This window comes from Tubulanus polymorphus, chromosome 5 (genome assembly GCF_964204645.1).
Source record: "Tubulanus polymorphus chromosome 5, tnTubPoly1.2, whole genome shotgun sequence".
Classification (NCBI taxonomy): domain Eukaryota; kingdom Metazoa; phylum Nemertea; class Palaeonemertea; order Tubulaniformes; family Tubulanidae; genus Tubulanus; species Tubulanus polymorphus.
Window position 1 is genome coordinate 9,054,349 of NC_134029.1, and position 60,948 is coordinate 9,115,296.

A 60,948-nucleotide genomic window follows, 5' to 3' on the forward strand; every position below is an offset into this window, starting at 1 on the left:
TGTGAGTGCTGTCCATGAACAACAGTGGGAAGTAATGAACATCTTTTTGTGGTACATATACCATTTGTCATGTTTGCTAATGGACTATCATTCGTTGCCTACATTCTGTTCTATTATTACAGTGTGTTGAAATTAGCTATTTTATGTACATTTTAAATCAATACAGGGGTGCATCTTGTTGCACTACTGTGGGCCCTCGTCAAAAAGTACTTGTAAGTAAATTTGAAGGTTTTCTGCCTCAGAGTAAATTAGGTATTCTGGTAAAACAGGAGGAGATAAACTGCTTCACCTTTATTCCATTATAACTAGGTACATCTGTATTACTCGTTATAGAACAACGATTTTGAAACTTATAGAAAGAAATTAAATAAGCTGACATATTTTGTTATATTTATACCTTTAAACTAGACGGTTTTATAGCAAGACTTGTACATGCATTCATTCCCACTGTCAATTTACGACATTTCCGAGGTTCCCTGGTGGCAATGTAAATGTAGAAATAATACCGGGTTCTGTTCATTTTGGGTCCTATGTTCGTCATCATTTTTCAGAGAATATATCTATATATATATATATATATATATATATATATACATATATATATATATATATATATATATATATATATATATATATATATATATATATATATATATATATATATATATATATATGTATATATATATATATATATATATTTTTATATATATATATATATATATATATATATATATATATATATATATATATATATATATATATATATATATATATATTTTTATATATATATATATATATATATATATATATATATATATATATATATATATATATATATATATATATATATATATATATATATATATATATATATATATATATATATATATATATATATATATATATATATATATATATATATATATATATATATATATATATATATATATCAAGTATCACCATGACAAGAATACTGATTCATTGAATCACAAAAACATGACGCCTGCAAAGCGAATCAAGTTTTCTCAAGATGCAGATCGACTCAACATTTACCGTTGGCTGTAGATGACGTCTCCTTCGGGGGATATACGTAGAAACCGATTCGGCACGGTCACGAGGTGTTGCTTAGCCGACTTGGCGTTCCGGAAGTACGCGTCGGGAACCCAGATTTCCGTGACTTTTTTGTGATCGAAATCTATACTTTCGCCGTGATGGTCGGCGAATGAAAGTCGAGGGTCACGCCAACGTTGTCTCAGATTCAGGTCGACGGCGAATTGCTACAAAGTGAAATGTTGAAACAGCTCAACGAATGTCGATAAGAATCGCGTGCTAGTCCCAAAACGTTACAAAATGCCTTAGTTGAGAACAGCATGAACCACTTCCGTACAACGTTTTACCACAATTAAGTGATCTAAGTTTAGGAATTTAGTAATCTAAGTCTATAAGTAATCTAAGTAATCTAAATTTATGGTGGTTGAGTCGAATGGTGGCTTGATTTGGACCAAAACGTAAAATGAGAAAAGTTTCGACGTTTTTTCCCTTTGTTTTGGCGTTCAGGTGCAAGGTCACGCTATGGCCCGAATAGCAGCACTATGCAAATCATTACGCCGCCTTGTGGAGTAGATAGTTTTGTAATCCTCTTTGAAATTTCTATTGACATGCATCTACCTGTTTTATGCATCATAATGCGAACAAAAACAATAGCTTCATAGTATATAAATATATATGCTATGTGATTCTACTTACCATGTGCATTGCGTCAATTGAGCCAACGTGATTAAGGTACATATCAATGCTGACATTCACTGCAACACCTGGTATCAAAAAACAGATACGATTTTGAGTGTTATACGATAACGCTACATTTATTCAAACGTGCTGAATTGAAACTCAATATCATCGTATCTATCGTTCGCAGTGATCATAGTGTGGGAATTTGCTGGCAATATAGACGCTACTCATGCGTAACTTTCAATTTTAAGAAAGTCTTAAAGCTTCGAACCCAATTGCTCGAAAAAGCGGATTTTATTGCGGATAGCTAAAATAGCAAAAATGTGCTTCACTGCATATGCGGATCCAAAGAGGGCTTCGAACCCCAGTTAAATGCGATTTTTGGAGGTTTATTCCGAGGGAATAAACCTCCAAAATTACATTTAACTGAAAAAAAAACTAGTTTATTCCGAGTAGCAAACTCGGAATAAACCTCCAAAATCACATTTAACTGAGAGAACTAGTTTATTCCGAGTAGCAAACTCGGAATGAACCTCCAAAAATCGCATTTAACAGAAAAAAAAAACTTGTTTATTCCGAGTAGCAAACTCGGAATAAACCTCCAAAATCACATTTAACTGAGAGAACTAGTTTATTCCGAGTTCCAAAAATCGCATTTAACTGAGAAAACTAGTTTATTCCGAGTTACAAACTTGGAATTAACCTCGAAAATTCTTTTATAATAGATATGTCCCTAGGACATACCTATTGGTTTAAAACTAGTTTATTCCGAGTTACTCCGAGTTATAAACTCGGAATTCACCTCGAAAATACATACACACATGGTTACATATTGAATAATACTTATAAATTTAAAATGATATTCATTTTTTATTCTATTGATATTAGATTTTTCATATCCAAATATTTATTCATTATATCTTAATATTTATTTCATTATAGAATAATAAAAATGAAATATTTTAATGAATATTAGAGTAGGTGTATAATTTTGTTTTCATATCAAAGGTTGAAAGGTTGAGTGAATAAAATAAGAATAAATTCGAGCCGGCGAGAATTAATTCTTATTTTTGAGCTCGACCTTTCGACCTTTGGTATGAAAACATGATAAACACTTACTCTTGTCGGTCGGCCATGATGTCGGATATGATCGGAGAAAAAGAAGGAGCCAGATTGATATGTGAGCACTTTGTTAGTTAGATCAAGGGTTATTCCAACACTAGGCTTGTTTTACCTTCATTGAAATAGGGTCGTACGTTTTTCTTGTAGCCTATCGGGGGATATTCCGACAAAATATCAGAAACAGTCATGCCAGTTGCGAAACCAAACCTGGAATTTCATGAAATACTACGGTATTACTGAGCTTAGCATTTTTATTGCCGAATAAAAATCAAGCACATTGAATAGAAATCCATATCAACGCTGAATAAACGAATGAATATTATCGCGATGGCTTTTTCAGGACAATTCAACTCTTTGGTAAACTCACATAGTTAAGATTGCAATGAACAATGAGAAATCCACTGAAGACCACATTATCTTGTACCAAGTTCAGGCAAACTCGTTAAGGCAAGCTCTTTTGCAGCAAACGTTTTTCTATTAAGCCGTCGAAAGAAAAGTTACTTCTCTAACTCAATAAGAATCACACTGAAGCGAAAGTGATCAAGAATTCCGAAGTTCTTGTTGACAAATAGACAATTGAAAATATCGAAATGCATGCCAATGTACTATTCAATGATCGGATGATTTCCGTAATTTACCAGTTATAAATTCACCTACCTTAAATCCCTATTTTACATCATAGTAACGACTTGTTACGTACGTTTTTGTTGGCTCGGTATCATATTTATCAGAATGATTAAAACACAACGGTCAGATTTTAGCTATGGTAACATATGCGACTGGCCATAATCCGTGAACTGGAGCTTTCCTCTACTAAAGGTCAAGTTCGTACTGTTCTAGTCGTCGCAGATGCTGTTTAAGCGATTGCAATAACTCCAATGACAGTGAATATGTTCTCTGGTCTATTATCATACGTAGTTTGATAGAAAAAAAGTCAAACACGTGTTACACGTGTCGCATCAGTTAGCTAGGCGGTGTTCGAATAACCATGTTGAACCTGTCACTTCGACGGAACGATGTTAATCTACATTATTTGTTTTGGTAATGACCGCACGACGAGGACTTAAATGTCAACATTCATTACCAGATGTAGGCTTTTCATTCGAATGGAGAAAAAATTACTAAAAATTCCTCGCACTCCTTAAGTTAATCAATTATGGAATCCTATAGCTAAAATCAAAATGTGTGGTTAATTGATTTAAGCGCACGACCACCATAACGAGGATTATACCATGAAATAGTTCTTCGTTCGTCTATTTGGTGAACAAACCTCTCTGTTACCAGCGAGATAACGCACAACCAATAGAGCCGAAACTATCGATATTCATTATTAACTGAATCATAGACTCAATTCAAAGTTTTCATATCGACATGCGATATGAAAAGGTAATGCGGCGGTTATGCATCGGTACTATGGTGATCTTTCCCCTCCCATGCGGCGAGAGAAACGTAACTGTCAAAATTGGTTCCCGGTGAAAGTCGTTATTGAACCGTTTCTATATCAAAAGTTAATTAGTAGCAGATATAAAGGTCCGTAACCACCGACATGGGGGACATCACAAATTCTCTGAAGTCCAGAACGATGCAGATTAGTTTGTGTAAACCAAAAGCTATTTAGCATCAGCTCGGCACGATGTCCATGATTAAGGGTGTGGTTTGCTCGATCTGAGAATACTGACTGCGTCAACATGAACCCAAACGACAATGGCTTCTCGCTAAACCAACATCAATTTGTTACTGAGTTTGTTGTCTTTTTTCATCGAACAGCCGACGAGAGACGACTTAATAATGTACTCCGTACGTATTGGACAGGTAAACACGCGAACAACAAATTACATAAAGCTACATTAATCTTCTGATGTTTGCGGTTATATTTCTTTATCAAGAATAATGACGAGATAAATCATCTGATTATGTTGGAGCTACGGTTCTCCCCTGCCCGTGATACATTTGAGTACCTAGTTGTTATACGTACATATCTAATGTATACACATGGAGCAATAAACAGAATTGTGATGCAATAAACCGAATTGAATAAGATTGCGATATTTCATCGTGGCCTATGCAATAACTCGCAGCGTACATAGCCAGAAAAATAAATTGAAAAGCGCGAACACGAAAGGAAATGCGATTCTAGCTCCGATTTCTACTTCCATGTATCTTTTATATTTTCGTTGTTTGTTCTTTTCAAATTTGCCGCAGCGTGGGTCGACCTCGGAATCGGTAGGTTTTTCATTTGTCTCCGTAGTTACTTGTTCAACTTTTTCCTACGAATTTACAATCAACATAAATTTATTTATATCTTAAAAGATTCAACCGTTTTTCGTTTTGGGTGACAGCCAACGTCGGTTATCGGAGTAAGTCGACTGTTCGAACTAAGTGAAACCGAATGTCAGTTAGTCGGAAAATTAAACGCATTCGGTTATTAGTTCCGACCACTAGTCGACTAGATGCGAAAACCGAATTCAGCCCATACTGTACCCTCTCGCGTTGCTTCATTTCAGCTGCTCTTAGTTCCTCTTTCCGAACGAGAACATTCACGACGGCAAATTCTAACAGCGCGGCAAACACGAATATCAGACAGACGGCCATCCAAACGTCAATCGCCTTGAATGCGTGACAAGAAAAGAAAAGCACAATGCATCTAATTATCTAAGCTAATATGAACAGAAGTTTGAATAGTAAATTTGGCGAGATAGCTCTCAAATTTGCCGCACCCGTACTATGGATGGCCTGCTATCTACTTGCAGTCGAATCTTTAAAATCAAATCTGAAAACTATGGTGACTGATTTGGGACATTCTTAAGAATTTCTCTTTACGGCTAGGAAAAAGAATTCTTACAATGGTTCAGTTTTTGTTTTTATACATTCAAAACTTAATGTTTTTCTCGCGTGAGAATTCAAAAAAAGAAACGAACAATTGACCTGGTAAAGAAATATCATCTTGCATTTAGCCATACAGAAAGATTATTTAATATATCCGGAATATCCTAGACGAACCCATTTGTCCTTATTTTCATCAAATTAATAATTTCATGTCGAATATTCCACCGAGGAGTGCATTTTAGTTTAGATAATGTCTCATTTTATGTTGAGTGCAAAGTAAAGGTCCTAGTATTCTAGTGCATTACATTTCATTTTATTGAACACGGTTCTGAGATGCATTTCATCAATTTTCCATCTCTCTGTCCAGTGTTACGTATTGCCCAATTATCTCGTGACCTACGATATGTTACAAATGCAAGTCCCGACAAATAACTCGCAGGAATTGTTTATTCGGCAATCTGTTCAACCACTTGAGTGCAGTTAAGTTAAGTTAAGTTAAGTTAAGTTAAGTTAAGTTAAGTTAAGTTAAGTTAAGTTAAGTTAAGTTAAGTTAAGTTAAGTTTATTTTGCATAATAGATTGATATAAAGATATGTAATTATACAATACGATACAGTATGAAAATATAATAACAATCAATCACTGTAGCAATAGATTTTGCGAGGAATTAGGAACAGCCAAAGTTGGCTTACACTAGTCCTAACCCCTCGTCCATTCACTCCCACATGCACACGTTACCAAACATTAGGATACATACATATATTCAAAATGGAAGAACAAGCAAGTAGCACGCAAAGGGTATCAATCAATATTTAGAAGTAAGGAAATGATGAAGACTATTTTTAAAAGCTGATGGAGATTGAGGGCATTTGAGGCTTGTGCTTAAACTGTTCCAGAATTTGGCCCCTTGGATTTTGACAGACTTGTATTTGTAATTGGAGTTGTTATTTTGCGTAGATGAGTAGTCGCTGTTGAATGCATGTCTTCAACACAATTGAATAGGATGCACATAAAGTAGGATTTTTTTTTCAAGGGCCTACACATCATTTACGCATAAAATGAAGTTGAATTATCTACAAAATGCCAATGCATTTCCGATATATTGGAGGAGTTATAGAACTCTCGGTAACGTGTGAATTGTAACGAGTTTATTCAGTTTCGAAGTGTAATAGTTTTGTGCTGCTGTTTTACTTGCCCATAAAACATATTTCTAGACTAATAGTCAGGGGCCGGTTTCACAAAGCGTAATTAACCCTTAATTATGATTAAATCACTAATCATGACTAAATTATCATGATTTAATCAAGTTAGGTGTTTCACAAAACGTAATTAACTTTAATTATAATTAAGTTAATTACAAAATTTAATTCTCCTCTAGAGTGTAATTAAACCATTTAATCATCATTAGTTTATTATTAAAAACAAAAAGCTGCAGATATTATTCATGGAATTTGGTGTTTATTAATTGACGACGGCAATTCCTACACTCATTCAGTTTTTCAGATTGTTTGGCTCAAATAATTAGGATTTTTTGCCTTTTGTAAAAAAGGCATGTCAATACTCTAAATTCTATTGATTATTTTCAAACGTCCTATGTCTTTTTGTCAGCACGACCACCACATACTTAGAAGTATTGAATTAATTGATTTTGTCCATACATATGATAGATTTCTGTCAGTAGAGTACATATCTATGGAGTTAGTGTTAAAAAGTGTTAATCACTGCTCGGAAATAAACCCCATTTACGAGGATTTTATTTTGCTGACTGGAGGTGAGTTTCTATTTAAAAACTTTTGAGACATCTTGCTAAGTTTTTCCACTGGTTCCTAAGACCTTTCAGAGCAAACTTTAACTCCCAAAGGAGTGAATTTCTCTTTTCCTCTAAACAAGGAAGGTTGTTGATGCTTGGACAGCAAATGGCTGTCTAAAGTTCCGCCATTTTGATACAGTTAAATTGTAATTAAGTTGCCTAATTGTGTAATTAGTTAATTTTGTAATTAAACCCTTTCGTGAAACCGAATTTTAATCGCAATTAACTAATCATGATTAAGGAAATTTAATCATGATTTAGGTCCTAATTATAATTAAAGTTAATAATGCTTTGTGAAACCGGCCCCAGAATAATAGGTTGAAAATAGAATAGTTTATCGCATAATTTTCAACCTCTTTTGCTTTGACATTGCAGGCAGAACAGTGTTGATCAATGAAAGAAGTAATTGCTGATTTCAACATTCATGTCCATCATTATCTTATATATTTTACATTCTTTTTTGTAATCTTGTATTTGTAAGAGTGTTTGAATTGTGCATATAAAAATGTTTAATTTTGTATTTGTACTATATATAGTTCTATGAAAATAAATCAATATCAATATCGTTCATTAGCTATACCTACTTTAACGTACGACACCTTTGGAAGTTGCGCTACGATGCCAGATATTTGGGTAGTCATCGTCAGCACGGTGAGCAGTCCGAGCGAAATTCGAGCGGGTGTGGCATGAGGGTCGAGCCAAAACGACACCCAGGACAGCATCACGATCAGTATGCTGGGTATAAATGTCTGGATCAGGTAAAACCCGTATTCACGCGTCAAATGTAACCGCACTAGCACACAAGGAAAAGTTCCTATAAAGTATTAATATGAATCTTAGAGATGAGCATTCGCGGAAAATTTGCATGATCAATTTCAATTTCTGTGTCGACTCAGAACAATGCACCCCTGGCCTTCTTTCAAGTAGGTAAGCCACGATCACACGGAGACGACTTGGTACGGGCCAAATTGGCACGGATATGGCTCGAGGCAAATCTGGCCCGTGTCTCACGCGTAAACCACCCACTCGATACTAAAACAATGCTAAAAGAAAGCGAAGTGGGTCATTCCAGAAACAGTTGCAATTCAAACGCAATCGTTTCTCCCGTGCTAGAATTTGGCTCCTCAGGCCAGGACCGACGTTTTTGGTCGGGCCAAACTGGCGCGCGTGTGAACCGTTTTTCTGGGCCAAACTAAGCACGGGCCAATTGGGCCAAACGGGCCAAAATCGTTCATGTGATCACGGTTATGTACGGAATACACGAAAAGCTGTGTTAAATAATTTCTATAGAGGATATGTACCGAGTCCATATTCTTTTGAACAGTTTTCGTAAGTCTTATTGATATTCTTGTTGAATTCTGGCAACTCCATCTCCGAATTGAAGACGACCGGATTCGTAACGTTACGCCAATGAAAAGCCACGTCTTTAGTCGTAAAACCAACTGCAAAACAAATGCAAATATGCGTTTCTCACTCGAAATTAGAATCAAACGTTCATCTCGACTTTCGAGTGGCAATGGTGAAGGAACTCACATGATTCCATTTCAATCGAGCATGCCTGGTTGTCCAAAGGGTAAAATTCTAGCTCCATGTTGCATGTAAGTACGAGAGCCAGTCTGAAAAAAATGAATTCATCATTTGATATGAAATACGCGTAGAGCAATATAGGGAAATTTTGACAATATCCACCATTAGAAATAAGAAATTGCGAATACGGCTACCTTTGACTGAATACTATGTCGCCTTCTGGGGACACCCTTAGCAACTTATTAGGGACTGTGATCTCGTGCATTTTAGCTTGTTTCGCGTTTCTGAAGTACACATCGGGTACCCAGATATGCGATGATCTAGCGTGGCCCAAATTTAGGCTTTCGTTAAACATCTGCTTGAACGCCAGTCGAGAGTCGCGCCAACGCTGTCTCAAATTCAAATCCACTTCGAATTGCTGCGTGTAGTATGATAAGAAATCGTTGTTGAGCATGTGCAAATAAAAGATATCTTAACGTTACTTTCAGTTCGCAAAGGTTGTGAAGAAGGAGAAACATTCATGTTTCTCCTATTTCAGTCAATAATTGGAATAACAGAAAAAAAGTGAATAAGATACAAAATATTGTGTATTTGAAACTGATACATCGATAATAGAAATGATATATAATTTAAGTTCATCAAGCGAGGACTACAGAGCTAATTGGAATACAATAAAAACTTATGTTTTATAAAAGAGTGAATGGGGATCTCGAGGGACCGCCACAAAATGGCGCCCATATAGAAACTGGAAACTTCTCTATTGAATTTGTTTAATCCTATAAAGACTTTCCCCAGACAAGATAGCGAATACACTGACATTGATATTCCAACACTTACCATATTGACAGCGTCGATAGAACCAAAATGATTTATGTACATTTCCATTATTACGTTGACAGGCTCTCCTGGTGAAAATGATTTTTTACACATTATTGAGCTTTTATTACAGTGAAAGCACCGATGAATAAAACATTGAAGTCGTCAAAAGAAGACGAGTACAGTATATATCGTCGTGCTATGCATACTGACCGTCATTAGCATTGGGCCTTATATCTTTCTTATAGCCCAACATCAGTTCGTCGAGAAACAGGTCGGTATCTGAGTTCTTAGTCGTGCTGTGAGTTGACTTGAATATGCTGATGAGCCGTACAGGTAAAAACAATTAAATACAGTAGACTCCGCTTAATTCGGATCATTTTGGACCAACAACAAAATTCTTACGGGAAATTAGGATTAAAAGTTATTTTCTTGTATATCAATGAACAAATGGACTGCAAATATTGTCCGGATTTAGTGGGTTTGACTGTGATTAGTCATTTCGTTCAAGAACTTATCAGTTGGTCAGAGCATAACATCCTATTACTGTGTTATTATTATTAACAAGTTTCTGTAATCAAAAACTTGAATACGAACGCCGACGCTGTTTTGATAAACTGTCAAATACAAAAAGTTCCTTGTCAAAATCGGCTCCGTTATTCGAAAGAAAGCGATAGGGCCAGATAATGATAAATTTTCAGTAACGTATTGGTTCATTGTAGCTTCTTTTCATATTGACCTTAATGAACTTTCAATTAATCACGGGAGAGCAAAATGTGCTCGTCGTGTAGCGAAGATCACGTCTAGTTGATAATTTTCGATATTCCATATGGACAATTAGCTAATCCCTGATTTCCCAAAATGACGATTAATGACTTGAATGATTAGATTATGTAACAGGGTTAATTGAAAAAAATGTATCGTTATGATTTGCTTGAAAACATTTTTTTTAAAACAGCGATTTCAATCGTTTTCAGGAAAGATCTAAATTTTCGCCACCGAAACAACTGGCTTTTGATAAGATTTTTACTCCCCGACTGAACCAAAATAGTGCTCTTCCACTAAACAAACCATCTAAGCAGTTGGAAAGAAGTATTGAGACTAAGAATAGTGTTATTTTACCTTAAAAGCAAAATTCCGAACGATAAAAGCGAACGACCCCTCCAAATATCCATAGCACGCCCCATCAGTCCAGAAAGTTCAGAACGAAACAACAAATAGATATCGCTATGTGTCTCTCCAATATAACGTGAGTCACTTGAAAAACCCGATAGAAATTCCGCTCAACACAATTTTTTACGTCACAAGCCGACAAAATCTACCGAAATCTCAATTTGAATTCTGCACTATCTTTTTTGTCCTATCTTTGGGAAGCCACCAGAGGAATCGATTTGCAAAGCTTAATGTCCCTGAAGAAATCTGTTTCAAGCCGTTATCCGTGGAATACTGTATAATGATTATTCGCTAGGCCTACTTAGCCTCGGATAATTCCTCCGTTCGGCAATTCAGCAGTCTCACTAACTCGCAGTTCAGGCAACTTGAAGCCTCTTCGCGCTATAACGGATTTCAATAATCAAATTGCCTGATTAAGGGTTTTTATCGGTAATTGTCAATTTCTGCGAAGCAACAACCGAGAGTCTTGCAAACATTTTAAAAACGTTCAGCGTCACAATCACATAAAACTATAAATGTTGTATTTGATTTACTTGGCGTGTCGTCACGAAAGATGGGTAAGCGACTGACGATTTCCCCCACAAACTCTAGATAAAGTTTAGCATTCCCAACGTATGTATCCATGGCCTTATCGGCATACTTGCACGGGAATTATGGCCTACATCAGCGGCGTACTGTGCTTGAATCTGTCGTGTTTATGGCGCTGCTTTTAATTGGTATTCGGGACTCAAATTCCCAAGGTTGAAATTCAGCGAGGAAAATATATTTCACATGTTTATCATTCATCAATCTCGTAGAATCTAATACACACATTTCCAAACCTCTGCCTTCTTTTCATATGGATTGGTCAATTAGTACGTCCACACGATAGGAAGGCGATCAGTGAAAATGCAAGCAAATGCGTGTGGGGGAGGGAGGGGTATTGACAGGCCTAGTACGTACGCATCATTTGATGCCTTTTTGATACCGAGCATTGAGTTTACAATGTGTTACAACTCAATAAAACACTTATTTTTGTCGTTCTAACGATCATCGTGAAGGCCGCGTCGCCAGAATTTACAAAATTGCAATGAGGATTCTGATCGTGTCCAGTTCGTGTTTATTTTTTGCGTACATATTTATTGAACGATCCCTAAGACATGTCATACACGTCCTCCCTTGCAAAAAAGATTTCCCGATGACGACACTAATTTACGCAAGTCATCCAGAAAATAAAAATTCAATTTCAATTGATATTCTCGTATTCGCAAAATACTGCCCTGCACCATCGAAACGACTCGTAAGTAAAAGGTAAGTTCTCGATCCTGAGAAACTTGAACAACAACGACAAATTTTGATTCGAACGATTCCGACGATTTATTTCACCATAAAAGTAATAAATGCAGAAAGAATTTTTTTTATTTTTTAGCTCACACGTAAATGTATTTACATTGCAATTTGAATATGAATTTTAATAATATTCATCAATTACTTTAAGATAGTACAAATGATAGAAGAGCGTAGAATGAAACAATATTTATCATATCGTTATAAATCGAGTCAAACCGACAGGCAACTGTGGTGAGCGATTCCAGCCCAAACTTTGGTTCGATCGGCCCCAGCGACTACGGTAATAAGATTTTGCGGCGGACAGATAAACATGTATTCATATTTATCGGAGATCCGAACCAAGTGGAGTCTGCTTTATCATTGGGGCCCTAATCGACCATATAGTAAAAGATCCAAAGGGCCGTGAATAAAGCACGTATATACGCCTGTAAGTACGAAAACGAAAGGGAGGGAGGCTAGGGGTCAGCTCAAAGCGTCCAACCTATTTAAAGGGGGATGGTTAATGTTAAAAGTACGTATTTTGTGCACGAAACACGATGTGATTTTAACAAATATCTCTGTCTGCAGTAGTTCTTGTGTTCGTTATCAGAAAATAAATCGTTTGTATTCGAGTTTATGCCTTTTTTCATTCAGACGAGGTTAAGGATTCGAACCTTAAGCTGATGACCTTTATAGCTCATTAACATTGTCTCATTGTTTCAATGAACTGTATTCATTGTACTGGGGATGGGAGGTGTCGAGTAAAGTGCGTAATATACGCATAGGGGTTCCTCAGAAATGTACTAAAAGCGTACATGGGGGAAGGGGGGTTGAAAATCGAGAATTTTGAGCGTCCGTTCTTTGTGCGCGGTCCCTAATCATAATCTGACAACGCGGCGATAACATGTGTGGTACCAAAAAATCAACCATTTAGAGCCACTCGCTTTAATCAATGGGATACCGGCACTCACCAGATGGCACCACAAAACACTAGGCCATTCGTAGTGAAAATCAGTTCATTTTCAATCCGAAATTTATCAATCGAGTCATCGGATAGATTTAAGATTGCCTTTCTCACTCAGTATATGGTATAGATTTCACTGAAAATTGATTTACCACAATGAAAAATTGGATTCCAATTTGACTAAAATGTAGAAGGAAATTGAAGCGCGGTGGCCCGGTGCAACTAGCGGCACAGGCGGAATCCTCGCTTGCCACAGTAGCGTTGCCGGTATCCCATTAAATTTCATAAGATTCGCAACAGACGTTACATGATATAAACTATAGGCCATTAAATATTACAGTATATAGTTTATGCTTCGATAAGTTGATTATGCTTTTTACATGCGAAACAAAACAAGATGCACATATATTCACTTTACTTCGATACTTTCGGGTGCGGGAACAACCTACCAGGTAAACGCCAATGAGACAAAAATGAATTGCTAATCGCTTTCCGTAAACCCAAAGCACACAGCTAACTCGAAAAAAAACATACTCCGAAAAGGGAAGTGCTGTTTGTGATTACTAGCACATTTATCTCGCGAAACAAAAAACACGTTCGATTGCATGCTATGTGCGATGTCAGAGTAGCTAAACAAGAAACGTCGATGCACTATAGGCAGTCAGTAAAATCGAGCTCATCGCATGACATCCATCTTCACCCGTCAAGGGATTCGAACCCACTACGCTAAAGCTGTTCCCCGAACCCCTTGACCTCACGAGTCGTTGGAGTTGTTACTAGCCGACCGGAATCCAGTCGTACCAATCACAGCGCTTGTAACAAACGACATTGGGCTTCTGTTGGTTTTTCCCGTTAAATGGACCAATCAGCGAACGTTTTACCGAACAAGGAATTATTTCGCAAATCGATGTATGACGTCATGCGCAACAGCGCCAGTAATGAAATCACGCTTCGTGAGGCCAGGGCGCTGGTGGAAGCGAGTTCGGGAGTGATACCGGACCCCTGGCAAGCGAGGATGATGACATCAAAATCACTGCCGTTTTGGCATTACATGTTCGATTAATACTTTTTCCCGTCGCTAGTGGCGCTGTAAGTTTGTTGCAATATGTTTTTTGTCGCATTGTGTGGACGTAGCCGAATCAAACATCGCGAAACACATAGCAATAAATGTGTTTCTTGTTTTGTTTTGCAAAATATGCTTGTGAATCATAACATGTGGTGCAACCAGGCGTATCATATGGTTACGCACGTTCCCATAGTATTATGTGTATGCAAAACACGTATGAATATCTCTAGAACGATAGTGTAATACAAAAGACGTTTCTCAAATATAGTGAAATGTTTAACACGTTTCTCAAGAACAGTGTAGTGTTTAACACATTTCGAACATGTATGCCGAGCCGACAATTCTACGGAGTAGAATCCGCTTCATTCGGATCGTTGGGGACTAACAAAATTCATCCGGTTCACGGGAAATCCGCATTAAAATGGCATACCTGTTCAATACACATAATCATAAATTCATGGATTTTTGATAAAATGTTAATGCAATTATTCATCCCTTTTAATGCTGCGACTAATCTACTTGACGTGGAAGATTATATATCGAATACCTCGTGACCTTACGCGACATCAGTAGTCGAATATTTGAAAGGCGACAAGCCAGTATATAAAATTGAATATAGCGAAGATTGCAGGAAATGCAATTCGGCTGCCAACGTCCACTTTTTCATATATTTTCATCGTTCTTTTTTTCTTCGCTCGATCTCCTTCGCTCGTATTTTCAATGTGTGATTGTATTTCCGAACTGGTCATCGAATTGGTTTTTGTATGTTCCTTCTGCAATAATGGAAATTACTAAATCTATGAGCAGATACATTCCTCAAAGTTTTTCGTCAAATTTCATGATTGTTCCTTAAATTTTGCATTTGGTAAAAAGAAACATACATTTCTTACACAAACGCGTAGGAACATATTTGGCAATCAGGTCCGACTTATAAGGATCGAGTTAAGCAAAATGTTGAATTCAGAACTGAACTTGAAAAACTAACCATAAATGGAACACTATTGTATCAGCCTATTCGAAACCACCTGAGCTAAACAGAGCCCAGATTTATGTTCTGAAAAACCATAGAAAATCTGGGTTTGGTTTAGGATAAGGGGCTGCCCATAAAAAACGTCCACACAAAACTGGTGCAAAATTTTGACCACCCCTCCCCCGTGTCCGCAGAATGTCCTCAATGGATTAACCCAATATTCCCTTTGTCCATGTATAACACACTTAATGATTTGTTCTGGCTTACAGTAATCAAGCAGGAAGAAGGATGTCCACATTCAAACCCCTTCCCCTGGTCCACAAAAGTCCGAACTCCTCCTATACCTTGGACGTCTTTTGTAGACAGCCCCAAAGGCTCGTAGATACCTAAACACCGGCCGAGCAAAACAGTGAAACACTTCTCATCACTGCTCTTAGACTTACGAGAATTTTCATGAGCGTGTTATTGATCTTCGATGTGTCGATCGCCTTCTTCCATGTTCGAGCGTGGTCTTGTCTGACCAGGTAGTTGACCACCGCAAATTCGAGAGCTGCCGCGAACACGAACGTCAAGCACACAGAAACGTAGACATCAATAACCTGGAAGTGATCATTGTTCATAATCATTGTCACTCATCATTTACTACATCGATATTGATTTAATGTGCGGGTATAACGATTTGCGTATAGGGTATTATGTTTTCATTTTCCAAAGTCACGCGCTTTAATTAAGTGCTTAGCTGAATCATGAAAGCCATTCCAATACGTCATTGTCGCGGTGCGTCGTATTGGCCGAATAGGCACGAACGACTCTGTGAAAAAAATGTCGACTGCCATTGATGGGCAATAGAAGTCTTGCACTCGATGTCATAGCTTGTTTGCCGACCAGTGCTGAAAATTGCCGTACTTTACAACAAAAGATCGGGGTATTTATTTACCGAGAGTCTGCCATGTAAATCACGTGTTTGTTCGCCAATCTGGCGTAGTTAAGTCGAAAAGGCATATGTCTGCAAGGATTGTAGGTAAAATGGCTAAGGAAAAACGGCCAAGGAAAAAAATGACCCTAGAAAAATTTATGAAAGTAAAATTGGAAAGTAAACTATCTACCGGAAATGTTATCAACATCGACATCTTTATCTCACGACATTATTTGTTTTCTATGAGGCATATTATATAATTTGAGTGAGGTTTCTATGAGGTATAGTTTCTATGAGGCATATTATATAGTTTGAGTGAATCAATTAGAGTACATATATACCTATAATGAATTCAGTATAGCATATAAATTGGGATTACTATACACAATGCAAGTCGAGTTGTATTTTTCTGTGGGGCCATCGAGTTCAAGGGCAAATACGTACAGCACAACACCGTGGAGGAAATCATCCACATAATGACTACCAGCGTCATAGTCAGTGAATAGGTTATTGAAAATTTGATTCATATTAAATCTATATGGCAGCGACCAATGCGTTATTCATACGTTTAGCTGGCCACATGTATTCCCACATTGAGTTAAACTATTCTAGTAAATGAGCATGCCGTTCCGTTTGAACAACTTCCCAGCGAACTAAAATACCCAAACTAATTCAGGAATTGATCTAACAATCCCAAGAAATGACACGTCAAAATAATGAACTATGAATTTAGTTTAGTTGAAATTAATTAAATCGTAGTTAATTTTTGATTAAATTTTCCATGGCAATTTTTCCGTTCACTGGCTGCAAGACCTGATGATGACCGTTGTGCGAACAATATACGCGTCACCTCGGGGCAGATGGTGCTTGCACGTAGATGATTGCCAATGAAATAATAATGTAAATTGTATCCCCCTAAATAAGCGCTCTATCATTGTTAATGAAATTACCATATACGCTACTGCTAAACTATTAATAAAAGGTTGAAGTAAATCCGATATCGAATATTTCACTTGTTATGTTAGCATTTTACAATAACAGTGGAACCTCGTTATAAAAAACTCAGGTTACAACGATCCATCGGATGTAACAAATACGGAATTTCGTCCCAAGAAAGACAATTCGATTGATTTCATACTGGATATAACGAACAATCGGTTATAACGACCATATTTTCTGGTCCCGTGAAGTTTGTTGTAGAGAAGTTCTACTGTATCTTTATTCAAGTTGAATATTCTTAGAATTTATGTACTAGTACCTAGATTTTAGAATATTGACTTTAATGTGGACATAGCAATCGATATCGGATATTGTTTACGAGATGGTTTCCATATAAATCGTTGCCCAATGCATACCTTGATGTAAGATACGTTCGGAAGACGATACATGATAGCGACTGACTGGCCTGATATAGTAAGAACGGTTAATAAACCCAGTGATATACGAGCCGGCGAAGCGTTTGGGTCCAGCCAGAACGAAACCCAGGACAACATTACGGTGAGAATCTTCGGAGTGAATATCTGTATGAAGTAGTAGCCGTATTGCCGCGTCAGTAGAAAACTCGCCATCCGGCACGGATGAACCCCTGAAGTATATATTGAAAGAAGGAACGTTAGAATGGCTAATTAGTAATTCTGACCTTCCGTGTAGTGAAGCCTAGCGCCACAGCTTAAGTGTAGAAACACCAACACAATAAACAGTGGCAGCGACGAGTGGATCACCCGTGGGCCATGGAGTTATGAACTAGACAGACATACGGGGAATCATGGAAATCATCACCTTTTAGATAAGGATTGTTAAGCTATTTTTTCTCATCGCTTTTGGTGTTGTAGATTTGTTTCGGTCTGTTCTTGTTTCGCTATGCGTCATAGCGGGTAAACTCTCGAAAAACATATAACACAACACTGTTTCATGTTTTAAGTTATTGGCGCCTCGAAAGACGTTACCACGCATTATGACCGTAATAAACGTTATAAATAACCATTGATAAAACAGTCCATCTGTGTTGAGACAATTAACGAGAATCTCACACCGAAGACGAGAAAAAGATATTTCACAATTTCTGTAGTATCTCAGTATTCCTGAAGATGACTATTATTTCATAGTCGAAACGTTGAATAAACTACCAGCTCAAGGAAACATTTTCGGACTTTATATTATTTTCTCGTCTTTATTGTGGGATTCTCGTTATACTAATATGAATGTTATAAAATCCTTTACTACTCGGGGTTGTCGTAAAACGTCATCTGTATGTGAGTAGTTAGAAATAATGAATTGCTATTTCGAACTCGCAGCATTAACTGGTGACCTTTTCTGATATGTCTTTTGCCTACTTATTGATCGAGGATATCTATGATGGACTAGTATTTAGTGCTTTATAATCACGGAGAATTTTATGACGAACTTGTACGAAGCTGTAAACGGCTGATAGACTGTTCGCCGGCAACATGTTGCACTAATTACCGACGAAGAACGCCATAAACGATGAACATAAGACAATTGTGAGCAACAATCAGCGTCCATTGAATTGAAAAGAGAAAGTAAACTCACACAAAAAATAGGGAACACTAACTATTACATCATGTACAATTTATGACTTACTAATTTCCTAAATGGCCCAGGTTATTCCATGGACTCGGAGAGTCCATGCTTATTCTTTGGTTGCATCGATTAAACCTCCCTACTCATCGCACCTTTACACCCTAATTATTTTTCCCAAAGGCGCCATCATTTCTTTATGAATAATTTCCTTGTGCATGTCGTATGCATTGGTGCTTTGTGCTTCATCGCAATTATTGGTGATTACAGATATTCTACGCTTCGTAACGAAAAAGAGGGCTATCCGTTTATCCCATAATCATGATTATTCTAATACTGCCCAGGAATCGGATGTGATCGTGGTATCGAAGCAGAAAAATGTTTTAGCAGATTTCCCTAACGGTTGTGCAATCGTGATTATTGACGTGATATAAAAATCAGAATCTACATAGATCTATTTACAAAAAATAAACCACTCGCGATGTAGTAGAAATGGATTCGTGTGTTTACGCATTCGGATGATTTCGCAAAACCCAACAAGTCGTTTCAGTAAAGGAAGAAGCTATTTCGATTGCCGCGTACAATGTTTGAGTAGCTAACGACAGACAGGGGCGGATCCAGACTGTCGCTGGTATGCAGCACGTACGATGGTCGCCATTTCGAGTACCCTCGAGAAATTTTCACGAAAAGGCACCACCTGTGCACAACAGGTGAAAACAATTGATCAAGTAAACAATTTTTCATTCAATATGATCAGTTTTCACTTGGAATCTGCCCCGTTGAAATTTCTTTTCTATGTTTCTCCGGTGCCGGGAAAATGCATTAGAATAACATGAAATTTCATATTTTTGAAATGTTCATCAAACGTCGAAACTTCGTCCCTCGCCGGGCATGGATGGCCCTTTATAATAGATTATCAATGACTCATTCATTTTATTGCGCTGTAGCCATTCAGTAGCCCTGGATACACCCCTGGATGATGCACTGGCGTACAATTACAAATCAGCGACAATTAGCAGATGAACGATATCGCCGCCATTTTGGTGAGCCGTGCGATTCAATACGTAATGTTTCATTGCAAGATTTAGAGCCGTATTTTGCAGGTGGCAGGCCCTCGAGAAATTTAGGAAAAGTACTTTTTTCAGATATCATTGTTATTTCCTATAGAATTGCCCTTTTCTGGTTTCTCTAGCCCCAAAAATTTCAAATGCTAGGTACGGCCCTGGCTATTGGTCCTGTGGGTTAGTTTCGGAATGTTTCTGGCGCGCATTATAGCTGGCGAACTAGATCAACACAAAATATGTTCCTTGTTTCGTTGTTTTTCCTCCTGTGTATTCTAGCCTTATAAATGGCCGAAATATTCGAGGGTTTGATAAATATTTCTTCCACTAAATTCAGTTCATTATATTTCATTTCAATTTTATCATCATTGGTTTTTTCGCTTGAAAAAGCAATTTCCTCTCGTTGCAATAGGATTTAATCCATTGCCCTCGAATATCACGAACAAAAACTAGCAACTTAACTGCATAGGTCAAAATCAATATCGAAAAATTTTTGTGGGTAACGCACTCTCTTTTTAATCAATAATCTTAATTAGGCCGTTGTGTTCATTTTCAAGTTTCCGTTTGAACATGTTTCATATGTTTTGCATATTCATGTCGGTTGAACGGAATACGTAAAGCTTTGCTTGTACAACGGTCCATTGAATAGCTAATTCGGGCAATACCTTACTCGACAAGATATACCTGACTCGATTTAGTAATCTTATAAGAGCTAAATGTTTCCTGAACGACGATCAATATTTCATTTAGGTTTCAACAGTATTAAGTTATTTTGACTAACGACCGTTCTGCGAATCGGCCCCAAGATCATCACCCCGTTGTGTTACGATGGAGTAGAAAAATTCGATTTCATTTTTAGAGTTTCGTTGAGCAGGTGCCGTCGGAAGATAATACTGATAAAAACACTTTTATATCACATTGGCCAGATGTCATGACAATATATCATACTTAGGAATGCTAGGAATACTAAGGAACATAATAGCGAAAACGTCAGATAATTTATAATAGCGAAAACGCATAGACGCAACGTCATTGCAGACTTACCGATGCCTTCATATAGTTTTTCGCAATTCCTTACTGTAGTGGTCATGTTCGTGCTGAACTCGGGTAATTCTAAATCGCTGTTGAACACTACCGGCTTATAGGCCTTCCATCTGAATACCACGTCCTTTGTCGTGTGCCCAACTGAAGGCATATTCAAAAAATCATATAGAAATTGATCAATCGTTCACTGATTCGGATATTTTCCAAATTTTGGTTAAGAATGTAGTTTCCATAACTAAACTTTGGTTGGTGTTCAATGTGATAACGTTTTGGACGAGTGAATACAAGTCAATTTGCACAATGGAAGTTAGCGTAAGCACCTCGCAAAAACAAACATTGAGATCGATCCCTGATAGGAGTTGAGAAACTGCAAGCAATGAAACCCTGGTCGATTCAAATACGACACTGCTGAACACGTTTTTCGAATAGAATAGAGTTTAGGGTATCTGAGCTGGTGCGAAGTGCAATTGGCTCTTTCGACCATTTGATATATAAAACTTGTCGCACTCAAGTAGCACTACGTGATGTTAACAACACAGAACCCCGTTGAAATGTAATCAGTTATAAATCATTCACAGCCCTCCCCTCTAATTTCGGATGTGACATGGTGATAATCGAAATGACAAATAATAAAAACTAATGGGAATAGGTTTACGCCCTATTCGCAAACCATCAACGAACCAACACGTCTTTGTTCACGGTTCCCCTTTTCATTCTCAATATGGCCAAGTAACTAATTTTCAATTAGTCTAGTGGTACTCTATTTATTCAGTAGTAACGATATCTATACGTTATCCATTTCATCCAGTCACCTGTTGCCCGAAAAAGGAAAGTTCCCGAAAACGTTCGTATTTAATGAATTAGCTGACTCATTTGAAAATGAGATTTATTGTGTTTACGCTGTTATGGTTGTAGAACTTCTACCTGAACTCTTTACTGAAGATTTAGGTTCAATTCAGCTTTCGAAATCACGTATCAGATATGAATATACGATTTTTCGATGTATATTACTCACAGGATTCCATGGCCATGAAACAGGTTTGCTGGTCGAGCGGAAAGTATCTCAGGTCCATGTGACAGTATAATTTCAGCCACAGCCTGAAACGAAAACAGAAACACAGTAGAAAAAGGTTAAGGTGTATTCGTGAATCATTTTCAATTTGTAATTAATTGATTACGATGAAAAACGAAATACATATACTGATATATACCTGCGCGTTGGACGCAGAATATACGTAGGCTTCAAACCAAAATATATATCGCAATCTGTCTCAAAAATTTCCCCGAGGTTTTGCAATATTTAGTATTCATCTAATCAACGGAGATGATACCCCCTTGTATGTTGTTGAATGTTTAAATCATTCACTGGGAGTAGTTGGCACGAAAGACCACAACCACAAAATATAGAGAAGCGATAACGGGTTTTCTGCATTAGAGTTGTTCAATATGCATTCCCTGTCCTCGTTCGAGACTCAATTATTTTCCCGGGAAATTCAATACTGGTGTCGGCAGTCGGCCTACGGTTTAACATAAGAAATGAATTACACTTTCCTTGTAAAAATTCCAAAAATACCACACTAAAGATTCTTGATGAAAAAAAATATTCACAAACCAACCATATTTAACTAGATTACGATTTCCATGAGAACCTTCACGTTTATTGAAAACTATGCATTTAATCCGATGATGGTTACTTTCTAGCTAGTACTTAGTAAAACGGTTCAATAGAATTTAATTACATATTAATTGAATGTTTTTCGTATCGTAGTAGGCCTACTCTTCATGGAACTCATAAGAGTCGTCTAAGCCTGGCAGCATGAATAATCAAACAAACAAATTCGTTCGAAAATTCTCGATAATTCTGGGGAGATTTTTCGAACGTATTTTGAACCCAAAATCTAAAACTAAATTCAATAACTGTAGACCAGGGCAACAACAGTGGACCTTGGAATTTGACCATCACCTTTGACTATACAAAATGCGACCATTCGGCATTAGTCTGATCATTCGATTCGGTACGGGCGTTTCATGAGCGTAAGACTTTATGGCGTTGCGAAAACACGTATCCGGAGTCCAGATGAGGTGCGCCGCATGGTAGCCTAGATCGACGTATTCGGTTATATCGTCGAAGGCCAATCGTGGATCGGTCCAACTCTGCCTTAAATTTAAGTCGATAACGTACGCCTGTAAACAGAGCACATGGGAATAGAACTTTAATTAATGACAATCAGTTAATAACGAAGATGCGAAACCACTCGCTTAACGAGATTTGACTACCGATACCGTCATCAAATCAGCTGCATATAACAAGTGATGCATATATACACAAGTGCGCATTAATTCTATTACCATGCGCTTACCATGTTAATGGCATCAAAGGACCCGAAGTGGTTGATAAACACGCTGAGGGTAATATTGACAGGTCCTGAAAAGAAATACGACACTAGAGACCTATTGTAATACGTACTAAAACAATATTAACGCTGGGGCAGATATTGATTCATGACACATTAGGTGCCAAAGGATGCAGAAAATCTACTTGGTAGTGTAATGAATGCTCGAAGTATTGTGACGATAGAATAACGGGTATTTTACGTATGGAACATGCGAGACTGCGAAAAATATCTGGATACGTATCGTCGAGTCTTATGTATGCACTGGTTGCCCGTCTCGAAAAATTAGCATTCTGTTTTTACGCGTTCAAGGGTTTAGAGATAGATAAGCCGAGTAATGAAAACTACGAAGTCGTGAGGGAATGCCTTACCTGCATCCTCGAAAGGCCGAGAGTGTTTGTGATAATCACTACTCGCTAAACGGTCTAAATAATCCGATAACTTTGCGACACGAATTCCAGGCAAACTACAAACAGAAATTCAAAATCTCGCCATGAGAGTAAGAGAGTTGGCGTTCATTATGCAATGTATGAAGTCTGAATAAAACAGCACAGAATCGTCTTGAAGTAAACACAAACATCCATGAATGATTTACCTGATGATGAAAAATATCCATGTTTTGAGGTGCCATAACATTTCGCGTATCAAATTGGTTGCATGTCAAATTTATCTATACAAATGTCTAAGCACGTCGTTTCTTTTCAGAGATTTTATCGCGAACGTGCGATAGAGGCACATTGATACAGATGTATGCAATTACAACGGAACAGCACGGTACGCTGGCGCGACACGAGTATAATAGTGTGTACTCAGTCGTTAATGCGCATTGTCTCGTCTGCGATACTGCCACATGCGACTGGTACTGGCACTGGCGCAGGCACTGGTACTGGTACTGGCTGTATTTGTACTCCTGTGATAGACTAGTACTCTATTTTGTTTTATGACATTTTATGATATAGATGTACTTGGTATCGGTGATGGTTTTCTAGTAGCTCGGTACTGGTACCAGTACATTTACCGTTTTAATCAGTACTCTATGGTGCTTCTCTACTTTGTATCGGCCTAGTCTTGAACTGGTTCTGATGCCCTAGCTGGGGCGGATCCAAGCTACTATCCCACTGTATTGCAGAATATAGTCAGAAAAATGTGGATAACATATTTTCTAAAAGTACCTAATGTAACAGGCCCAGAATGCCATTAGATACAAGGGAAAAGTGTCATTTTTAGAATTTTCCAGGAAGAACCCCAAACCACCCTTTAATGAGCTTCACCGCTAGCATATCATTGAGCAATAATCTTTAAGAATATATATACCGGCTGGATCCGCCCCTGTGCTGGTACAGACAGTACTGTATTCCGATATTAATATTCATGACACTTAGTACTAGTGAGTGATGGTGATGGTTATATACTCTGATACTAAATGTATATACCCAGTTTTCTGAAAATGGGACCCAGTTTCTGAAACATAACTCTGGATACTGATCTGAACTAGTTGACATGTTTTTCACGCGGTACTCTGGTACTGGTACGCTGTTATGGGATGTTCAAAAATGAATACCAGGGTTCCATCACAATGATCGCAAAGATGTCCGATTCTAAGAACGGAATGAGTGATATTTGCCAAGCTAATTGTAGTTTGTATGATTATTGACATTGCTGATGATAATCCTAATTTAAAGCAATTGCTGATCTTAACTGAATGTTGTGGCGAATATGTAGTTTTATTTTTGTAGAGAATAAAATTTTTTGTGACATCACGTGGAGTCACGTGATGCTTATCAGTTGTCAGTTACTCTTTGCCTCCGCCCCTCCTGACAACGTGGTTAAGCATTACCTCGCGATCCTACAGAGCGTAGAAGCACGAGAAGGACACTTCGTTTCACCGACTTCAATGTCATTTACAGTAATAAATGACCTTATATCAATCAACTACATGTCTTGTTTATTTTGCTTCAAACAAAGCTCATCCTCGCTTGCCAGGGGTCAGGTATCACTCCCTACCTCGCTTCCACCAGCCCCCTGGCCTCACGAAGCGTGATTTCATTACTCCCGCTGTTGCGCATGACGTCATATATCGATTTGCGAAATACTTCCTTGTTCAGTAAAACGTTCGCTGATTAGTCTATTTAACGGGAAAACCAATAGAAGCCTAAAGTCGTTTGTTACAAGCGCTGTGATTGGTACGACCGGATTCTGGTCGGCTAGTAACGACTCCAACGACTCGTGAGGTCAAGGGGTTCGGCGAACAGCTTTAGCGTATAGTGTGTTCGAATCCCTTGACGGGTGAAGATGAACAAAGCTCGTCGTTTTCCATTTCTCACGGAGCGAGGATATCATAAAATGTTACGTGTATTTGAAAAATTACACTTGGACACTGTTCGATCTTTTCATCTGTGCATTTGGATGTGCTCGAACTAATGTCCCGAGTTGGATAGAATCCACTTATGAATATTCATAGGAGGATAGATTTAAATTGTACTTAGGGATTTTACAATTCGACTTGGTAAAGAAGAATATTCCCTTTTTACCACAATTCAAAATTGCTTTGCATCGAAACTCGTAAGAAGCCCTATTGTGTGAATTTCTTCGATGTTACATTGTTTTCCGATATCATGTAAAAGACAAATACATATATATATGTCATACGGCAGTTTAATGTTTTTCACACGTTGCTTATTCGGGGAAGAGACCAGAAATGTCTAATGATTTGATTTCCGTTGTATTCATCGGTGAAACTGAAATTTTGCAAAATGGAAGGTATTTTGCAAAATGGAAGGTATGAATATACGAGTACGAATCACTGAAACTAGTACAAGCATAAAGAGATATCAGTTTTTTGTCCACTTGGGACTTAAGTCCCAAAGGGGTTATTGCGTTCACTTTTCGTCCGTCTGTCCGTTCGTCCGTTCAGTTATTTTGGGGAGTTTTGAAGACGATTTCGGTGGATTACTTTGAAATATCTATTTGGTTACACCATGCATCTACCCTAGACGCACCTGCAACCCAAAAACTGGCCCGATCGTTTTCAACATGGCTGATTGGTTGCCACTGTTGTACACCAAAATCAGCATTTTTACACATTTTTTCGAGGAAAATTTTGAAGACGCTTTAATCAATCTTCTTGATGTTTCATGTATGTATATCCTCACGAGTCCATCGGCATAAGAGCAGTCGGGCACAACAAGATTGCCATCCTGTAACCTCGTCTTGCCCAAAAAGTTCATTTTTGCCCGAATTCGGAGTGCATTGGCCACGTAAAATATTTTTCAAAGCTCCGAAACAGAATTGAATTTACTTTTACTCGCACGAACGAGTTTATTTTACCTTTTTCGGAAATGTTCCGCGAAAATTCTATACCTCCTCAATAAGAACCACAAAAAAACTAGATCCTTTATATAGAAAAATTCAATATTCAATCCTCGTATTCGGAATTTTTTTCTCAACTGCCCTTTAAGTATATTCACACTCGAGTCGTAAGTAGAGCTATTGCTAGAATTTATTTGGAGAAGCTTTAAATTACCTATATTTTCAACTCGGCAGCGAATTATTGACAGTCCCAATATGATTCAGTAATACAGTTACAGGAACGTATAGTCATACACGTCAGCTATATAGCTCTACTGCTAAAGGTCCATAATCTAATAGCAGTTGTTCTCCAAATGTAGGAGTTAATGACCTGAAAGATTGATGTGAAACATAAGTTTTTTAAGTGCACTGTATTATTCAAAATGATCACGATACATGAATGTAAATGAAGTATTCCCACAATAAAATCCTTTATGCGATGAAATTTATTCAAATGAAACCACAACATTTCGGCTGTTGACTAGCAAACATCATCGGGTGCAATGAACGGAAAATGACGGGACAAGGCACATAAACTCACAGGATATTAATAGAAGCTATGCTGTCAGAAACTAAAACAAACAGACCTGGCAATATTTCTATAATCATTGTATCTATAGGTAACCACGGATAAGAGTGTTTTATTCGACAACATGACCATATAAACCCCAGGTAGATTGATGAGACGTGGGAATTTGTATCATATAACATGGGGTATCCGAAACGTAAATAATCTAATGCCAATATTTGACGTCAGAAAGATGCACTTTCCAACTTGGCGTCCAGGGACACCATGCCCACTTGGGAAGTGGTTTCAAATGCTCAACAATCTAACAACTTCAATATATAACGCCCCCTGGTGACCATATACAAAAACCAATGACCTTTAAACCCACCACAATCATAGAACATGTCAGCAACTACGATTTTGTTATTGATTATGATAACAAAATATGCCTCGTTACCAATTTAATATGAAAACACTAAGTTACTCTACTATTCGACGCCCCCTGGTGACCATATGCAAAACCAATAACCTTGAAACTCACCACAATCATAGTGCATGTCATGAACTACAACTTTGCAATTTATCATGGTAACAAAATATGCCTAGGTACCAATCTAATAAGAAAATACTAAGTAATTCTACTATTCAACGCCCCCTAGTGACTATATAGAATAACTAATGTCCTTAAAACTCACCAAAAAGATAGGAAGATGTCATGAGCTACAACTTTGGAATTGATTGTGGTAACAAAATATGCATGGGTACAAATATGATATAGAAATACCAAGTGATTGTATTATTCAACACCCCCTGATGGCCATATACAAAAACCAATGACCTTGAAACTCACGAAAATCATAGAACACGTTATGGGCTACAACTTTCCAACTGATTATAGTAACACAATATGCTTAGGTATCAATTTAATGTGGAAAAAACTTTTTCCCACCTACGAATGAGTACTGATGATACCAAGATGGCCGCCAATTGCGTCATAATTGGCTGATCAAAAATACTTGTCACAAGTATAACACATCCCTTTCCAAAATATACCCACCACAAATTGCAATGAGGAATGGCAAACAAGTAGGAAGCAACATGACCCAGAATTCCGGTCAAAATTGACATTTTTGGGCACTAAGAAAGATCATAGCGAAATTGATCGAAGCGTCTTCAAAATTTTCCTCAAAAACTTCAAAAATGTGTAAAAAGTGCTGATTTTGGCGAACAACAATGGCTGCCAGTCGACCATCTTGATTCTGACAGGGCCAGTTTTTGGGCTGAAGATGTGTCTAGGGTAGATACATTTGTAACCCAAATATCATGACATTACATTGAAGCGTCTTCATAACTTCCCAAAATAACTGGATTCCATCTACGGATTGACAGACGGACGTACGAACGGACGGACGACGGACGTAAGTGAACGCAATAGCCCGCTGGGACTACCAAGTGGGCTAAAACAAAATATCAGAAATATCAGAATGACTATCATTGAATAATTTCTTACGTTCTATTTTAAAAGGCATTCTTCTGTAGGGCACATTATTATGCAGTTGAAACTCAGTTTCTAACTAGACAAGAGAGCTAAATGAAAGTTTCTGCACTTTGAACAATACGCTTATCAACAAGAAATACCTTTTCCACCGCCGATCACGTAAACATCTGCTTTTGATGGGGAAAGCTTCCCATGGCAAATTCCTATAAAATACAAGTACATATAACCATTATCAACGTTAGATGTTCAATTAAGAAAAAAACCTCTGTTCTGATCGTAATACTTCAAACATAGTTTCATTTATGAGCATACCCCCAATTCTTCTTCCATAAACTACTGTTAACAGTATGACGAATAGTACTATAGCCATTACTCCGCAGACGATCAGAATGACGTCACGATCAACGTTGTCTAATATTCCTTCTACAACAAAATAGGGGTCCAGGGACACCATGCCCACTTGGGAAGTGGTTTCAAATGCTCAACAATCCAACAATTTTAATATTCAACGCCCCCTGGTGACCATATATAAAATCCAATGATCTTGAAACTCCCCACAATCATAGAATATGTCAGCAGCTATGATTTTATAATTGATTGTGATCACAAAATATGCCTCGTTACCAATTTAATATGGAAATACTAAGTTATTCTACTATTCAACGCCCCCTGGTGGCCACATACAAAATCCAATGACCTTGAAACTCACCGAAATCATAGAACACGTTATGGGCTCAAACTTTCTAATTGATTGTGGTAACAAATTATGCTTAGGTATCAATTTAATGTGGAAAAACTTTTTCCCACCCACGAATGAGTACTGATGACACCAAGATGGCCGCCAATTGCACCATAATAATGGCTGATCAAAAATACCTGTCTCAGGTATAAAACATCCCTTTCCAAAGAATACCCATCACAAATTGCAATAAGAAATGGCAAACAAGTAGGAAACTACAGGACTCAGAATTCGGGCCAAAATTGACATTTTTGGGCATTTAAAAGGTCCTAGGACGACCATCTTGGGTCCGATCGACCCAATATTTGTTATGCTGATGGGCCCTTGGGGGTTCAAATATATACGAAAGATCAAGGTAATTGATCCAAGCGTCTTCAAAATTTTCAAAAATGTGTAAAAGGTGCTGATTTTTGCGAACAACAATGGCTGGCAGTCGGCCATCTTGATTCTGACAGGGCCAGTTTTTGGGCTGAAGATGTGTCTAGGGTAGATACATTTGTAACCCAAATACCAAGACATTACATTGAAGCGTCTTCAAAACATCTCAAAATAACGTCTACGGACGGACGGACGGACGGACGGACGGATGGACGGACGACGGATGAAAAGTGAACGCAATAGCCTGCTGGGACTAAAGTCCCAAGTGGGCTAAAAAGGCAAAATGTGCAAGATGTAGCCGTGAGACTGTAGAGATTCCGGCAAGCAAACTATACCTTCGACTTTGATAGCGGTAACGTGTCTCGAATATAGGATGTTGCCATCATCGTCAGCAGACTTTACTCTATAACTGTAGAAAGCGTCGCAGTCGATGCGTGCCTGCATCTGTCCAATCAACGACGAGAAATTGTACGTCATACAACACCCGGATGTCGCTACAGTCTGATTGCTTACGCAACAAGTCACAACACTGACAGTGAAGTGTTGTTTGATACGTTCCGGTACGCTTACTGTCAATTTCTTGGAGGATTGGAAAATAGCCATTGAATCGATTAACTTCATAGTCGAATGCGATTGTGATGTTAAAGGTGTCTTATCTTAAATTTTAAGGTGTAGAAGGTTTCTTTACAGAAACGTATTTATAATGTGGTAATGAACTGAATATATACATATAATTACAAAATAGGCAGTCAATACATACCTTTGGTTTTGACGAAAATTGACTCAGACGGATAAGCAGTCGAATAACTCGATAGAGAATACCGGCCTTTTACCCTGATTTCGTATCTACTGGATGGATGCAAACCAATCAAATGTGTCTCAATTACTGTAGTGTGACTTTCTTTGGTATTTGCGAAGATAGGTGTATTCGTCCAATTACCACTTCCCACCAGACGGTATTCAACCAGAAAATATAGACGTCGCCGGGAAGAAAACGAGATCCAAGAGATCTGAACTGCTTCAGATGTTACAGATAAGACTTGCAGGTTTTTTGCTAAACTCTGGGAAGCTGAGAATAGAAATATTAAGTTGAAGTCGACTCCCTTGGCGTGCAGCGGGATGTTCGGTCTCAACTGATAAATAGGTTTTTTTCTATTTTCTCGCGCAATAAGAGATGAGAAAGAATTCAGAAAGCGTTTTTCACGAAATAAATTTCGCATTATTTGCATGTATGTTTCTGACTTTCGCACGGGAAAATGGTTTTTTAGCGTCGAAAAACGTATATCTATGTTTAAACAAAAGTTTTAAAAAATTTTGAAACTAGAAGTTTTAGTTTTAAAACACTTAGATATCATCAAGTCAAATTAGTTCAATAGATATCCCAGGATCGAACGTACTCGAACTTTCACATTAAAGAGCTTATATTATAATCATGTCATCTCGCAACAAGCAAAGTCAACGGACCAAAAAAAAGGCATAAGCAGAATGACAATGATATGCACCAGTTTCAGTGATCGTCCTTACCTGGAGCGATTAACTGTATATTGAAATACGAACGCAAAAGAGTCGTCGTATTCTGAAGATAGCATGAATAATTTCTATAATCATCCAATGTAACTGCCTCTATCCGTATTCTCCATTGCCCATAGAATGATTTCTTTCTACGTCGGACTCCCCAGTTCGTAGGTCTGACTCTAACGACGCGTTTTTTACCGAATCGACAGCAACTGAATAGCGGGCGGTCGGCGGTTCCACAGAATAAATCGGTTACGTCATCCGTGTTCATTTGATGATAGAATATTTTGAATTCAGCTTTCTCTCCGATGAAGTATTCTTGTATCAATGTTGAAGCCGGCGTATATATATTTGGTGGTTCTGAAAAAGAATATTCAACATTGTACAGTTCCACTTGTTCGTTGTACGAACTACCTTTAGAATTACCATTTTTTCCATCTACACAGACATGGATAAGAAAAATTGTTGATGAGTAAAAGTGAAATTAAATGGCCCGGTATTACCCACCAATGGACTGAGAGAATTATATGCACAAAAAAAAGAAATTTACGTAAATATATTGACGAATGTACCTGACGGAAGAGGACATGAGAAAAATTGTTTTTTGTTTCTGATTTAAATGTCAATAAAGATGGCGACACGTATATTCTTGATTCATAATTCGAACGTATCTACTTTCATAATTCATAAATCAAACGTATCTACATATTTTGATTTATAAATCAATCATATCTCTACTTTCTAATTCATGAATCGAACGTATCTCCGTTTCCTAATTCATAAATCGAACGTCGATTTCCCTTTATTCGAAAATCGTACGTATTTCTGTTTTTCAATTAAAAAATCGGAAGAGTTTTTTTCATTCGAAAAGATTGCTCCGGGACAGCAGTGTTTTTGAGGCTTCGGAATGTATTCATGGTTTGATGAAAAAGATTTTTGACGAGATGTATCAGTAAATGGGAAAAATGTATTTAGATTACTTAATCGATTTTCTGACGAGTTATACTGTTCAAAAAAATGTCTGAAATATTTTTTAACTTCATAAATCAGAACAAAAAACATTTTTTTCTAATGTCCCCAGTACGCTTCCGTACAAATGTACAGAATAGACTCAAAACTAGATACTTACTGTCACACGGCACTAACTTTTTCCGATCGCTTTTACAGAATACCTTAACCGTTATTCTGCGTTCGTCGTATCCCGCTCTGTTCTCTTTGTAACACATGTACCGACCGCTGTCGTTTACTGCAATAGCGGGGAAAACGAGCTTGCTTTTATTGTCGATTCTGACTGGTTTCGCTGATATCGGCCCTTCATTCCTGATCCAGTTGTAAATCAATGGTTTCAGAACGTACGAATAATCACCATCACAGATGAGAACCAATTCCTGTCCTCTTTCCACGATGATAGTCCGGTAGGACGCGTCTCTGACCCATTGGAATTTGGTCGAAGCTACCTCGATATCTGCTCCCCCGGGACCGACTAGAAATCGTAAATGAATGATTAATTCAAGGAATTCTCATGAAATTGACTTATAACGAATCACCTCATAAGGAATAATGTAATTTCTTAGATATGACGTACACTAATGTAATCAAGAAAATTAAGAATAATAGCTTATAATAGCTAATAAGTCCTTATCACTTCATTTGGACTATATCTAATCATGAAATATGAGATTATCTCCATTTTCATCAAGTTTTACTGCATATATAATCTCCTCGGTGTTCAACACAGATTAATGTGATTTCTGTTCAGAGTTCTTCTTATACTACGGTTTAAAGAAAGAATTACCGATTACTGGAACTTCCACCGATGCTAACACTATGTCATTATATTTACACAGCCATGTTCCGCCATAGTTAGTCATCATTTGGCGAATGTGAATGCCATACGTCTGCCTCCAACCCCAATCACAATCACCATAAATATCGTGGTAGTAAAGAAAATAATCTTTTCTCGTCTGTGCATAGAAATAAGCGTAAGTAAATCTAATGAATCTTGGGCCTAACACCTTAAGAAAGTATTAGATACGTTTTGAATATTCTAAGAGTACGATTAAGAATGCTGGCATACGTCGTAGAAACTGTTTCCACAAAATCTCCGTACAGTATAACGTTAATGTATATCTGAGAATTTTGAGTCATAGGACAACTGGCTTAATTTTCTCATATACACCACGCTAAAAGGAGCATATGTGTTAATCACACAGCTTCAAGGTGTGACATGGCAAGACCGTTACAATGATACTACATGTCTATTGGAAACTTATTGTGGTTGTGAGATGTTCCATAATCACTTGACATTATCAGAGCTAAATTCAGAGCACTTACGTCGCATTCCATTCTAGTGTAATTGACTTCATACTTGGTGACATTATCGCGAATTTGAACCAAAGAGATCTGTTCACCGCAAAAATCTTCCTTGTTATCGACAACGCAATGGATCCATGCTTCTTCGCCCCATATGGTTTCTTCTGCAGGTTTCACTCGCATAGACATCTTTGAGAACGGTTTACAATCATCATCAGGCCCTTCATCTAATAGGGATCATCATTCAATATCATTCAGATATATTGGTCGGTTTGGCTTAATGAGGATTGACACTTTCTTCTAGCTCTATGTGGTCAATTCGACATTCATTTTGAATTATTTTGATTCCGCACTCTAATCAAACTTTGGAAAAGCTTCTGGAGTATTGAAAACTCTACGGTTAGACCTTTATCCGTCAATAAGGTAGCGTGGTAAATATGCATAAAGATCATCAAGAAATGTCGATGTTCAGATTAACCGTATTATTTGAGTGTGGCGCATGGTGTGGCCAAGGGATTTGAGACGGAGGTTCCCATCTGGCCATCTCATTTTCATGCCATGGGGGAAAAGAAACCTGGAACCTGTCGATTAATGCTCAGCAAGTAAAGGAGTGAAAAAAAATAGAATTACTTACTTACGACCTCTTCCACGCATATGAACAACCATACAATAATAACACTTAAAAAACGATTCATCCTGTCACCTCTAAAACAGATCTATAATTGTCAAATGCCTCACGTTCGTTAGTTAAATTCTGGTGTTCGTATCCCGCTGCTTATACTCGATTTGACAATATGGCGCATATACTACACCAGAACTGTATGGATTTGCTACTGCAGAAAAAAACAGCGCATAATAAAATGGTCACTGGTGATGGAGATGGCAAAACAATTTTAACCCAATCTGTACGATTCCATTCCGGGTTCCATATATTCCGGGAAATGAAAACAACGAATCTGTTAGTAGGCCTACGTGGAAAAGTAGATACAACGGTTGCCCTGATGAAAAGGTATTGTTCCACGCGTACCTGACTCGTGAGAAACTAATATGTGATAGCTAGTACTACTTGGCGGTTAGGTAAAAGTGATGTTTCAGATCATTGAACATATGAGCTGCCATTACAAGAGTGTATCCAAAATCCGTTCAAGGTTTGCAGCACAAAACGTAACATCCATTAAACGATTCGGTACTGGGGCATAGCCAGGATTACACGTGGACGCGACCCCATCGTCTTTGTATTTAAGGATTTCTTTGAAAAAACATCGATGGCGAATCGCGAACTATATTGAGAATTATTGACTCAGGGGCGGATCTAGGATTTTCACAGAGGGGGCGCTCTTCTAGTCATCCGCTCGAAATATTTGAAAAATTGGTCTGTTTGTCATGCATTCTTAGTGTCTTAACTCACTCCTTGATCATCCTATATATTCAAAATGTACCTTGTACTTTGAAATGTAGCAATGGAAAACTGAAACTTATAATACGGAGGGAAATTTTCGAGGGGTGCTGCAGCACCCAGAACACCCTCCCCTCCCCGGATCCGCGCTTGTCAGGCCAGAAAACATGTAGTAACATCCAGTAAGCTGGCCACAGGTAAAAACATTGGTTATGTAAAATATTTTTCAAAGCTCCGAAATAGAGACGAATTTATTTTCGTTACCTTTTTCGCACATTTTCCACAAAAAGTGCTATACCCCTCCACCACAATAACAGGAACACTTGGATCCATTATATACAAATGGTCGACATTTATTACTCAAAATCGGCCAGTTCTCTCAACTGCCCCAGCTAAGTCTTAAGTTCTACAAGAATCTATTTGGAAAACCTTCGATTTCCCTGATTTCAACTCGGCGACAATGACAGTCCCAACATGATTCAGTAATAAAGTAACAGGAAAGTACAGTCATACACGTCAGTAATATAACTTCCTAAACGTTCATACATCTAATAGCAGTTGTTCCCCAAAATGTAAGAATTAATAACCTGAACGATTTGATGTTAAATATAAGTACATATAAGTATAAGTGCACTGTATTATTCAAGATACATGACCATGAACATAATATGAAGAAGTCCTGCCATAAAATCTTTCATTCGATAAAATCTATTCAAATGAAACCACAACGTTTCGGCTGTTGACTAACAGACATCATCAGGTGGAATAACCAGAAACAGACGTGACAAAGCATATAAAGGTCGGGGCCGGTTGCATAGTCATGACATGCATTTGATGGGGAAAACTTCTCATGGCAAATTCCTATGAAATACAAGAAGACCAACATATAACCATCGCTAAGTGTTTAATTCAAAAGAGCACACGAACTTTTTTTTGATCGTAATGCTTTGAACATATTTTCATTTATAAGCGTACCCCCAATTTTTCTTCCGTAAACTATCGTTAAAAGTATGACGAATAGAACTATAGCCATTACCCCGCAGACGATCAGAATGACGTCACGATCAATATTGTCTAATATTCCTTCTACAATAAAAAAAAAGGCGAAACGTACAAAAAGTACGTAGCCGTGAGAATGTAGAGATTCCGGCATGCAAACTGTACCTTCCACTTTGATGGCGGTAACGTGTCTCGAATATAGGATGTTGCCATCATCGTCAACTGACTTAACTCTATAACTGTAGAAGCCGTCGCCATTGATGCGTGCCTGCATCTGTCCAATCAACGACGAGAAATTGTACGTCATACAGCATTCAGTTGTAGCTGCAGTCTGATTGCCTACGCAGCAAGCCAGAACACTGACAGTGAAGTGTTGTTTGATAGGTCCCGGTACGCTTACTGTCAATTTCTTGGCGGATTGGAAAATAACTACTGAATCAACTAACTTCAGAGTCGAAGGCGATTCTGATGTCAAAGGCGCCTTATCTGAAATTTCATGGTGGAGGTTATCTTATAAATAGGTATATGTAATATGGTGACGAACTGAATGGGGTACCCGCACCGCCACTGTGGAAATCGAGGATACCACGTATGGCAGGCGAGGATTCATCCGCGTCCGAATTCTTCTACATTTCAATTAAAACTGAATGAACTTTTCTCAGAAATGAATCAAGTATTTATATAAGAACTATACCGATATATGAGTATGAAAATGAATTTATTGTATATTTGGTGGGTGCTGTGATAATATATGGATTCGGGAGTCGAAAAATTCCACTGAAAATGACCTATATTTTTTGACAAGACCTATTGCTCGTCACGCCATCTAGTGGGATAGGTGGTGTTGCGGGTTCCCTATTGAATCACAATATAGGCGTTCAATACATACCTTCGGTCTTGACGAAAATTGACTCAGATGGATAAGCAGTCGAATAACTCGATAGAGAATACCGGCCTTTAACCCTGATTTCGTATTTACTGGATGGATGCAAACCACTCAAATGTGTCTCAATTACTGCAGAGTAACTTTCTCGGGTATTTGCGAGGATAGGTGTATTCGTCCAATTAGCGCTTCCCACCAGACGGTATTCAACCAAAAAAATCTTACTTCGCTGTGAAGAAAATGTGACCCATGAGATCCGAGCTGCTTCGGAGGTCACAGATAAGATTTGCAGGTTTTTTGCTAAAATCTGGGATGCTAGAAAAGAAATATGACAAATGAAGCCGGTTCCCTTGCCGTACTGCATGTCTTTTTCTCAAGTAACATTACATCAAAAAAATTCACAAAATGTATGTTTTCATGAAGAAAAGTTGCTATTTCTTTTCGCAAGATTCGTTTTTCGCATTTATTTGTTTGTATGATTCTGATTTTCGGAAGGGAAAAAATTGTTTTCTAGCGTCGAGAACGCTAAATCTATGTTTCAACTATATCTTTATTTGAAAGCACTAAGATATTATCAATCAAAGGAAATTAGTTGGAATAAATTTCCCAGGCTCTAACGTACTCGGGCGTTCACATTAGAAACATCATATATGTATGTTCATTATATCATCTCGCAACAAGCAAAGTCAACGGACCAAAATAAGGCATAAGCAATGACATTGATATGCACCAGTTTCAGTGATCGTCCTTACCTGGAGCGATTAACTGTATATTGAAATACGAACGCAAAAGAGTCGTCGTATTCTGAAGATAACATGAATAATTTCTATAATCATCCAGTGTAATTGCCTCTATCCGTATTCTCCGTTGCCCATAGAATTCTTTCTTTCCACGTCGGACTCCCCAGTTCGTAGGTCTGACTCTAACGACGCGTTTTTTACTGACTCGACAGCCCCTGAATAGCGGACGATCGGCGGTTCCACAAAATAAATCGGTTACGTCATCCGTGTTCATTTGATGATAGAATATTTTGAATTCAGCCTTGTCTCCGATGAAGTATTTTCGTATCAATCTTGATGCCGGAGTGTATATATTTGGTGGTTCTGATGAGAGCAAAAATATGTTCGCTTGGAACGGAAGTCGTTTTGAAAAAATTAAATCAAATGGCCCGGTATTAGCCACCAATAAACTGACAGAATGGTATGCAAAAAAATTAATCTAACTTGATTGACGAATGAATAAGATAGACTCAATGAAAAAGAACTTACTGTCACACGGCACTAACTTTTTCCGATCGTTTTTACAGAATACTTTAACCGTAATATCGCGTTCGTCGTATCCCGCTCTGTTCTCTTTATAACACATGTACCGACCGCTGTCGTTTACTGCAATAGCGGGGAAAACGAGCTTGCTTTTATTGTCGATTCTGACTGGTTCCACGGATATCGGCCCTTCCTCCCTGATCCAGTTGTAAATCAATGGTTTCAGAACGTACGAATAATCACCATTACAGATGAGTACCAATTCATGTCCTCTTTCCACGATGATCGTCCGGTCGACGGCGTCTCTATCCCATTTAAATCTGGTTGAGGCTACCGCGATTTCTGCTTCGTCCGGACCATCTAGAAATTGTAATTGAATGGTAAATGGATGGTGAATTAAGACAGTGTTCATGAAGACTATGATTTTGACTATTACCTATCTAAGGAATAATGTAATTTTTTAGATATACTATTTAGGTAAACTGATACAGTATAAATAATCAAGAAAATCAAGAACGTATGCCCGTTTCTTCATTTGGACTGTTTTTAATCAAGAAATAAAGAATTATATCCTTTCTCATTAAGTTTTATTCAATATCTCTTCAGTGTTCAGTATACGTAAACGTATGATGATTTACCGATTACTGGAACTTCCACTGATGCTAACACGATGTCATTATATTTACACACCCAAGTTCCGCCATAGTTACGCATCATTTTGCGCGTATAAATTCCATACATCCGCTTCCGAGCCCATGCCCGTTCACAATCACCATAGATATCGTGGTAGTAATGAAAATAATCTTTTCTCGTCTGTGCATAGAAATAATCGTTATTGAATATAATGAATAAGCCTTGCAACTTTAGTCTTTCAAGTTATAGGTAAGTTTTATTAATCTAATAGCTAGGACGATTAAGAACACTATACGTCGTAAGAAATGTTTCGAAAAATTTTACGACTTATGCCATTGTTTATCTGAAAAAATTTGATTCGTCGTTACATACTTCAAGGTGTGACGTGGACGTAGGTTTCATTATCATTTATATGACATAGCCTTTATCTCCAAAATGGGTATGGCATACAAGTGAATAAAAATTAACTCATCCAAGGAGCTACAATAGCTAAATTCAGTGGACTTACTTCGCATTCCATTCTAGTGTAATTGACTTCATACGTTGTGATGTTATCGCGAATTTGAACCAAGGAGATCTGTTCACCGCAAAAATCTTCCTTGTTATCGACAACACAATGGATCCATGCTTCCTCGCCCCATATGGTTTCTTCTGCAGGTTTCACTCGCATAGACATCTTTGAGAACGGTTTACAATCATCATCGGGCCCTACATCTAATAGGGACCAAAATGCCAACTATATTGGGTGATTTCCTCAATTTTAGGGTCGACTTCTTTTTACTCGATGGTTCAATTGTGGTCAACTCAATCTTAATTTTTAATTATTTCAATTCTGCACTACGATTAAAATTTGGAACAGGTTTTGGAGCATTAAATACCCTCTAGCTTTATCTTTGAATAAGTAGAATAACACCTTAGAAATTGGTTCTTTCTAGAAATATCAAGGTTCAGATCATGAATGTGGCATGGTGTGGTCGAGTTGTATAGCTGTCGGCCATTCATGGCCTAATCAACCCAGGGTTTATGTTTTCTATTTCTGGTTGAGACAGAGTGTCCCCTAGACTGGCTCGTAATTGTCATGTGACAAAAAGAAATGAACCTGTCAATAATGTTCTCAGTGCAAGTCTAAAGAAAATGTAAAAATATAGAATTACTTACTTAGGACCTCTACCACACATATGAATAACCATACAATAATAACAGTTTCGAAACAATTCATCCTGTCATATATCTACATATACATAACGGTCATCAGTTCGTGATCAGTTTAATTCTAGTGTTCGTATTGCTGATTATACTCGATTTGTTAATATGGCGCATATATACAACTGTATACGCGAACTGTGTGTGTTTGCTATTGCAGAAAGCCGCAAAAGGGTCACTGGTGATGGAGATGCCAAAATAATTCTAAGCCAATATGTACGTTAATTGGTATAGTGGTAAATTAGATACACGGGTAGACCTAATGAAAAGCCAATGTACACGCACCTGACACGTGAGCAACTAATGTGGACGCTGCATTTCAACTCCTGTGACCAGAACTAGCAAATGGCCGATCACGTCGAGTAGAAGAAATGTAACCGATTTCCCTGACGGCGCAAATGCTGTTTTAGAGTATGGAACTTGTCAGCGGCTATTACTCGATTGATATTCATCAATATTCACCCGATGTATCGGATGAATATTAATGGTCCCAATTTTTCCTTCTCGTTTTTCTAAGAAATTTATTCTGTCAGATATTTAGTCAGATTTTTTAAGTCGGAAACTCGCCGAAAAAAATATTTTTGGTCCAAAATGAAATATCAGTGAAAATCACACATCGAAAGTCGGAGGGTAATTTTCATCTCAATTGCAGTTTGCATTCTTCCCGTTCCGACCCCTGTTCCTGGCTTGAAATCGACGACACATGTCAAAAGTCGTTATTCTAGTTATGCTCGTGCATTAAAATACAAAAAGTAAACCCGAAATGTTTCAGTGTTTTTAAATAATTTTTGCAGATCTTGATTTTTCCGTTAATAACAGAAATTAATCCTTAAGTCGTAGTTTTCAGGAAAAGGCTCGAAATCTGGCTTATGTCAAATCTTAAGTCGGAGGATTTTCCTTGATCCCAAAAGATCCGACTTACGCAAGGTTTACTGTATTCTTTTCTCAGGTCATTATAAAAGATTAGGTACTGGGGCGTAGCCAGGATTTTCTGTGTAACTGGTTCAGTTTTTGAGAAAGTGGAACTTGCACATCCTACCTTTGTTGAAAGAAGTCGCGATGCTGACAAGAGGGTCTTGGGGCCCCTGAGAATTTTTAAAAAGAAAAGAGACAAGGAAGTAACTTTTCAAAGGGTGAAAGTAAAACAAAATGTATCCTTTAATCTTCAAAGAATATTTTGGGGCCGAAATACAATGTAACTCTTTTTTGGTGGGAAGTGCAAAAAATCTCCCCGCTATCTATCTAGGCTACGCCTCTGATATGTGTGCTGCCTATATTCGAGTAACTGGGTCTAACGCATGTTCATCTTTTTGTAGTGCATCTTGGTTGAGAAGGTTTATGCAAGAACATATGGACATGCAGTAGTTGATTTGAATGTTCACGTTACACCTACATGATAAGTTTAATAATTACATCATATGATAGTTAAGACAATAAAAGATTGACGGAATTAATTTCACGTCAAATGAACTTTACTATCTAGCTTCAAGTAGTTTCTGTTGAGTTACAACATTTCTTCAGCGTGCAAAAATCGAGTACTTTTATTATGTAGTATATTTCCATTCGTGATTTCGCTAACCCAAAATTTCCATTGTAAAATTATCGATAACTGCCTTATCTGAAATTTTCACCTTGAACAGAATTTCTTTATTTCTGGAAGTGACTATGGATTCTTTCGCTGTCACTTCACTAATATAAGTCGGTGAAGTGGTCGTATTATGTTTCAATCTTACATCGTTGACGTACAGAATCCCGTCAGTGCATCTCACCATTACCCATTTCGAACCGCTGACTAGTTTTCGATCAACCAGGTAGTAATTCATTCTTTTCGATGGTAAACTCATACACCCAGCTTCGTATTTACCATGCTTCCAGATTGCCATGACGTATTTGGTGTAAATGCGCACGATTCCATCAGTCGCGCGGATGAAAAACGAAATCGAGTAGTTCTTCATACCGGTAGTGATTTCATCTGTTTTACTGCCAAAGCGCAGGTAAATACGGGACTCTGGAGACAATAGAGCCTGGCTCATATTGATACCCTCGGTCAGAGTAGGTTTGACTGTGTTTCGACCGTCATCTGCGGTCATATTCGTTCCCTCTCCGAACACGATACCTCGGTCCGCGTCGATTTTTTCAAAATCGAAAAAATAGTGGAATCTGCGCAACGATGCTCCTGCACCTGAAAATTGTTTTGGACAAATCGAACACCCTCATTGACCTTGAGTTTTATATTTTTTTCATTTCAGTGGTACATACAGTGGAACCTCGTTAATGCAAATCCTATGGGAAAAGCCGGTGACCTTGTATCAAATGTTCGTATTATCCGAACCTAAATTGATTTGAATATCGTAGTTAAGACATGCTGGAAATCGTCGTAAATACCTGCTTTCTTCTCAAATAGAATCGTATCAACGAGGTTCGCAACTGTATGTAGATTTGGAGCTTTACTGAAAGGTTACCATACATAGGCATGGTCGAGTTGTAGAAGAGAAACTATTCTTACCGTTTTGTTCTTTCTTGAGAAATCTTTTTTTATTTATCTGAATAAAGAATAAGCAAAGATGTCGTTAGGTAATCTTATCATAATTTCACCGAATTGGTTAAGAGAAGAAGAGGGTCATCATTGCTACGCAGATTTAGATTTACACATATACGACAATCTGTATAACCACTGGCCAATCAAGTAGACTAGCTCTATTGGTCTACTGGTTAGCACGCTTGCTTTCTACTTAAAGACCTAGGTCGATCCCCGGGCCGGTGAGTGCCCGTAATTTCACTGTCACTCCTCTTTATCGTTACATTGGTGGAGAACCTGAATGATTTTGGTAATACCTCACCATGCATGGGCAACAGGATAAAGAAATTATTATAATGATATATATACATAATATAAATAATTTATAGTAATATATGATATATATAAAAACCCGAGGATAGCCGAAATTAGAGGAGGGCAGCGTTACGCATATGCGACAAGCTGTAACCACTTGGAGCGGGATCTTAACAATAGTAGAATAGTACGCAGATACGATGCATTTCTATGTAAATTATATACGATCGTAAAGATTTACTATTCTATCGCTATCCAAAAAAGGTTTTCTACTATTCTTCTATTCTAAAGGATAGTCAGAATAGTTGGATTTAAAAATACTTAACTATTTTACTATTTAATCGACGATTTTTCTGATTATGACCAAAACTATTCTAACGATCGTTATGATCGAGTACGATCGTGATAGAATAGTTACTTTTCTACTATTCTATTATTCTAAAGAAATGAAAGAATATAAATAGTAGGATAAGTACGTAGAATAGTAGAATAGTTAACTATTCTTAAAGAAATGAAAAGATAGTAGAAAAGGTAAGTAGAATAGCAGAATAGTAGAATAGTAAACTATTCAACTATTATAAAATCCCACACCATTATGCACTGCCACTTCTCTTAGTCGTTACATCATCATCGATGACTTGCATATGTCACGATTTCATTATAAGTAAGAATGAAAAAAAATGAGTGTACTGAAATTCTCACCTTGAAGTACTTGATTGTGCTGTTTTTAATGCTGCACGCGTCGCTTACGTTTACTTCATACAGGCAGCAATTTCCTCTGTCGTTTAAGGACATGGCCGAACATTTTTCCTCATTCATACAATTAGCTGCGCATTCGACAACGCAGCGAACCTTCCTGTTTCCGATAACGATGTTTTTTTCCCAGTTTAGCGAATTTTTCGCGCCCTGTTCATCGCCTATCGAACATTCTGGCAGACGAGTAAATTTCTGAAACCGGATCTCGGTCGAAGCTACGGCCGCGACGACGAAGAAAATGACCTGTAAAACGTTGTTCGCAATCATCGTGTTCAATAGATTCATATGTCTCTTTTAAATCCACCGTTGGCCAAAGAACGATAGCAAATGTTGGAAAATGAACAAATCCCTTGGTTTATATATGTTTTACTTAAGCTTATCTTTAAAAGCAACTCCATCTATTTTCTGTATCCCTGAATGCATCTCGGGCTAACATTTTAATGGTCTCATAACGTGGAGCTTTACAGTTTTGTCATAAAGCTTCAAACATGAAAATGGAAATAATGGAATATAAACCCATAGGCTATATATCTTTTATAAACTGCTGCTATCTAAAGTGACTAAAGAGTAAGATTTTCTCAAATCTTACTTCGGGCCCAAACGCGCCAATCAATCCCAGTATATTCATTGTGACGTTCATCGAGATTACCAATTCTTCAAATAAATTTTCAACTCTCCTTCCAGTGACATCAATTTGAAAAAGTGTTCACGGATGGAATCAGGTCGACTCTGTTTTGTAGGGGGTATGGATTTTTCGAATGCGTCTTTATTCATTTCTTGATTGAATCCAGGGTTACGTTTCCCAATACATTTCCCCCTCTACAGCACTCCCTCGCAGAATCGTCACCCACAAAAGTTCATAGGCGCTAGCCCACAATCTAAGCCAGGCGTAGGTCGGCTTGCGACGCAACGACCCACCGACCTACGCTTCGGGTTGCAACTGCCAGCAGCACCAGTCGCAATAGTCTGGTTAGGTTTCCCAATACATTTGCCCCTCTAGCACCCGGGCCTCGCCCGCTAGCTCGGACGCAGCCTTCTTCGACTAAAAATCGTCCGGACTTACAAGTGAAAAAAGCAAAAATGAAAATGGACATGGATAGAAAAATGGTAAATATACGTCATGAGCTCTGATACTTTCTATTATATGTATTTTTAAATTCCGGTGTATTTGAATTACGGCATTAAATGCCGACACCGACACCGTCCGGTGTCCGGGTCGAACTTTTTATTTCAGCCGTCGGCAAGCGAGGATTATTTAACAAGACCGTCAACTAGCGTCACCTAGTAGTCGAAATTCACGTCGCATACCATTTTATGGTGAAATTTTGGAAAATTTCATGAAATTCTGTCCATTTAGTTGTCAATAGCGCCTAAAATGGATTCTCAAGAACATTCCAAAACGTCGGAAGATGCTGTTAACGAACAGTCTGTCTTGAGCAGTTCTGAATCAAAGGAAAATCAAAACGATGTATGTCTATTTTAACCAATTTTTTTGAATTCAACATTCATTTCATTCATGGTAGGCCTACTACTTTTCTTGTCTTAACCTCCAGTTTGTTTTTGGATTGTCTGGCATTTTTTAATTCCATTCATTTGACTCTTTATTTACTTAAGCCGCGCGTAGGCCTAGAGGTCGGCCTTGCAACACCACGAGCATGACGAGATCGTCGCAATCTTTGCGATACGATTGTCGTCAGCCATACCATCATCGCTGACATAAACCACAGGGGTTTGGCGATGGGCTTGGATTTTATTTCCGGGTTGTTGATAATCTCGCGAGAATGGCGCTAAATATGAACTGCGAATAAATTCAAAATATCACGGAAATACCGTGTGTTTATATTGTTTATTTATCCGCTATAAAGTTCTGATAAACAATTGGTCGTTAAGAATCATTATCAGACGGTCGTCACGCTACTATATAAAAGAACAAGGGATGAAACGCCTTCAGAGTTGTGCCAGCCAGAAAGTTGGGACAGTCACGTGACTTAACGCTTCTTATTTGACTGAACGCGAACCTGAAGCATATAAGATGGAAACTATGATACGAAAAATATTTGAGAATAACTTACATTCAAATGCATTTTTTTACTATGAATTATATATTTCGTCATAATTTATTCCTTATAAGTTATTTATATCATATGAATCATAATCTGACAATTGATATCGGTCTGTGAATATGTTAACTTTTCGTGTTGAAGTTTTAAATGCGATGACGTCATCAGAATGTCACGTGACTGTCCCAACTTTCTGGCTGAAAATTTAAGTACAGCGGAGGCCTGGCGTTTCATCCCTTGTGATTTTATATAGTAAAGCGTGACGACCGTCTGATAATGATTCTTAACGACCAATTGTTTATCAGAACTTTATAGCGGATAAATAAATAATATAAACACAAGGTATTTCCGTGATATTTTGAATTTATTCGCAGTTCATATTTAGCGCCATTCTCGTGAGATTATCAACAACCCGGAAATAAAATCCAAGCCCATCGCCAAACCCCTGTGACACAAACGTGTCGCAACCAGATTGTTGTGCGACTAATATTTGCCAGAGCAAGAGTGGCTAGGTTGAAGCGATGCGATGCGTGATTTTGGTTGTCACTTGGTAACTAAAATTGGCATCAAACAAATATCTAAGAAGATAAAGATAAAACATTTCAATTCCTGACGATTTGCCCAGGTCTACAAGGGAAAAGTGGGTTTCTAACACTCAGAATGAACAAGCGAGTTCGAACTGCAGTATTTCTGGAAAAAAGTTGCGTCGATATCTGTCCCAAGAGCGTGTAGGTCAGTTGTGACTGGGAGCAATGGGGACGCGTTGCAGAAATTAGAACATGTGTCACACATTGCGACTGGTGTTGCTGGTAGTTGCAACCCGAAGCGTGGGTCGTTGCGTCGCAAGCCGACCTATGCCTGGCTTAGATTGTGGGCTAGCGCCTATGTATTTTTGTGGGTGACGATTCTGATTGAATTCAATAAGGTCAGTTGTTGTAGGCGCTTTCTTAGTTCTTATCGTTGGGCTCTACTGGAAGATCTAAGTGATGATGACTAGAAGTTCTGCCATCACAGAGCAGGCCCGTACGCAGGCTCTACTTTGGGTGGGTGTGATTTCAGATATGGCAGAACTTATTAGACGACGGAGCCTGGAATAACGAGCGCCACAGATACGATGCCTCCTGTGGGGGGTTTAGGGCTCCTCTAAGAATATTTTGAAAATTTGAAGCGTTTTAAAGACATATCCAGCAAATGTTAGTGAATATTTCATTTAACAAAATGCATAATCCAATAGATTTTCTTTGACAAAAAATAGTGGCACTCAGGATCTTGTGGGTAGTTGTGTTCGTTTGGTACGGGCCTGCAGATGAGGAAGAATTGACAGAAACTTCCAATCGCAGTTATTGAAAGTGACAATAGATAATTACTCTTCTGGAACATCCCCGGCGGGGGAGGGATTCGAACCTGATGGCATCAAGACTCGACACGGTATGAAATCCTGTGACACTAGACCGGCTGCGCAGCTCCATGCACAGCTTAGATGATCTTATCATTAGGAATCCTGTTTTATTTTAGCCTAACTGGGTCTATTTTTCCATAGTTTATCCGTGATATTTGCCTCAGCAGTGATTATACAACGGGCAATCTGTTCGGTACCGCAAGTTTTGCTGCGACAAACTGGCGCACCCAGTCTAGTGTAGCAGGGTTCGTGCCATGGCTGAGTCTAGCAATGCCGTCTGGTTCGAATCCTTGCCTGGGAAGAATGTTGAAAGAGCACAATCGAAAGGGCATAGTTTGTGACCAAATGGCTTTCCTCGCGAAATAAATGATGCTTGTTCTTAAAATTTTTTTTTTTTTTTATCAGTTATGAAAGATAACATTTTAATCCGTGACCGGTTCATATAATTATTCTAGGAACAAATACAACAACAGGATGAAGAAGCCCAGAAATTGGAGGAGCAGAAAATATTAGCAGAAAAACAGAAAATCGAGGAGGAAAAATTCAAATCGAAATATCCGATGTATAATAATGCCGGCGCCGGTAATACATTATTACAGAAAAGGCTTCATCGCGGAGTAAGTATTGTCTTATATCACATGGCTCCTACAGCCCCTAAAAATCCTAAAATACCCTAAAATTTTGGGATTCCTTTTTTTTGGGGGGAGAAATGCCCTAAAATTCTGGCTTTGATACCTCAGGCCCCTAAAATTCTGGAATTCATGTCTGTAAAGAAATTTGATGATCATTTGTGGATGTGATGCTATATGTAAAACATCATCATTGCAGGCTATTATATTCCTTTGAATTGTGTTTTAAGGTAGTAGCTCAATTCAGCTCATTGTTTCGGCTGGTCACAATGATAAGAAAAAGTCCGAAAATATAACTTCGAGATAGTAGTTTATTCAACGTTTCGACTATATCCTAATAGTCATCTTCAGGAATAATGAGATACTACAAAAATTATGAGATATATATACAATCCAGAGACAAAGAGAATAATTCAAGTAATCAGAGATGATACAAACTAAAGGAAAATTAACGTAGAAACAGTTACACGCTAAAATAGATTATAAAGGGAAGCAAACCCTTTGTGATTGTCTCTGGATTGTATATATATATCTCATAATTTTTGTAGTATCTCATTATTTCACACTACCGCTAGTTAGACCGGTCTAGATGGGTCAGTCCGTACCTGGTCCGGTCCAAATCTGAGTGTGCTTTCATACGCGCATTGCTAAATTGGCCACAGAGATTGGGCCCACAAGATGTCACCATATTAGTTCAGTATTTACCCCGAAATTTATATCTAAATGATAGATTTATGTGTCCCTGGCAGTTTGAACAATTTTTGATGATTGAAGTTTATCATATATCTTGATACATAAATTCTAGGTAATTTTCTGAACAATTAGAACGGATATATACTCCACGAGCAGCACAGGCTAGGATTTTAAGATAAATGATAATCCTTCAGTCTATACATTAATTTTTAGGCAATATATAAATGATATGAAATCTAAAAACTAAAATTAATCAGCTTGATGCCGAATTGGTGACGAGTTTAATACAATTTAATTCATACTGCAGAGTACGATATGGACTGGACCTTGTACAAGTTTCTCTCCAAACATAGATTTAGTCCGCCCCCAAATTTGCTCAGTCTAAATAGGTGCTTTCACACAGCATTTATTAGACCGGTCTAGATTTGGTCCAAATTGGACCTGACACAATATATAAGCACTCAGCTTGGATAATTGATCGCTAAAATTAAGGTTAAGATTCCCTTAAAAACCCCTAAAATTCTGGAAAGACCAATCTGTAGGAACTATGAATCAACACAGCTCGGTCCATAACACTTGGCTTTGAGAGCGCAGTTTTGCAAGGAGAATAATTTTTCATTGCTTTTCAAAACAATTGCCTACAAAAACTCAAAATCTTAAGTTAACCATTTTAAGCTTGAACTCTCGTAAAACATGACTCCTTCCCTCAGCAGAGATTCATAAACCCGTGAATTCATAAACCCTGTATATTAATTATCATAGTCTACCAGGGTAAGACACTTATTCTCATTGCCTCTCGATAACCAAGAACAATATTGCATTCCTAGACTAAAAGATGACCTAGAGCAGGGTCCCTATGACTCCTTGATTCCTTGAAAACTCCTTCTAAACCAAACATTTTTTCAAGGTCCATGAATATCCTCGAATTTGAGCAAAATGCCCAAAAGTCCTTGAAAACTTTTTAGGTTTGAGGCCTAGTTATTATACTCACAGGTTCCGAATTGAATGGTTTACTGAGATATAAACAGTACTGATTTAGGAGGAACCAACAGTATGAAAGTGATGCATACACTCCTCGAAATTTGAAATTTTCTCCTTTGAAAAGTCCTTGAATTCTGGAATGACTGATCTGTAGGAACCCTGTAGAGAGAAGTTATATTTCATGGACCCAAGTATTATTGTATTTTTGAAAGGAGCCGCAAGTCTAAAAAATGACAGTTGTACCTAATATCTTTGAAAATACTCAGAAAAAGTTATGGAAAAAGCCTGGGTTGAGGTGTTCAGTTGTCAGTAACAGGGACTCTTTCACTTAGCCTAAGATAACTACTAGTAACTGCTCATGAAAATGTGATTTTGTTTTTTATGCGTATTTCAATATTTATTGCAGCAAAAAGCAAAATTCTTCGACTCAGGCGACTACAACATGGCGAAGGCGAAACAGTCCGGTAAAGGCGTGAAAAAGGCGATACCCGGCGAGAAGCTGCTACCGCAAGAGTCGACAGGTCACACGATACCGACGGTCGAGAACGTGCCTGTTCGAAAAACAAGTATTAACACCCACGGCCGTATGACTCACGGAGTCTCGTGAGGTCAGCGTCGTCACCCGTGACCGCGCATCATTTTCGTAAATGATCGTTCCGACGGAAATTATTAAGAATAAGATGGGAACATTTTCACGCCGCGACGCGCGCTCATTTCTGGTCGCTTACTTTGTTTCGACTTTTTAGGCAACAACGCGAGAATATTCTACGAAAAAAATAGACGTTATTTTATCCTCTGTCTTCTTGTTTATATATATTTCCTTTGAGACCGTTAGAAGAAAATCATACAAAAATTGAAGAGAAGATGAAATCAGAAATTGTTCACTGTGTTTTTGTGTATACAGCATATATAGTTTGAAAGTCCTTTATAGTGCCTCGTCCAGATCGGGACCAAGAAGTTGGCGTATTTGAGATAGATTTGGAATGTTTGTTCTCGGAAACATATTTAGGGTTATAACGGACTTCCCGGCTGTAGGGCCTACTTGAAAAATGTTCTCTTATTTATATTATCAGTAATGAAGAAAATCATCCTTGAATGTTCCTATCGTATGATCTGTGTAAATATATTGTATGCGTAAAGTATTTGTGTTACTCTCTGAAATTCACATCGATCACCTCTGTTGGTATTAGTTTATGATGGCGTTTATTATTATTTGATTTTGATGATGATGTTTTAGAACAAATTTGATAATAACCAAGGCCACTTCAGTACGAATTTAAATCCAGCTTTTCTAACATAAGTTTGGGTTTTAACTTGTGCTCCGCCGTACCTATTCTAGATCTTTTAAATTGTTGAATTCTTAATAATGCCATTGATCTAAATTTAATCAATTGTTTACTTCCCGGGTAACAAATTAATAGCTTGACGTAACGTGAATAACTTTTCGAATTGAATGAAATGTGAACTGTTTTTGGAAAACTCGCAAGCCTATCGGAATCGAGAGACTCCCGGAATAAATTTTGTCTGCGTAGGACAACCAATTTTATGACGTGTGCTAGTGAAGTTCTTTTCTCCGCGAACTGTAAATAGTTGCCTTAAACTTCGAGAGTGATTCTCGCTCCGAGGTTTTACGTTATGTATTTTCTATATTGTGATAATAATGGTTAACGTTAAACTGCGGGTAAGAAGAATATGATGTCCGTACTCTTCTATCTAACGGTGCTTCTCGACCAATGAATATAACTCAGTAGTAGCGTATCGCCGCAGTAGTGGCATTATCGGCGACTTAGTATAACAACAATGTAATTGCTATCCTAATGTCAATCGTCTGTCAGAACTATCTGTATAAATGTCGGTCAGAGCCCAATTTCTCTTTAATCAATCAATATGTTTTGTGTTGATACTTCGGTATCCTGCAGCACGGCATCACCCCTCTGATATCTGGACGATCGCTTTTTAAAAGTTAGACCATGGATTGCATGAAGTCCATAATCCGTAATCCCAGTGATGCCGTGACGATCAAGAATATGATTGTTGATATATTAATGAGTTGAATATCTGGGGGTATCTTTGAATATCTTTGAAATTGAAATGTGTGAATGCTTGATTTTTCGAGATTTATTCAGGGGAACTGGGCTCTGACTACGTTACCTTAAGCGTATGGTTAGAATATTGTTAGAAAATGTTGTAAATAACATGCCTAACATTAACATGTCTTTATGTAAGAATTAAGGGGTCAGTTGCTCAAAAAACTTACGATACAATCATCTGATAAATGCTTTTAGGCTTATAACAAGGCAGTTGCAAATGTCAACCAATGGTCAGCACTAATCAATATTTAAGCAACTGGCCCTTGATGGCCGTGAGACATGTTGGTGTATGTAAATGATGATAAAGAGCTCTTGCTCGTGATGACACCATAACATTCGCGTGATCTAGGTAGTTAGTGGGAAGAGATGTTGACGAGAGTTCTTCGAGTTAACAAAAAATGTCGGTATCTGTGTGAAGGTTAATGACTTTTTATCATCAGAACATGTTTTTACAACTTACCTCTTAGTTAGATATTTGATGATGCTCCTTCAATATCTTGGACATGTTTTATCCCACTTTGGACTTCAATCAGGGTATTGCGTTCACTTTTCGTCCATGGAATACCGTTTTTTTTTTTAGAAGTTTTGAAGATGCTTCCATGGATTATATCGATATTTGGTAAGTATCCTACACAAAACACATCTGCAGCCCAAAATCGGCCCAATCAGAATCGTAATTATTTTTCATCGATATTTGTAATGGGTATTTTTGGGGATGGTTGGATTCTTTGACATATCAGATGGGTTTTTGCTCAGTTGAATTGAATGTAATCAGTGGTCATCTTAGTCTTATCAGTCTTCAAGCATATGAGGAAGGTTTTTGCGGGAAATATCAACAGGTTTTGACTTAAATCCTTGATATTTGATAATCATTAGCACTGTCATAGGATACATGTCCTCATATGGAATTTGTTGTCAAGCATTTCGGACCAATTCCCAAGTGGGCACGGTGTCGTTGGACCCTACTAGTTTATGGCGTCACCGTGCAAGAGCTCTGTGTAACAAATGATTTTTTCACGACAGTAGCCTCTGCTTAAGTCAGATCCTATTAACTTGTGTATGTTTGGGGAAATATAATTGTGACACTATAGTATATGAATGAAATATCATAACTTTTAAAATCTTATTCAGATGCCATTGAAGACAAATTTTCATGGTCCTAAAGGCTCCGACTTGAGCGGAGTCTAGTGTACAAGATTTTTCGTTTTAAATGTCAACCCTTTTCTTCATTCTACAACTAATGATAATCTCCAAGCTTGTACATACAAAAAGTTGCTTTTTTGATGGGCCTATTCTAGAAATGCGAACATATTTTGATGAATGTCCCATAAAAAGATATACAATCAACCCTTGATATACCGCCCACCCTTATACCACCACCCGCCTAAAACAGGTTTTCTCAATGTACATCTCTGTACAATACATACTAAAACACCCCCACCATACTCTCTACCGCCAAAATCGTTCTGCACCCATGTAGGCAATATATCAGGAGTTGACTGTACATGTTATCTGTACATTCTCTCACGTATTGGCCCCCCCCCCCCAAAAAAAAGAAATCTTTCAACATTATATTTTGTGACCCTTGAATCCTTACAGAATAACTTATATGTTCAGAACTGAACCGAGGAACTAGTATAAATTTGCTGCCTGTACCTGCTCCTCAGACATTCACCATTATATATATGTAACCGTTCTTTCAATTTTTGAGTGTCCAACAAGACTAATATTAGTCATCTCCTTACCACACTTTCTAAAAGCGATTGTCGAGACTTCACACAACAGTTATGAACATCCTTAAGGTGTTGTTTTGAGGCAGTAGATACCTGTATGATTTGGAACTGGTAAAATTAGGCGTTATTTTCTGAGACGGATCTACTATAGATCAAACACCTTAATTTGATTTCCACACGTGAGACCTTTACCTCAGGTGCAAACTGGTGTGAGCCCTTGCCCAAGAGAATGGCAGTAAAAAACATTGTGGGTCACGTTACGAAAATGAAAAACAAAACAAAGAAAAAAATAACTTGTACAGTGTACATATATTGTGATAATGCTTTCTTCATTGAATATTGTGAGTATGGTGATTATGTTATGAACGGAGGATGTACCTATGTAATTGTACTAGGAGAGAACAATTGTAGCCACAAAAGGACATCGTTTTGTGGTTGCGAGAAGCAATTTCGTTTTTTCACCGATTCCACCTCTGTAATTGTGGATTTCCACGTACCGTATGTGTCCATCATCGTAGTGAAAATTGTCTCGTATGAGTGTAATACTTTGAAAATGAGCTGGATTGAAAATTGATTGAGGCACATTCATTGAAATATACAGAAGGTTCTCTACCTAGCCAGCGGGATCCATGATGTACTATATTATAACTGAACATGAGTTCATTAGAATTAAAATTGTACATGGCTGATATATAGAACTTATTTGTTTGTGTTGTTTCTTTAGACAAGTTGTCAGTTTTTAAATCTTTTTTTAAATGGGTCTCCTCTAACATATAAATGGGGCTTTTAGTAGGCCTATGACAAGACTTTGTATTGTTTTACATTTCTGGTATATCAACCAGACTATTTTACTAGTATTTTGCAAAAAATTTGGACTGAAGATTGAATAGGGTTCTGTTATTACGAGTCATGACCTAAAAATTGAAACATTAATGCAAGCACCAGCCTGCTGTCGGTACAAAAACCCCTTTATAAAAATTTACAATTGTCGCCATCGTTGCAAACACTGACAATCTAAGACTTAATCAAATCTGTCTGGACCAACAGCATTTTTATTTGCCCACATGGGATTAGTCCCAACTTGCTATCGCGTTCACTTTTCGTCTCTGCACAGATAGATGGAATCCAGTTCTACCGGGAACTATTGAAGATGCTTCAAATGGAGCGTCTTTATATTTGGTATGGATTTTGTTAGACACATCTACGGTACCTAAAAACAGACATGATCAGATGCAAGATGGCCGAGTGGTAACCATCGTTGTTTGCAGAAATAAACACTTTGCATTCGTTGGCCATCTATGTCTCGGCAGAAATTAACTTATTTCAACTCTTAGTCAACTGACAACTGTGGAATTTGGTCATTAACACCCATTAACACTGTGGCTCATTATGGCACAGTTCTAGTGGTCAATAAGCACTCAATAAGTCTGGAATGCTGCTATAATTAGAATTCTAATCCTTTCAATGAATGAATTATCATTATGAGAAAATATTTAACGTAAATTTACCGTAAATGATGTCCGCGCGAGATCAAAATCGAGATTTAATTGATCTGAATTAAGCAGGTTTGACTTTAAACAGGCATCTGTAGTACATGTAGATGAGAAATGGTAAGTATTGAAGACAATTTGACTAAAGAATTATGTTGATTTATTTACATATATCATACATGTAGAGCATTGAAATAGAATATTCAGTGGACGGCACTCAAACTCACTATAGTTGATAATCATTTAAACATTTAGGCATTTACGTAGATACATGTACCTAACAATAACTAAGAAATAAATACAGGTTTCATTGAAACTTCAGATCTGGAACCCGTTGGAAAGTAATGGCTTAAATTGGACCAGTCTTAGTCCTAAGTTCTAAAGCCAACCGAACAATTTAAGTCACGTCTGTGCACCTGGGCCCGGGACTAGACTCGTAAGTTACTCAAGAAACATGCATAGTAGAACCTCATTGTAAGCTCTTGTAAAATCAATTTACTAAACCCTTATTAAATCTGCATGGAGAAAATTAACCCAATTTACAAAGTTGAGATTAGATGAAAATATGAAAGTATTAGGTCTATACCGATCTAGATTAAGCAGGCAAATACCAAACGAACTACCGTTCATACCAAACGAACTACCGTTACGATGAACAGATTTTATTGTCCCTCGAAGTTTTTGAAGTCAGTAGACGATTCAGATATGAAGTAACTTATGCGCAATCTTAAAAGCGATAGGCCCTATACGGAAATGTTTTTTTACCCTCAACACATATAGATTCTAGTCTACATATAATATCTTCATTATCAAAGTGTATATTGTCAACACACCATGGCTAGTAGGCCTACCACAGAAATAATACACTTACAATAAATGCTTTAAGCGTTGTACTTCAAAAGAAAATAACATTAACCTATTTTCAACGAAGATCTTTTAGGTCAAATTTGATCGGGGCCATTCCAGTTCTGAATTGAAAATCATGGTTGGAAAACGTTTTTGTTTTTATTTGTCTCTGAAGATAAAACGAAAGAGAAATTAACGATCAGCTTTCTTTTTCTCAAATGCCGGGAGAATACTACCTGGCAAGCGGACATACGTATTTCTAACTATAAGCGAATCTATCGTCCCATACAGGCACCTTCTTGCCTTTTTTCGCCGACGTTAATTTAACTTGACTTCGCTTCGGCGATGTTTTCGCTGGATCGCTGCGCGTCGGAGATGGCGCTGACTTACGTCGATTGTGAAAACCCTGCAAGACAAAACGAGCAGAGCATGTTTATTAAGAATGCCTCACTAGATATGGCCAGGTTGCGTATTGGCTTGAAGTGAGCGCTGGGATTGAAAAGGATGGGGGCACAAGTACTTGTTATTTCTGGTAACATTATCATTGTCGTTATTCATCTCAAATCGTAAAAGGACTGTTAAGAGTCTATCTGTAATTTCTAGAAATACCAGACAGTGACACCAAACCACTCTCAGACAGTGACACTAAGCCATCTCAATAAGAAGAGCAAGGCCACCTAAAAACACTTACCCCACTTGCCGATTTGGAATGCTGAGGTGATGTTTTCGAAGGTGGCTGTTTCGAATACAAATCGAAGGCACTTTTCGGCAATCGGCCATCGAATCCACCGTAATGTAGAGGCGGTAATCTTTGAGGTCGTCTTTTACTCGAAGCCGCGGATGGCCTATGATTCGAGGCGTTGTTCGAGGATTCCTCGTCCTCTTGCCTCCTCAGCTCTTCTTTTAGCAACTTATTCAAAGCATACGCCTCGTCGAGGAGGTTTTCTGTGTCGGTATCACTCAGTTTCACGTGTTCTAGCTGCTCTAATAACGCATCCGGGCTCGTTACGACATGTTTTATCATCCGCGGCCCTTCCGGTGACGCTGTTTTATGTGATGCCATCTGCAATAATGAAATCGAATCATTTAACTTATGAACTTAAGCGGTCTTACTACTGCGGTTTAGGTCACCTTCCCGATAGCCTATGTCCATTTCAACTTGACTTGAGAGGGCGTCGGGTGACCTAGCTCAGTCAGTTGGTCAACTGATTATATAGTACTACTGCTTATACCTGGCATGTGTTTTGTAAAACAAAGTTGTTACCCGCATGCGACTGTACCGTGACCTCTACAGGTAAGCCGTACGTGTTCCCTTTGCGAATGTGTCAATAATCTACCTAGGCGTATGCGTGATAGAATAGGGTTAGGGTTAGGTGAGGCTATAGGGCCATATTAGTTAGTTATCTAATCATTGGTGGTAAGCTTTTTATAATCAGATGGGCTTATACCAACGTTAGGGATGACAAGGGCCAAAACACGGTTGAAACTAGGGGTCCAGGGACACCATGCCCACTTGGGAAGTGGTTTCAAATGCTCAACAATCTAACAATTTCAATATTCAACGCCCTCTGGTGACCATATACAAAAACCAATGACCTTGAAACTCAATACAATCATAAAACATGTCAGCAGCTACGATTTTGTAATTGATTGTGATAACAAAAAATGCCTCGTTACTAATTTAATATGGAAATACTAAGTTAATCTACTATTCAACGCCCCCTGGTGACCATATTCAAAACCCAATAACCTTGTAACTCACCATATTCATAGAAAATGTCATGAACTACAACTTTGCAATTGATCATGGTAACAAAATATGCCTAGGTACCAATATAATAAGGAAATACCAGGTTATTCTACTATTCAACGCCCCCTGGTGACCATATAGAATAACTAATTTCCTTAAAACTCACCACAATCATAGATGATGTCATGAGCTACAACTTTGCAATTGATTGCGGTAACAAAATATGTATTGGTACAAATATAATATAGAAATACTAAGATATTGTATTATTCAACGCCCCCTGGTGGCCATATACAAAAAACAATGAACTTGAAACTCACCCCAATCATAGAACACGTTATACGCTACAACTTTCTAATTCATTGTTGTAACAAAATATGCTTAGGTAACAATATAATGTCGAAAAACTTTCCCACCTACGAATGAGTACTAATGACACCAAGATGGCCGCCAATTGCGTCATAATTGGCGGATCAAAAATACCTATCTCAGGTATAAAACATCCCTTTACAAAGAATACCCATCACAAATTGCAATGAGAAATGGCAAACCAGTAGGAAGCTACAGGACCTAGAATTCTGGCCAAAATTAACATTTTTGGGCACTAAAAAGGTCATAGGACGGCCATCTTGAGTCAGATGGACCCAATTTTTCTTATGCTGATGGGCCCTTGGTAGATTCAAATATATTCGAAAGATCAAGGTAATTGATCATATCGTCTTCAAAATTTCCTTCGTAAACTTCGAAAATGTGTAAAAAGTGCTGATTTTGGCGAACAACAATGGCTGCCAGTCGGCCATCTTGATTCTGATAGGGCCAGTTTTTGGGCTGAAGATGTGTCTAGGGTAGATACATGTATAAACCAAATATCAAGACATTACCTTGAAGCGTCTTCAAAACTTCCCAAAATAACTGGATTCCGTCTACAGACAGACGAACGGACGGACGACAGACGAAAAGTGAACGCAATAGCCCGCTGGGACTAAAGTCCCAAGTGGGCTAAAAAGTAACACTTCAAAAATATACTTTCTATTGACTTCAGTCCACAATTAATGGCTTATTTCACAAACAAACACAGGTACCTTTCGAAATAATCCAAATTTATGAATGTTTTGAGCGATTAATCAACATTATTTTGAGAAATTAATTAATTTCTCCTAAAATTCCGCCATTGGCCGCCATTTCTCTGTTTTGCATACATGTGGCATGACAGACAAGGTGACCTACATAGATTTATATAAAACTTCCAAAACAAAACGACAATTTTTATTTTTGATGGTTTTCCAAGATATATTTCAAATCTTCGTGTTTTCCATAATAAATAATGAAATAATAAATTCTGGTTGAAGAAAAATGTGAATTGGTTTTGATTTCCTAATTTTTTTTCAATTTCGTTGTTTCGTTTCTTTGTTTGGTTATTGTCCTGGCCTCAGTCCACAGGTGCCAGCACCCTCCACAAGTTTTCAAAACGGCCGCCGTTGAATCGACGGAAATTTACTCTCACTTTATGACCAATTTGCACATGGATTAAGATCGTCAGGTGAGGTGTTATAGGTATCAAACAAACTACGAATCTGATGTGCGTTGATGACAACAAAAATAAGACGCATATCTCAAAAGACCAGAAATTGCCAGGCAAATTACTCGTCAGTCAAATTGGCTGACGAAGATTGCATACAAAAATGACCTTCCCATTCCTGACTGTGGTTTGTGAAAATATCCGATCGTGAAACTAAACCACAGACAGGGAACTGACTAGGGCCATATACGTGTAAGTTAACTTTCATCAACTCTGCTGTTGTGTTCTGTGGCTCAGTGGGTAAAGCATTGGACTGCCGCTGGATTTTTTTCGTTTGGGTTCGAATCCCAATATTGCAACTCAGAATTCTACTGTATTGCACATGCACCAACGTACTCACATACGGCTAACCTGTGGATATCACTGTACAATCACGTACGGGTAACAACAGCGTTTGTAGGCCTATAAAACATCTGATCATGAAATGAAACCACTGGCACTGAAACGGATTTACCGACTAGGATTACCAGCAGAGAAACCCGGAAAGGTGAAATCGGTATCAAGCATTTTTACGAAGCTGAATCTTAGTAGTCTAAATCGAGTTACACAATGTTTTTGTGAATCCGATTTTGTGGATCAACTCCTCATTATTGGACGCTGGTTAGTAAATTGATCATCCAATTATAAACAGCTTACCACTAACGATTAGGTAACTAACTACGAAAAACCATGAGATTCACCGATCCTTTTAGGTTTCCGGCACCGAATTGGATTTTAGCTTTTAAACCGAATCAGATTCAATTTCGTAAAAACGCTGGTGGTTCGACGTGATTTGCACAGACTAACAAACTTGCACTTTTTTAGTTAATTTACGTAAATATCTATGAACTATGAACCGATTACAACCAATAAAGCACCGATAGAGTCTTCCACCCAGTTACTTTTATATCTGTATAGTGTTCAATACTTCATAATGTCTGGTTTACCGTCGAAATACCGAATTATGCCATTTTGATTAATGACGGTAGCGTGCCTAACAACGCCATGTGAGGCTCTATGGAAATGCAGGAAACAGGATATATGCAGGACATATTTTTCCTAGGTATAAAATTGACATAATTGCCTTTTCCTAGAATATAAACGAACATCTACGGAGACTTTTTGGTAGGCATCCCCATTAATTAAGATTTGGTCATTAAGCTACTTTAAACCAACTGTTAGCCTAATACTTACAGTAAAACTTACCATACCACTTAACCAATCTGGGCTGGGCGTTCTTTTTTTATGATCTTATACATGATGTTTTAAAATTGGGTGTCCCCTCTTACGAGCCGGCCACCTCACGCCGGTAGTTTGATTTTTAAATCGGAAATCGAAGTACAGGGGTGTGCGTGTGCGTGATCGGTGGTCGAAAACAGATTTTTTGTTTTGAACAAGTAGGCCTACCAGGCCTACTTGAAAATGTCGGTTCCGATTCATTCAAACAATCTTCCAAGTAAGATGGCTGATTCGAGCCATGGTGTATAATTCCGGGTACGCCAAAACAACGAAAAACGTCGAAATTTCTCTAATAATCCGTTTTGGCGCGCCAAAACAAAGAATATTCCGTTTTGGCGCCCCCGCCAAAGCAACGAAAAACGTCGGATTTTCTCTGAAAATCTGTTTTGGCGCGGTTATTTCCGTTTTGGCGCCCCGCCAAAACAAACATTCAACCACAGTAAAATCATTTTTAATTTGGCGCGTTGATCCTGTGTTTAATTTGCATAAATTTGCATATATAGAATTATTTTACGTGGTTGGAAGTTCGTTTTGGCAGGGCGCCAAAACAGATTTTCAGGAGAAAATCCGACGTTTTTCGTTGCTTTGGCGGGGTCGCCAAAACGAAAGTTCGTCTTGGCGGGGCGCCAAATGAAAGCTCGTTTTGGCGGGGCACCAAAACGGAAATATCTTGGTTTTGGCGTGACGGACTTTCAGAGAAAATTGGAAGTTTTTTCTCGTTTTGGCGTTCTGGCGATCTGGCGCCCTCATTTGCATACCAGGAATTTTACGGTATGGCCCTTATCAGCCACCATAGAAAACCCTCTATGCGCGAATTTCAAAATCGAGAATTCATTTATTAAAAAAATATAAAATATAGAATACACGACGTTTCGATCTCACACTAGTAGAGATCATCTTCAGGTGTGACGTCTAGGGTGAGATCGAAACGTCATGTGGGCCTAGTTTATAT

At 37.9% G+C, this 60,948-nt stretch overlaps 8 protein-coding genes across 11 annotated transcripts in view; 1 reads left to right on the forward strand and 7 right to left on the reverse strand.

Annotated features, from left to right (window-relative positions):
* Positions 1–1,789, reverse strand: part of LOC141906130 (glycine receptor subunit alpha-1-like) — a 5,410-nt gene extending 3,621 nt beyond the window's left edge. Inside the window, exons 1-2 of the mRNA XM_074795338.1 lie at positions 1,747–1,789; positions 1,054–1,277 (exon numbers count right to left, since the gene is read on the reverse strand). Coding sequence (XP_074651439.1) covers positions 1,054–1,277; positions 1,747–1,788 — 266 coding nt within the window. The 5' untranslated portion in view covers position 1,789. The remainder of the gene's footprint in view (positions 1–1,053; positions 1,278–1,746) is intronic.
* Positions 1,790–4,913: 3,124 nt separating this feature from the next.
* Positions 4,914–10,056, reverse strand: LOC141906207 (glycine receptor subunit alpha-2-like). Its single transcript, XM_074795448.1, has 8 exons — positions 10,045–10,056; positions 9,853–9,920; positions 9,210–9,433; positions 9,022–9,104; positions 8,790–8,930; positions 8,073–8,302; positions 5,335–5,460; positions 4,914–5,120 (listed from the first exon to the last, which is right to left on the reverse strand). The coding sequence occupies exons 2-8, from the start codon at positions 9,898–9,900 to the stop codon at positions 4,914–4,916; spliced, it is 1,059 nt and encodes a 352-aa protein (XP_074651549.1). The 5' UTR covers positions 9,901–9,920; positions 10,045–10,056.
* A 4,828-nt stretch (positions 10,057–14,884) lies between these two features.
* Positions 14,885–24,002, reverse strand: LOC141906132 (glycine receptor subunit alpha-2-like). Its single transcript, XM_074795341.1, has 9 exons — positions 23,860–24,002; positions 23,636–23,730; positions 23,232–23,296; positions 22,835–23,055; positions 21,887–21,969; positions 20,872–21,012; positions 17,584–17,813; positions 15,756–15,911; positions 14,885–15,115 (listed from the first exon to the last, which is right to left on the reverse strand). The coding sequence occupies exons 1-9, from the start codon at positions 23,898–23,900 to the stop codon at positions 14,909–14,911; spliced, it is 1,239 nt and encodes a 412-aa protein (XP_074651442.1). The 5' UTR covers positions 23,901–24,002; the 3' UTR covers positions 14,885–14,908.
* A 2,821-nt stretch (positions 24,003–26,823) lies between these two features.
* Positions 26,824–30,296, reverse strand: LOC141906439 (uncharacterized). Of its 2 annotated transcripts, XM_074795741.1 has the most exons (4): positions 30,071–30,296; positions 28,931–29,041; positions 28,759–28,821; positions 26,824–26,943 (listed from the first exon to the last, which is right to left on the reverse strand). In XM_074795741.1, exons 1-4 carry the CDS (start codon positions 30,210–30,212, stop codon positions 26,936–26,938), a joined length of 324 nt encoding a protein of 107 aa, XP_074651842.1. In that variant the 5' UTR covers positions 30,213–30,296; the 3' UTR covers positions 26,824–26,935. The 2 variants fall into 2 exon arrangements, with proteins under 2 accessions (XP_074651842.1, XP_074651841.1); XM_074795740.1 differs by lacking the exon at positions 26,824–26,943 and having other exon boundaries at positions 28,632–28,821.
* A 5,567-nt stretch (positions 30,297–35,863) lies between these two features.
* Positions 35,864–36,293, reverse strand: LOC141906209 (uncharacterized). Its single transcript, XM_074795449.1, has 2 exons — positions 36,124–36,293; positions 35,864–36,045 (listed from the first exon to the last, which is right to left on the reverse strand). The coding sequence occupies exons 1-2, from the start codon at positions 36,263–36,265 to the stop codon at positions 35,864–35,866; spliced, it is 324 nt and encodes a 107-aa protein (XP_074651550.1). The 5' UTR covers positions 36,266–36,293.
* Positions 36,294–37,575: 1,282 nt separating this feature from the next.
* Positions 37,576–39,379, reverse strand: LOC141906398 (uncharacterized). The gene is made up of 4 exons (XM_074795667.1): positions 39,245–39,379; positions 38,742–38,916; positions 38,110–38,463; positions 37,576–37,944 (listed from the first exon to the last, which is right to left on the reverse strand). The coding sequence occupies exons 1-4, from the start codon at positions 39,254–39,256 to the stop codon at positions 37,577–37,579; spliced, it is 909 nt and encodes a 302-aa protein (XP_074651768.1). The 5' UTR covers positions 39,257–39,379; the 3' UTR covers position 37,576.
* A 5,444-nt stretch (positions 39,380–44,823) lies between these two features.
* Positions 44,824–53,805, forward strand: LOC141905328 (uncharacterized). The gene is made up of 3 exons (XM_074794168.1): positions 44,824–44,996; positions 47,443–47,604; positions 49,697–53,805. The coding sequence occupies exons 1-3, from the start codon at positions 44,904–44,906 to the stop codon at positions 49,895–49,897; spliced, it is 456 nt and encodes a 151-aa protein (XP_074650269.1). The 5' UTR covers positions 44,824–44,903; the 3' UTR covers positions 49,898–53,805.
* Positions 53,806–54,761: 956 nt separating this feature from the next.
* On the reverse strand, positions 54,762–59,775 carry LOC141905711 (uncharacterized). 3 transcript variants are annotated; one of them, XM_074794688.1, is made up of 3 exons: positions 59,660–59,775; positions 56,141–56,512; positions 54,762–55,855 (listed from the first exon to the last, which is right to left on the reverse strand). In XM_074794688.1, the coding sequence occupies exons 2-3, from the start codon at positions 56,510–56,512 to the stop codon at positions 55,709–55,711; spliced, it is 519 nt and encodes a 172-aa protein (XP_074650789.1). In that variant the 5' UTR covers positions 59,660–59,775; the 3' UTR covers positions 54,762–55,708. The 3 variants fall into 3 exon arrangements, with proteins under 3 accessions (XP_074650789.1, XP_074650791.1, XP_074650792.1); XM_074794690.1 differs by having other exon boundaries at positions 59,705–59,770; XM_074794691.1 differs by having other exon boundaries at positions 59,716–59,765.
* Positions 59,776–60,948: the final 1,173 nt, after the last annotated feature.

Excerpts from the sequence above, each read along its gene's own strand:
- LOC141905711 (XM_074794688.1), bottom strand. The coding sequence starts at position 56,512 with ATGGCATCACATAAAACAGCGTCACCGGAAGGGCCGCGGATGATAAAA. Across the intron at positions 55,856-56,140 it reads ATTCCAAATCGGCAAGTGGG|GGTTTTCACAATCGACGTAA; the intron begins GTAAGTGTTTTT and ends TTTGTCTTGCAG.
- LOC141906207 (XM_074795448.1), bottom strand. The coding sequence starts at position 9,900 with ATGGAAATGTACATAAATCATTTTGGTTCTATCGACGCTGTCAATATG. Across the intron at positions 9,434-9,852 it reads CTATCGACGCTGTCAATATG|CAATTCGAAGTGGATTTGAA; the intron begins GTAAGTGTTGGA and ends TACTACACGCAG. Across the intron at positions 8,303-8,789 it reads TTCAAAAGAATATGGACTCG|GAACTTTTCCTTGTGTGCTA; the intron begins GTACATATCCTC and ends AATACTTTATAG.
- LOC141906132 (XM_074795341.1), bottom strand. The coding sequence starts at position 23,900 with ATGTTATGGCACCTCAAAACATGGATATTTTTCATCATCAG. Across the intron at positions 23,731-23,859 it reads TGGATATTTTTCATCATCAG|TTTGCCTGGAATTCGTGTCG; the intron begins GTAAATCATTCA and ends TTCTGTTTGTAG. Across the intron at positions 23,056-23,231 it reads CCTTTGATGCCATTAACATG|GCGTACGTTATCGACTTAAA; the intron begins GTAAGCGCATGG and ends CTCTGTTTACAG.
- LOC141905328 (XM_074794168.1), top strand. The coding sequence starts at position 44,904 with ATGGATTCTCAAGAACATTCCAAAACGTCGGAAGATGCTGTTAACGAA. Across the intron at positions 44,997-47,442 it reads CAAAGGAAAATCAAAACGAT|GAACAAATACAACAACAGGA; the intron begins GTATGTCTATTT and ends TAATTATTCTAG. Across the intron at positions 47,605-49,696 it reads AGAAAAGGCTTCATCGCGGA|CAAAAAGCAAAATTCTTCGA; the intron begins GTAAGTATTGTC and ends TATTTATTGCAG.
- LOC141906209 (XM_074795449.1), bottom strand. The coding sequence starts at position 36,265 with ATGACGTACAATTTCTCGTCGTTGATTGGACAGATGCAGGCACGCATC. Across the intron at positions 36,046-36,123 it reads TACCGCCATCAAAGTGGAAG|AAGGAATATTAGACAATATT; the intron begins GTACAGTTTGCA and ends TTTTTATTGTAG.
- LOC141906398 (XM_074795667.1), bottom strand. Across the intron at positions 38,464-38,741 it reads AGTGGAAGTTCCAGTAATCG|ATGGTCCGGACGAAGCAGAA; the intron begins GTAAATCATCAT and ends TACAATTTCTAG. Across the intron at positions 37,945-38,109 it reads AAAGTTAGTGCCGTGTGACA|AACCACCAAATATATACACT; the intron begins GTAAGTTCTTTT and ends TGCTCTCATCAG.
- LOC141906439 (XM_074795740.1), bottom strand. The coding sequence starts at position 30,212 with ATGACGTACAATTTCTCGTCGTTGATTGGACAGATGCAGGCACGCATC. Across the intron at positions 29,042-30,070 it reads TACCGCTATCAAAGTCGAAG|AAGGAATATTAGACAACGTT; the intron begins GTATAGTTTGCT and ends ATTTTGTTGTAG. Across the intron at positions 28,822-28,930 it reads TTATGGAAGAAGAATTGGGG|GAATTTGCCATGGGAAGCTT; the intron begins GTATGCTCATAA and ends TGTATTTTATAG.